At 36.6% G+C, this 72,089-nt stretch overlaps 2 protein-coding genes across 2 annotated transcripts; both read right to left on the bottom strand.

The window, feature by feature from the left end:
- Window positions 1-13,309: 13,309 nt before the first annotated feature.
- Window positions 13,310-26,087, bottom strand: LOC140227489 (uncharacterized). The gene is made up of 7 exons (XM_072307889.1): window positions 26,015-26,087; window positions 18,157-18,363; window positions 16,727-16,933; window positions 15,841-16,053; window positions 14,750-14,950; window positions 14,078-14,159; window positions 13,310-13,358 (listed from the first exon to the last, which is right to left on the bottom strand). Exons 1-7 carry the CDS (start codon window positions 26,085-26,087, stop codon window positions 13,310-13,312), a joined length of 1,032 nt encoding a protein of 343 aa, XP_072163990.1.
- An 11,343-nt stretch (window positions 26,088-37,430) lies between these two features.
- Window positions 37,431-67,025, bottom strand: LOC140227812 (uncharacterized). The gene is made up of 6 exons (XM_072308208.1): window positions 66,953-67,025; window positions 66,185-66,391; window positions 57,127-57,348; window positions 49,907-50,092; window positions 40,328-40,531; window positions 37,431-37,501 (listed from the first exon to the last, which is right to left on the bottom strand). The coding sequence occupies exons 1-6, from the start codon at window positions 67,023-67,025 to the stop codon at window positions 37,431-37,433; spliced, it is 963 nt and encodes a 320-aa protein (XP_072164309.1).
- Between the last annotated feature and the right edge of the window lie 5,064 nt (window positions 67,026-72,089).

The following is a 72,089-nucleotide window of genomic DNA, read 5'->3' as shown; positions in this document are numbered from 1 at the left end:
TTCTAATTGTCAAACTTATTAGACTTTGTTGGATTTCATGTCCTATCCTGCACAATTTTCAAGAGATTATCAAATAGTTCACATGTCATACACGGCAAACTGACAGTCAAGGATCATTGCATGTGTAGTTACAACTAGCTATGAAATATGTCATCATGTCGTAAGCACTTATTATGTTCATTGCGATTTATTATCAGGTATTCTATAGCATCATATCATACTGTAATGTATTGTATCTAATTGTGTTGCAGGAAAGTCCCTCGTGTGTTCCGGACGGACACACAAATGCAACAGATCAAGCAGCAAGTGTGACTCTGTGAGAGAAGACAATGGCTATGCTTCAAGGTGGGAATACTACTTTTCCGGTGCTTCGATTGTGTGTCTAAAAAACACAAATGCAATCAAGAGACACAAACTAAACGCTTTTTAATGTGTTAGTTAAAATACACAAGATGTTTTTTTAAACTTGTTGCAGTTACTTTGACGGCAATGTACACCCTTTCAGTACTTACTATGTACATGTTTCCTCTCGGATGGGAAGATTTACCCTGTTTTCAGAATGATTGTTGAAATTAAAGGACATCTTATGCAATGCAGGTACATGTTGATTTGTTAACCTCGACATCACGAATCACAATGTAATGCACTTTCCCTTAGACTTAGCATAACTTGCTTGTTTTCACGTCACTAACATTATTAACAAAATCCATTGAAGGAAAACTTGCACTTAGTCTTATAGGGGAAGGTGGATTCCAGTGTATTTTGTCAATCGTGTCAATTATCTAAGTAGTTCAGCAGTGTTTGAATGATGATGACATTGACAGAATCTTGGTTTAGAAGTTTGTGTTGTTGTTGTGTGGTGGGTTTTTTTTGGTGGGGGGGGCATATCAAAGCAATCTGAAGAAAAATAGTAGAACATTTATTTTTGTAAGATGTATGGCACATATTAAGATATCTTGTTAGCCACACACGTGATGATCAGGGTATTAATAGATCAACACAAGCATGACAAGTAAACACGCATTGCATAGCTTCCGTAAGCCAATGCGCTGAGAACGACAACTTAATCATTCTGATTTTATCTATGCACTATAGTTAATATCGTGCCTTCTAAACACCTTATTCAATGTGTCATGTTGACTAACTTATTTTCTCTGGATTTCTTTTTTACTTCACAGCAAGCAAGAGAAACCCTCATGATATCGATAATTCATTTTTCTGCCGGGAAAAGAATTGAACGGATACCGTTTTCTTTGTCTTTACGCCCGCATAATTCTTTGTCTGCTCGTCCGTCTGGCAAGCAGGCCGACTGTTGTTGTCGGAAGATTTACCCTGTTTTCAGAATGATTGTTGAAATTAAAGGACATCTTATGCAATGCAGGTACATGTTGATTTGTTAACCTCGACATCACGAATCACAATGTAATGCACTTTCCCTTAGACTTAGCATAACTTGCTTGTTTTCACGTCACTAACATTATTAACAAAATCCATTGAAGGAAAACTTGCACTTAGTCTTATAGGGGAAGGTGGATTCCAGTGTATTTTGTCAATCGTGTCAATTATCTAAGTAGTTCAGCAGTGTTTGAATGATGATGACATTGACAGAATCTTGGTTTAGAAGTTTGTGTTGTTGTTGTGTGGTGGGTTTTTTTTGGTGGGGGGGGCATATCAAAGCAATCTGAAGAAAAATAGTAGAACATTTATTTTTGTAAGATGTATGGCACATATTAAGATATCTTGTTAGCCACACACGTGATGATCAGGGTATTAATAGATCAACACAAGCATGACAAGTAAACACGCATTGCATAGCTTCCGTAAGCCAATGCGCTGAGAACGACAACTTAATCATTCTGATTTTATCTATGCACTATAGTTAATATCGTGCCTTCTAAACACCTTATTCAATGTGTCATGTTGACTAACTTATTTTCTCTGGATTTCTTTTTTACTTCACAGCAAGCAAGAGAAACCCTCATGATATCGATAATTCATTTTTCTGCCGGGAAAAGAATTGAACGGATACCGTTTTCTTTGTCTTTACGCCCGCATAATTCTTTGTCTGCTCGTCCGTCTGGCAAGCAGGCCGACTGTTGTTGTTGTTTTTTTTTTTGTTCCTCTGAAACTTTCATTGTCTTTCTCTGTCGTTTCTCATTCTTGAACATTTTTCAGTATATTTTGATATGTATATATACTAGCTAGAATAATGTTGATCATGGAAATGTAACTGTTCACAAGAGTGACTTGGACATCATTTTCATGTTTACATCAGATTAGATGACTAGTTATGCCAATACGATATCAATGTCGTATCGACATGACTTCGTTATCATCATAACTCCGTTATAACCGTTACTCATTTCCTTCCCCTTACAGCTAATAAAACCTGAGATTTCAAGAAAATGCAAAATATTCTTGTCAGTTTCGTTATTTTTCGTGTCTTCTGGTCAATCATTAATAGTATGTGTGCGCATGATTGCTGCTTTCACGAATGAATGTTTGTGTTATCATTTTATGTTTTGCGAGATTGTACTCATCTTGTGTCTCTTTTTGCTTGTTTTCACTATTTCTATTCTTTATTATTATTTTTGCTGCCACTGTCGCTTATATTGTTCAGAATAACACTTGTACTTGTGCTTGTATATGTATATATATATATATATATATGTATAAATATATGTATATGTATATATTATACGTATATATATATACATATATACATACATACAATGTTGGTATTTAACGTTAGTCATTTGTTAATGAAGAAGATTAATATCAATGTGTATCAATTTGTAAACTCTTTATATTACACGAATGCTTTCTCTTTACCACTATCCATGGTCGGTAAGTACCCCATCTGCTTTTTATAGAAAACACTTTTCTAAACATGTTAACCGTTTTGCTACTTAAAAGTTACGGCACATGAATATTAAAAGTTAGATGAATAAATATAAAAATTTCAATGAAAATAAATGATTAAATGTATATATATATATATATATATATATATATATATATGTTCCTTCATGCTCTTATGATAAAACATGAAAGCTGAGCAATAAGATCAATGAATAGAAACGCTGATTTATAATGTAAGTTGTCATAATACATAATGATAAATAATTACCTTTTCTAACACCATATTTTTTTTTCATTTATATAATGTTTTTATCCTACCTGAGCAGAGGCAGTTTCAACCGACAGTTCGATAGCGACATCTATTGAGCCGACGTCTAAAGCGGGTAACACTCTTATCTGATTGTCATTGAAATGTTCTCATTTACTTCTTATGTTGTTATGATGTTATAATGATAATAATAATAATAATAATAATAATAATAATAATAATAATAATGATAATAATAATAATGAGAATGATAATGATGATGCATATATATATATATATACATATATATATATATATATATATATATATATATATATACCGGGTGTCTCAAAAAAAGCGGAACGGTGGATTTTCAGTACCTTGCGTTCTAAAAGTTATACATTTTTGACGTCATTAGAACGAGCATCTTCCGCAAAGGACAATGATACCAGAATCATTAAAGGGAAGATAAACCCCAAGAGCAATGTGGATTGAGTGAAAGCAGCAACATTAATAGAACACATCAGTGAAAGTTTGAAGAAAATCGGACAATCGATGCAAAAGTTATGAATTTTTAAAGTTTTGGTGTTGGAACCGCTGGACGAGGAGACTACTAGAGATTATGACGTATGAGTGGACAACAATACCAAGAAAATATAAAGAAAATTCTACAAAAATCAATTTTTCATGAAAATTACAAATTCCATCAACTTGATATTGACATATGTTAGGGGTAGCAATTATTCCCCCTGCTTTCTGAAAGAGGTTGGTCCATTGCTCTTTCATAATTCTAGAAAAGTGAATTTTTGTTGAATTTCCTTTATATTTTCTTTGTATTGTTGTCCACTCATACGTCATATCCTCTAGTAGTCTCCTCATCCAGCGGTTTCAACACCAAAACTTTAAAAATTCATAACTTTTGCATCGATTGTCCGATTTTCCTCAAACTTTCACTGATGTGTTCTACTAATGTTGCTGCTTTCACTCAATCCACATTGCTTTTTGGGTTTACCTTCCCTTTAAATTTGGTTCAGTACTTTTCATTCTACGCCAATTTCTGTAAATGCAGTTATTTTCAAATTTCGCCGGATTATGAGATAATAATTTGGGTGCGACGAGCGTCCCATACGGTGAATTGTGTAAGCTCGTTGATCCATGTCAACAAAAGATACAGCTTTCACATTGGGCGCGCACACAGACACAGACACACACACACACACACACACACACACTGTTTGTTTGTTTTTTCCTGGCCCGCGCCCATTGTGAAAGCTGTATCGTTTGTTGACATGGATCACCGAGCTTACACAATATTCACCGTATGGATCGCGTATCGCGCTCAAATTATGATCTCATAAGTCGCAAAAATCCGGCGAAATTTGAAAATGACTGTATTTACAGAAATTGGCGTAGAATAAAAAGTGCTCAACCAAATTTAATGGTTTTGGTATCGTTGTCTTCTGCGAAAGATGCTCTCTCTAGTGATATAAAAAATATATCACTTTTAAAACGCAAGGTACTGAAAATCCACCGTTCCGCTTTTTTTGGGACACCCGGTACATATATATATATATATATACATGTATGTATATATACTATAATCTATATACTTATATCGTGTTATTGAATGCTCCTGTTTCATGTTGATAATAATGATAATGATACAGATATTTATAACGGGCAACATATCTACTCAACGGTGTTCAAGGCGCTCACAATTAATGTGTATAACCAAATTTACAATCCGATGGTACAACACATAAAAGTTCCTACAGCTGCAACATGTTACTCCTCAAAGAAAAGAAGACCAAATGTGCATTTTTAGTTTTCTCTTGAAGTCATTGATAGTGTCACAAACCTTCATTCCTTACGTTATATAACTGCTTGTTTGTGTGTGTTTGTGTGTGTTGTAAGATGCACGGGCATGTGGAAGAACAGCCTTTGGCTGAAGCAAGTGACAGCGTGGAAATGTATGAATGAATGCATGAATGACGAAAGAATATAAAACATAAATAAAAATGAAGGTGAAAGTATTTGCAGGTCTTTTTGTACACAAGTCCTTGAGAATACATAGATACCGCCTGGGAATTGAATGGTAATTGAAGAAAGTGAAGAATTATATCTGTAAATTGTTAATGTAATTCACATATTGCATTCGCCGGGTCATCGATTCAGACGTCTGGTGAGTATCCAGCATGACATTCTATTTTACTTCCTTACGCGCGCGCACACACACATACAACACACACACACAGATACATAATCATATTATATTTATTTATTTATTTATTCATATATATATATATATATATATATATATATATATATATTTATATGCCCGTGTGTGTGTGTGTCTGTGTCTGTGTGTGTGCGAGCGCACGAGTATGTGTGCGTTCATGTGTTTGTGCCGATTAAGCAAGAATATGACAATGAAACTTCCTTTTCTTCATATTTTTTTTTTGCCTAGGAACTACTGCGTCAACGATCGAAATCACACCTCGCCCTCCTACGAGTGGTAAGATAGTTTCTGTGTCAAGAATGAAGAAGATGTTGACAGTTTTGTTGCTCTGCTCTGTGTGCTTGCTTACTTGTGCGCGAAGATTAATTGAAGATTTAAGTAATTGTCAATAAATAACATTTTGTCGGGTCTTAATGCACATGTACATATTATTATGTATGTCCCTGCATAATCAGTTCTGTGTCATGAACAGCAGTTACATTATCACTGGTGACATTTCTTCATGTTGATTAAAACGCATTCTTCATGGATTGTTCAAACATATTGATATAATTATGTTAGCAGAATTCTATGCAGCTTTGGATATGAATGTGTTGACTTGTCTCTGGGCGTTTAATCTGCATGTATCTGCATGCAATTATTTTTTTTTTTTTTGGTGCCAAAAGTAGAAAGAATATATTCATGCTGATGTGACATATCGATATGTGAGAGAGAAATGGCAGTTTTTTTTTTATATATAGAAGAAATTAGTAAATAATTATTATTCGTTAAGTGTTTTTTTCTTTCATTGCCTGTTGCGGAGTATACTGGATAAAGAGTCATCCCTTCTGGCTTTTAAACATCCATCATCTCCGTTAATGTTTTGTTCACTGTTATAGTTGCATTTCTATATCTCTTCGAAGAGCTGGCAATAGCTGCCTGTACAAACGTTTACAGACAATTATTCGTGATTTTTACATAAATGATTCGGCTTGAGCAGATCAAACTCAAGGAACGTTGAAAAAAAAAACAGCTAATATCCAGAATCTTTTCGTTTCTTTTCTCCTCGGCAGAAAATGTAATTTGGATAATCGTTGGACTCGCGGCAGCTGTCATTGTGCTCATCATTGTCATAGTCATCATTAGCATGATGTAAGTACCTATGTTCAATGCAGCTATGAGATGGACGAACGTGCAATATAACATGCGTTTTTGTGTACAACACGTGAAAAATCGTCCAATTGCAAGGAATATAATTATTGAACATAACGTATTTGTGTTCGTGTATGTGTGTGTGTGTGTGTGTGTGTGTGTGTTTGAGCGGACTTGTATACCAAAATCCGTGGGTATAGTGAAAGGGAATGGGAAACTTGGTGATTAAAAGTTAAAGGGAAAAGATACCACGAACTTTCATCCGGGCTGACGAAAAATCGACCAGTCACCAGACATGACAAGTCATTAACTCTGTTGGCAACTTCTGTTCTACCTTTTGAAAATAATATAATGGAGAGCTGTAATGTATTCATTGACTGTCAGATAAGATCACAATAGATGATCATGCGCCTCCTCAAGATTTCAATACCGTATGTATTTTTAATGTTTAAGTCACAATTTATTCTTCCTGAAAATAGCAACCTTTTGAACTTTGGTGTATCATCTACTCCAAACACTGTCAAAGTTCATATATCTTTGATCTGTACATAGAGAGTATCTGTGAATGTGTAATCTCTGGTATATATGATTACTTGTGAAATGTTAAATTCATTTACTATTGCAGTGCCCTAAAGATGCGTCGGAAAGCCACGGCGTCGGCAGGAAACATCAGAGGCATTTCAGTTCCTGTGGATAATCCTACGTATAACCCTCAGAGCGCTGAAAATGAACATGCTTATCATGCTTATGAAGAACTTCCCGAAACAGGTGCTTATCATGCTTATGATCAGGTTATCGAAAGACGTGGTTATGACGAGGTTCCCCCAATAGGTGCTGATGAAGATATTGCTGCAACAGATGGTTATGAAGACGTTGTCATAGAAACGTAAAGCGAGTCAGACCGACTGTACTAATTTGACTAGCGTGGACCCAAAGGCAATGCTCATTGACGCTTAGCGATATGAATCGAACTAATGTGATCACAAAAGGAGGTTAATGATCGATTCCAATCTCTTGTATAATGATCATACTACTCACACTCTTTATGTGTCACTACAAAATAATGCCATCCAGTTTGCTACCTATATTCGGATTGTCTGGAGTAGTTTGTATTAAATCATTTATACAAAGTAAAATAAAAGACACTTATGCCGTGGAGAAAGAGGCATTTAACTTTAATATGTAAAAATTCAATCATTAAATGCTTACACTTTCGTTAGATGATTACCATCTTGGGTTTTTACGGACATTCAGACGTTATTGTTTAATTTTTCTATGAACCAGAAATGATGAACTTAAAGGGAATCTACACCTGATTTTAATCATGAGTTAAGCAAGTACGAGACTATGCAAGATTCATGCATTGTGCAGGAGGATCATCAGTCGTTCTTCACCAGTCACAGGGAGTTTCGGCTCGTTATATGAACAATGCTTCCTCTTGATGGAGAGCCAGCAGTGCAATAATTTGTTTGCTTTTTTTTTTCTACAAAGCGAGTTCTCTGATACTCTGATTCTAAAGCGGGATGGAAAGGTTTTTTTTTTTTTTCTGTTTTGGTCGTGTGTGTGTGTTTCAAACTAAATGACTCTGAGGCTGCTGGTCTATAATAATAATATTTAGCAATGCAATGGGAATGAAAAACTGTCTTTAACAATTTTTTTTTATAGGAATGTAAGTTTGAGACGCTGTGAGGGAATCGTTTTTATGAGAAAACACAAACAAACATATGAATAACATCATAATATATGAAGAGTTCATTTCCGCAATGTGCTGAATCCAGTTTTCATCAAATTGGACCTTTTTCAGATAGGTATTCATTTCTTGTAGTCTAATACAGTAAACTCTGCGAAATTCTTCTGAGAAAATAGACAAATCAGGATATGAAAATGAGAGGGAAGGTTTTTTTTTTTGTTTTTGTTTTTGTTTTTTATCCAAAAGGTGTTATAAATACATTTCTTAGTTGATGCAAAAAGGTGGTAAAACTTTGACCCCTGAGTAATGCAAGTCTGGCTAGCTTTCTTGGCTATCTAGCTCCCAAATTATCCACATATTAAGTGATAACTAAGTATTAGCTGTAAAATGTTTCATTCCTTTACATATAGATTCCTTGACGAGTTGAAGCATGCACAAGGAGAATGTGCACAGATCATTCCAGTAAAATAAGCAAAGTCAAATAGATAGTCGGTAAAACAACATTTCAATGTAGTCCCTCGCCTTGCTATAAGTCTTACTCCAAAAGGTGTGAAATATACTAATTCTCCAAAACTGTTCTTTAAAATCAGTGCAGACATGTATAGATATTTCTGAGGCACATTCCTTCATCCTATTATAGGGTACAGCTGTGCGACATATTTAAAGTCATCGCATGAAAGCACTTGGAAGCTTGGTTCTTATCCTTACCATTAAAAGTGGATTTAGCAATTTTGGAAATGAATTCTTCACGTAGTTGATTGTAAAAATAATAATAAACTGCGGATTTCCCAAGGATTCTTTTTTCAATTTTTCAGTTTTTAAATCTTTATATATTAATGTATATATATATTTTTTAAGTGAAGTCAAAATAATCAACCGTTGCTACCTCTCCTAAAATCTGTTGACATGGAAAGGTCTTTGAACAAAATAATTTTGTGTGTGAGATCAAGATGTACCTCCCAGAAATTGTTGATATTACCTTGAAGAAAAAAAAAACACTGATAGGCAGTCTTGGTTAATATTAGTACAGAATGTTAGTTTGCTTTTCGGAATGTAGAGACATTTTATCGTTACCCTGAATAAGACATTCATACACATCTTAACATAGGAAAAGTTCAGTAGTGGTTTAAAGTAATTTCAATTTAAAAGACCACATGCACTATAGAAAACATGCCCGCATTTGATTTTCTTAAACAAAATAATTATGTTCTTTTTGTGATGGACATGAAGAGACGAATAAGCATATATTTTTCATTTGCGAAAAATAAAGGTTAATACATACCTTATCATAATATAGATAGAAAGTTTAATCTATTGGACATAGAAAGCATAGACTGGGATGGAAAAACATTGATATAAAAGTTTGAAAATATATGGTAGGAGCTAGTTATCAGGTAACATCCAAACATGCCATTAAGTAAATTTTGTCTTTAGTAGTTAGAGCTGAAAATAAGTCCCTAACTCCCCAGGAGGTCAAATAAAAAATGCTTGTAATTGTTACCCCATTTTATAAGCAATGGAATTTTTTCATAGATATTGGGGAAGCAAAGTGAATGAATCTATTCATGGAGTGGAAGGAAATACGAAACAAGTAATTGTCTAAGGCCGCAATACACTACGCGTACAGTATTTTGTACACGTCAATTGTTTATAGGAGTCATGTGAAGGTGCGGTTCTTTGTATCAGTGCGCTTTGGTGTGTGAATGGAGGTGTTTGGGGTACTAGTATGTTGGATGTTGTTGGTTTTTTTTTTTTTGGGGGGGGAGGGGATAGGGTTAATTTGGTGGGTAGTCCTACGTTTTGTGTGACTGCTTGTTAATTTTACTTGTGGTTGGTAGGAGTTTTTCCGGGGTCATCCCACTAGACCGACACCCACGAGTCATACAGCCCACGAGTTCGACATTGAAAACAGGTCCATGAGTCATACAGCTCACGAGTCAAACAGCCCATGAGTTCGACACTAGGCAAATAAAGCCCATGAGTTCGACACTAGGTAAAAACAGCCCACGAGTTCGACAGATACAACACGGCGCTTAATGTGTCGGTCTCATGGGCCTTGTTAGCTTAGTGTCGAACTAATGGGCTGTATGACTCGTGAGCTGTATAACTCATGGGCTGTATGACTTGTGAGCTGTATGACTCCAGGGCTGTATGACTCGTGGGTGTCGGTCTCGTGACGTGCACCCGTTTTTCCCCCTCTTAATAACATTCTGTGAGCTTGATCATGTAAATGGAAATATTTTGTCTGAGCAATTTATGAAAAAGTACATTTTCTCTTAATACGGCAGAATTGCTTTTAGATCAAACATTTATGAATGTCATTGAGATTTGTTATGAACAATCTGTATAATTTGTTATCAATGATGTGAACAATTTGTATTTGATTTGGGAGAAAAATGATAATTTGTCATTTACAAAATGAGGACACATACATTTCAATGTATTATAAAATCCTTTAAATACAGACCGGTAAAATGTCCTTTAAAAATCATAAGGCTTATACCAGACCACCTGTGAGTTGTAAGATGGCTGACCTAAATCCTAACACTGCCAGAGAGGTACGCAGTGCAGTCCTTTTCTTCATTTTTATTTTCTTGGTTATGGTGAACGACCTGTTGGCTTTAACGAAACTTTTTTTTTTGGTCGGATTATGTCAAAAAAAAATTTGTCATGGAATACTAAAAGCTGGACATCAGATAAGTACAGCTTTGAGAAGTTCCTTTAATGCTGGCAGAAGATGAGGCTATTTAAACACGACAGGTTAATTTGAAATGAAATCTTAACGTGTCCAATTTGAGATAACAAACTTTCATTTTATGTTACCGAAATTATCAATATCATTTCTTGTTATGTTAATCTTTTTGATATCATACTTTGTTGTATTATGCCATTATCGTAGCGGTTTTGTTCGCCGTCAGTGCCGAGTTATTGTAGTGTAGTAGAATCACTATTTTATGACTATATCAATGTACTGAAATGCTATGATATCCTTATCGACTGAAAATGATTGTCTCATATTTGCCCTTTATCTGCTGTGTCAATATGTTCTCAAAGAAAATCCTTAGCACTGCAAACACTATCCAAAGTTTATAGCAGAAAAAGCTAATCGAATAACAAGCATACGTTACGATACGAAAATAGACTGAAGTATGTCTGACTGGCTTTTTGATTTTGTGTGATATTTATGTGTTTGAAAACAAAACAAAAATAACAAAGTGTACATATTTCACAGAAATTCCTTTGAATTTAATGTTTACATATCTGCTTTTCAAAAATACATTGTGACAGTAAAATTGATAGTCTATAAGTGTATAAATAGTGTGAATACAAATCATTGTACTTCATGAAATAGAAAGGATTTCTACGAGTGCAATGTCAACATTTCACAAACACATTTTCAACCACGCCTTAATGACTGTCATCATACACATCTCTGATTGAATTGATTGAATATGTTTTTAATCAATTAGTTTAGTTTAGAATTCAATTGGAATCTGCCACACGCAGTTCAAGGCCGAAGAAGTTCTCTAGTGCTCTAAATGAAGATTCCGTATACTTGATATACATAATAAATCACGATATATCACAACGTTGGTAAGTATAGTCTGTATTAATTAATACGTTATATAATGCTAATAATTTGTCATTGTTATTATTATTTATATTTTCATTAAGATTATCATTATCAAAAAGCAATTGAAAACAATGTTTAATTCACAACTAAAATAAAAATTACCATATTCATGATATCGGACCAAAAAGAAATACAACACGCAGACAAGCAGTCATTTTCACGTCGAAGGATTCATATTTACACCAACAAATCTGAAAGAAAAAATTGAAAAAAGAAAGAAAGAAATTCCATTTTTTTTTCACTTTTACAATAGAAATTTTCCAAGTCAAATCGATGTTGATGAGTAATGTCTATTAGGGTCACATCATGAGATTAACCCAGCCAAGAATGGAACACGTGCAAACACATAGCAAAGTGCATTTTACTATTCTACATGATATATATCGCGGCGCCACGAACCTAGACCACAAGTGACTTTCGAATGGGTAAGGTGTTTTAAGTATTCAGTAGCACAAAATGTATGATCGTGCAACGGATATAATCACGATATTTCATTGATGTCTTTTATCTCTTTTGTTCTAGTTTTACATTAGTACTTGTGCACCTTATTACATGTGATGGACATGCTCCAGCCGAAATTAATGTTAAAATACAATGAATTTCATATCCTTCAGGAAAACTTAGCAATAGGAAAATGTGTCGCCATGCTTAAGTTTCACGCTAATTTTCACATTTTTGAAATTTGTATACTGTAATGTATCAACCTAAGGTGTAGAGGAATGCCTCTGATAAAAATGACATGAACCTAGAGAAGAAAAAATTGTTAACATATCTTTCTTTCTCTTTCCTTGTTTTTACTAGAATAACTTGCTTGTATTTATTAAAAACAAAGAACAAACAAACATACTACTGTCAGGTTCCAAATTCCATCTCTGCATTGTGGTACATTTACCCAGCAATGGATATATATCACCAAGAAAACGAAACAAGTTTTAATAACACATAATAGACTAAGGCAATATCAAACTTATATTTGATTTTATTCATTTCACAAGGAGCTATATACAAGACATAATCAATCGGCAATTTTCGACCATTGTTAAATTGATGACACTGATTTCTCAAATGCAAATATACATTTTATTCAAAAGTCTCTATGATTAGATTTTTTTACATTTTTTTTTACATTATATATATCATACATAATATTCCGCACGTTATGACGTAGGTCACCTTCACACTTAGAAAAGAAAATGATAATGAAAGAATACCTGGTGGTTTGCCGCGCATTCCACTGATTGGTTGCTTTAACTTTCTTTCCATACTTAGAAGGCACAATTATGCATTCAATGTTCCAGAATTACCCACAGATGAAAAAAATAAATAAACCCAAGGTATCTTGGTTACAAGTTAATTAGTTATCATCATTGCAGATGTGTCCGTAATCTTTCGTGTTCGAATCTCATACACATCTAAGTTTGTTCCCAATCCCAGCGTGTATGGTTCACTCGAGGGCAGAAGAAAACCAGACATCGAAGTTTCTCCCTTTCCTTCTCCTCTTCGTTTTCACATGCGCACAAAGGCAACTTCAGTCCGGCGGTGTCTCCTGATTGCGCTAAGGATGGACAGTAGACAGTAAAAACAAGATGTCTCTCAATGCGTGATGATTTTGGTCACCATTTTGTTTATTATAACTTATGCCACAAATTCAATTATTATACTCATAAATATTAGGAATGTTAGAAATATCTTTCTTTACAGCAGAGGAGAATCGTACTTATTACGCAAAGACTCACTCTATTGTATATTAATATTTTAATTTCATATCATTTCATGTATTTTCATTTTCACCAAAGAGTGTAAAGTGTCCATAACTTTACATGCCAAAAAGCAGCATAAATAGTCTATATATCGAAATATAATAGAAACACACGAAAAAATTGTGAATCATTCTATCCATAGAATTTTACACAATATACGAGTACATGGTGCCCAAGACAAACTTTGGTTGGTCCATTAAGAACTTTTCAAGCACCTTGTATTTCTGTGAAGGCATTGAATATCGAATCTAATGTTTCTACTCTCAAACTTGGCGTATATTCACAAAGAAAGCAACGTTGTCATTGAATTCATCGCGTGATGTCATACATAAATATTCAAAATTATCTTTTTTCGGAGAAAGTAATGGCCATGCACCATTGCTTTAAAAATGATGTATTCTTAGTGAAGAAAAAGAAAAATGGACGTTCAATATCAGTTCTGTATTACATTTTAGAACTGTTTTTGGTTCTATTTGGAGACCAAAGAGGGAATAGGAACTGCAGGTTTTCTTACACACGAATTATTCCGGAAATGAGACACATCACAAACACTCCTGCAAAGATCCCTGCAAGAAGACCAATGTTCACCGATCCACCTGTAAGGTTTATAAAGAAGGTGAGAAAGTTTGGTTTTAAATCTTATCATTTAAAATATGGCGAAAAACTTTAGAAACTGTATAATTAATGAAGAGAGAGAATGATAGGTTGTTAACTTTCGAATGCCATTTCAAATTTTAAATGCAAACAAAAACTGAAGAGATTATGTTAACAACGTCTACAGCAAGGGGCAGGGCATAAGAGTTTGTGATTTCAATCCATTTTTCTTCTGTTTTTGAGAACATAGCATAAACTGAATAAAAAAAAGTGATATACTGACCATTTTCTTTTTAACAGACTAGGAGTTCCGATAGATTCTACATACAGCCCGAAATGCTCACTCGAGCAACGAACGAGCCGCGTAAACTGTTCATTGGCGTTCCAGTCCAATCTTACTTTTAAAATGGGGGGGGGGGGGGGCATTCTTTGTTTTTTCATTTAAGAAGTCAGTACATCAGCCGGCTGAAAATATGTATTTATGCACAAATAAACACACACACACACACAATACTATTAAAATGCAGGAATCAACAACGATATTAACAAAGCACAGACAAACTGACAGAGAAAAATGAATCTTAACACTCACTACTGGGACAGTCAAGTTCGAAAGTGTACGTCCAAGAGAACCTCCACACGCCGTTGGCAGCGTCACAGAAAATGCTGGCTGTGTCGTCAGAGTACTTGCAGCTCACTGTCATTTGACTGCCGTCCGCGTAGGCGTCTTGGTGCACGTCGTATGTAGCAATGGAAGGATCCACGTTCGGCTTGCCACAATGTGGGCCAAGAGCTGATGGCAGTTTAACGATATTAAGCAGTGTAGTATTAAATCGCATCATTTTGAATAGACTATCACTAAGATACATTCACGGCGGCCGTGATATATTGTATCATAATACATTATATAGTTATAGAATTTGAAATAATCTTAAGATTATCAACCACACAAAAAGCAAGAAAAAATTATCAATGGGAAATATCAGTCGCATCTAAAAAGTAGCTCAGATGATGATGTAATCAATACACAGGTCTAAGAATGAATCTGAAGAAATATGTTTTTGTCAATAATTCAGCACCAACAACCCTGGCTTTCATCCCCTCCCCCCCCCAAAAAAAAAAAAAAAAAAAAACCAAAAACAAAAACAAAAACAAAAAAACAAACAAAAAACACAAAAACACACACAAAAAAAAAACAAACAAAAACCAACAACAGCTCACCTCTTCGTGATAATTGTGGCGCAAAAAAATTATTGATGAGAAGGATACACTCTCCTTTTTGATATAACGTTACAAGAACGTCTTGATCGAATATTTCACTACGGAGAGCAAGAGCATTTTAATATCAGACTACGAAATGTCATAATTTTCAATAATCTTTACATGCGTGAGTACTGTGAAATTTTAGATTCAATGACTGTATTATCGTATGCCCGGTTTGCTGAAACCTCACCATTTTTTTTTTGGGTTCGATATTAATCTATTAGAAAGCCAACTATATTAGAGTATAGAATTGAACTTAAAAGTCCCCTCCACAGCACTAGACAGTGTTGAAGATAGATGTTCCTTTTTTTAGATAAACTGCATCAAACATAATGATTATCAATAGAGTCTCCGTCGAATCCTCTGAACCACATTAGCTAACCGTGCTTACCACCGTCTGGACTTTGTAGTGAAACTTACCAGGATCTTCTGGGCAATTGAGGTCTCCAGCATAAAACTCTTCTGTGCCACTTTTCCATTCGCCGTACACCTCACAGTGAACGGCGAGTCTTCTATCGTAGTACTTGCATTCCAGGGTAACATTAGAGCCAGGTGGATAGGAGGCAAGAGGGCTACCCATAATGGCTACCCGCGTGGAGTCCACAGACGGAGGAGAACAGGGTTGCGGCGAGTCTGGTAGACGTCAGAAATCATGATGGAAGAACGATAGCATAAGCTTCGAAGTATTCTCAAAGTGTTCTCTCTTTGCAGATGTTACATGGAATAAGATCACAATGTGTGCATAACGTTGAACGTGGGGAGATATTTCTGTGCTTTCTTTTAAAGAAATACAATGTCTCACCTACTCAACATAGGTGATTTCCTGCGAACTCCAAGATATTGTAGAAAACATCCATAGTTTATACATACGTACATAGCAAATCTACAGTGGTATGCTTCGTGGCAATCTCAAACCGGGGATATTCTCAATGATCGAAATGAGCACGCTTGCCTAATAAAATGAAACTGATCAAGGTGACTCGCGAGAATGCCGTGGTTTGAGGCATATCCACATTACACTTGCAAGTACATGATGAAAGTAAGACAAATCACTGGTTAAAGATATATTCCCATGTAGATCACAGTCACCCTGAATTACATATTATATATATATATATATATATATATATATATATATATATATATATATATATATATACAAACATACATACATAAACCAGTCGGATAGATATGTATATAAAGACAGGCACAGACGTAAAGTTGTAACTGTGATAACATGCTAGGTATGATATGCTAAGTATCAGTTTACTGTAACAATATAGGAGAAAAAGATTCGTCATCTCACCCTGACAAGTCAAGACAAATGCCTGGTCTCGGGACGGATCATCTTTCCATATTCCTGTATCTCCGTCGCAGTAGATCTGTGGCCAATTTGTCATCGAGTACTTACATTCAACCGTTACCCGGTCACCTGTTCCGTAAACCTCCTGCTTGGGCTCGTAAGTTGCCACGGAAGGGTCTATGTCGGGTGGCAGACAGGATGGGTTGGGTGCTGGAAATATCAGAAATAAACCCTCAGAATTATGACAGTAATTTGATGTGGGGTAAATTACAACGTGAAATCTTGCGTTAGGGTTCCCCTGCTTTACAGAATATGTGTCAGCGTGTGATTTTTTGTGTGTTTTGAATATCACACATGTGTAATTGTGTGTGTGTGTGTGTGCGTGCGTGTATGCTACCTTTTTGATAGCACTGATGTTTTGTTTGCTTTTTTTCTCAAAATGGAAACAAATAGACCCCCACCCCTCCGTGCTTCAGCCATGCTATACTGAGGTAGCTTTTGAAATAATAATTCGGCAAGCAATTTCTCGGACAGCGTAAATCTGTAGTGCAGATATTAAGAAAGGACCACTATGAAAAGGGTGAGAATGGGTTGAGTAACAGATGCATGAAAAGACAGATTGATAGACAGGTGGTAAACAAATATGGAGAGCAAGCCTTACGTTAACTAAGTGTGTATGTATGTGTGTGTGTGTGTGTGTGTGTGTGTGTACACGTAAATATATATATATATATATATATATATATATATATATATATATATATATATATATATATATATGTTGATAAGGTAGTCCACGTGTTGGCAAGATAAAGAGATAAGTAACAAAGCTGCAACAAAGTTCATGCTGTATTCACCAACGGTTTATTTCTTCACACAAATTTTCGAGCGTCTCGCCGCCCTTTCTCAACACTTGAGAACTTTGTTGCAGCTTTGTTACTTATATATACATTTGTATATATATATATATATATATATATATATATATATATATATATGTATATATATATATATATATTATATTACATACACTCAGCAAAAAAGAAAGTAAACACTTTTTCCAGTTTTGATAAAAATATACCACACTAAAGGTTATTTCATTGGCTATCAACCTGGCAGGTTTATACAAAGGGAAACTTTATGCATGAGTGAACACATTCGTTTTTGTCCTCCAAGGCAAAAAAAAAAAAAATGCAGAAATTGACAATTTGAGATTCATTTGGATATACCGTCCTAGATAGCAATGATAGCGAAAGACCAACTTAACGCAATGAGAGACATGGATGAAAAATTAAAAATAAGTTTCCGTTCCCTTGTTTTTCTTTCATTATCAAACAAAAACATAGTGGTGAAACTGATTGATGAAGAGGGAATGTAAGAATTTTCTGTCAAGAAAATGAGATATAATGCGTTTTCTTAATAGGTGAGTTTACCAGAATTTGTCGGACATTGGAACTCTTTATCTGCATTGGATGTGGAACCGGCTTTCCACTGTTCAGAGTCACCATCGCAGAAGATCTCGATGCTCTTCTCGGAGAATTTACACTCCAACGTCAGTCGAGTGTTGTTGTCATACATCTTCTCGTAGTTGTCGTAGATTACCAGAGAATGGTCCACCGATGGGGCCGGACACATAGCACCTGTAACATTTCATGATGATATTAGTTGTACGTGCGTTTCCTTGTCTGGTAACTGGAATGCCGAATGGCAAGTTTATTCGGGTGCACGTCACGAGACCGACACCCACGAGCCATACAGCCCACAAGTCATAGAGCTCACGAGTCATACAGCCCATGATTTCGACACTAAAGCTAACAAGGCCCATGAGACCGACACATTAAGTTGTATCTGTCAAATCCATGGGTTGTTTTAACCTAGTGTCGAACTCCTGGGCTTTATTTGCCTAGTTTGAACTCATGGGTTGTATGTCTCGTGAGCTGTATGACTCATGGGCCCCTTTTCAATGTCGAACTCGTGGGCTGTATGACTCGTGGGTGTCAGTCTTGTGGGATGACCCCGGTAATTTGAGCCCGGCAGTGACTCTTCCAAACTTTGAAAATCTTGAGCTCGTTGTGCATGTGATGATATTTGAATAAGCTATTGTACAAAGACATACCGGTACTTTTAATCTAACTTACACGAGTAGACTCAAATTAGAATGCATTTCAGAGAGAAGATGTAATATAATTATAGAAAAAAAAAACTGAGCCACCATTTCAAGTATTAAAGCTTAACAAATTAGAGTAACTGAAAGAGAAAAACGAGTGTTCTAACGGCAAACTTCAGATTCTACCTTATGTGTTCAGTGTAAAAAAAAAAAAAGCTCTGAGGAACAGTTACAGAATATCCATCTAACATTATCATTATTGCTATCACAAAGGTCTCAAATCGAAAGTAAACTTCAGGGCGATCTTCATTCTCGTATATATATATATATATATATATATATATATATATAGAGAGAGAGAGAGAGAGAGAGAGAGAGTGCGAGAAGGGGTCCCGACCATGTACAGCACCAGTGTAGCTCCTTCATTATTTATATTCAGTGCGAGAAGAAGAGCATTCGTGGACGTAGCTAGTGATCAACGTGCGTGTTTATTGCCGAGCTTTCGGTCTCGTTAGGACCTTCATCAGGGCTGTAATGATACAAAAATGACTCACTCATATGGCTACACTCGTGACAATATAAATCTAACTAGCGTGAGTCTATAATGACTATGTAATCAATAAATCCGTAATTGTATAACATAGTACAATAATGATATACATAATTAATTTCATATTATTGAATACATTTCATATCAAACTCGTGTTATTAATTGAAATGAAGGTATATAACAAAAACGCCAATTCAATATCTTCATATTGTGTGTTATATAACATAAGACTATAATAATATAAAACTAAACATTTATGTTGTCGACAATAATACAGCATGTGGCAGCAGTGCAAGACGTAAGTGGCTATGCAGTATACAACAGCCACGCGTCGTCTTGTAGCTATCGAATAATTATAACATAAATAATACTAATAATACTAATAATACAACACAACCATTCATATACAACATATTATAAACCAATGATATAAAATAATAACAGAATATCACATAAGGTACAAAATGTGAACGGTTCACATAATGAAATAAGGGTTTACCTTATCAATGGCGGATGTAAGGGTTTGCGGTGGTGTCTGTGTGAGTTGAGTGAGTCTGTTCGTGTGTGTATGTGTGGGTTGGCGTGTGGTTGCATGCGCATCACATTGTTGCGCATATGTGCAGTTAATGGTCTGGTGGTTAAGGGTCAACATTGATGCCATTCGGCTGTAAAGTTTTTAGTGTGGCTATCCAGTAGGGTTCACGATTTAGAATCACATAGGGGGTCTTCTTCTTGATTAGTTCAATGGCAGTGATTTGTAAGCAGTTCAGGCTGTGTTCTGGGAGGTTGAAGTGCCTTGTGTATGGGAGTTGTTTTGGTTGTGTGTTGAATGTTCGTATTTCTGAGCGAGTGTTGTTGAGTCGTGTGTATAGAGAGTGGTTTCTGTTTTGCCAATGTATTGCTTCTTGCAGAGTGTGCATGTCAGTAGATAGATGACCCAGGTTGATTTGCAATCAATTTAGTCTGTGATGGGGTATGTACGACTTGTGGTGGTATAACTTGTGAATGAGTTTGTTTCTGTAAGGTGTTGGTGTAGGATGCATTTGTTTGATTTGCATTTGTAGAAGCCAGAGTGGGGGTTGATGTCTGTGTGTTGATGGTGTGTTTGTGTTTTCGGGTCTTTTTCATTAACTAAGATGTCACGAAGTGATCTCGGTCGGCGGTATGAGATGAGAGGGGGTTCGGGGAAAGTTTTCCCCAATAAACCACAATAAACACGCACGTTGATCACTAGCTACGTCCACGAATGCTCTTCTTCTCGCACAGTATACAATTGTGTATATATATATATATATATATATATATATATATATATATATATATATATACCTAGTGCGATGATGCTGATACTCGTACCGTACTCGTACCGTACGCCTCTGTCATCTTAGGAAAAATTATATTCGAGACAATATAATGAAGGCAAAGGATGTCGCATGAAGCCGGCTGTTACGAAGCTTTCGACCTTGGTCTTCCTCAGCTTTATTATCTGCTAAGCAGACGTGTGAGTTACTTGGGTGTAACAGCCACAAGACACAAGCTTCGTAACAGCCGGCTTCATGCGACATCCTTTGTCATCATTACATTGTCTCGAATACATATATATATATATATATATATATATATATATATATATATATATATATATATAGTTGAAAGAAATTGGACTGAGGCGGGACGTTGCTCTCGATCTTAGTCTCTTTTATTTGTCAAGCTTTCGGCCCGTCATTGGGCCTTCGTCAGGACCTACCAACAGAACGATTATTATATGAATAACCTGATGTGTCATATAATATATAATGCAATTTCACATATTACCAATCTTCTCAATCCTTTCCTTTATATACACAAATCAATCATTCAATTCAATACAAATATCCACTCTAACCTCCAATCATCATCAGAATAACATCATATGTCCAAAAAATATATAAATAAATTCTTATATCATAATGCTGCCATATAATAATCATATTGTCTTATAATTCTTAGCATGATGATCACAAACAGAATCATTATACATATATATCATATTCATATGTCTATTTGCATTGCGTATGTAGCATGTATATATCCGCATACGCACACAATAAATTCTTATATCGTAATGCTGCCATATGATAATCATATTGTCTTATAATTCTTAGCATGATGATCACAAACAGAATCATTATACATATATATCATATTCATATGTCTATTTGCATTGCGTATATGTATACATCCGCATACGTACACACACACCCACATACATACGCACATATATACATATTCACATACACACACTCTCACATATGCACACACCCACAAAACTCCGGTTGATATAATACTATCTAAATCAACATATCCTATTTTATTTCGTATATTACCGAAATATAATAGCGTCAACCCTCCAAAATATATCAACTCTTAGATCAAATGTGTAAACAACAACAATTTCTGTAAATTACCTGCGTGGGACTCGTGTGGTTATCGTGCATTATTAGTAGGGAGATTACACAAATAAGAGCCAGCAAAGAATCAAAACTCCGTCGCGACATCGAACTTTGTAAAAATAGAATTCACAACTCTGAAAGTTGCCCGGTAAGACAAAAAACGAGCCAAACGCACAAAAAATGCCATTTCAGGAAACGAAACTATACAAAACGGCGGAAAATCCACCACCAAACTCAGGAGAAAGAAATCACAAAACAACGAAATCCCCCAAACTCCCATAACGCAGTAGTGAATTTATCTAACTACCGACTTTCTGAGGCAGAACACAGCCTCCTATCGAAAGGACTAAAATTCTGCCCCACCCCACCCCATATGGACGAACTACAACTAAAAGCAGACATAGATGCATTTAAACGCAGAGTGACGCTAAAAACACACTTCGCTCTGAAGCAGAAAAAAGAATCTGACCTTAACAATAATCGGCCGGCTAAAGAAAATGATCAGACTCAGCTGCCAGAACAGCTAAGAACAAAAAGCGCGTGGACTCCTTTCGTCAAGGAGCCCAGCTTGCACAAATACTTAGAGCAAGTAGAAACCGCGACATTCAACATGGTCAGTACTCACGAACGTAAAAGAAACAAAAGATGTGACAATCTAACCAAACCAGAGAGAAAGGCCCTCTACAGTCTCAAACGCAACAAAGAGATAATCATAAAACCAGCTGACAAGGGATCGTGTACGGTTGTCATGTCAACCGACACATACATCAACGAAGGTCTACGACAACTAACAGATACAAAGACATACAAGGCCCTAGATCATGACCCCACCCCTCAACACCTACAAAAGGTAAAAACAGCTGTGGGAAGCCTTGATGTGAACTCAGACTTAAAGAAAAAACTAATTCCAAAGGATCCACGTCGCCCAAACATGTACTTCCTCCCCAAAATCCACAAGCCCAACAATCCGGGACGCCCTATTGTTTCAGGATGTGCGTGCCCCACTGTGCAAATTTCAAGATTCCTTGACTTCCACCTCCGCCCCCTGGTTGAAAAATTGCCCTCTCACCTAAAGGACACAACCGATTTTCTCAACCACATAAAAGACCTGAATCTGACCCAGAACCCCCTCCCCCCAGAAAGCATACTAGTGACAGCCGATGTAACTTCGTTGTACACGAACATCCCCCACAATGAGGGCATCAAAGCATGTCGAAACGCCCTCAACGCCCGAATGAACCCCTCCCCTCCAACCGACCAGCTCATTCGTCTACTTGAACTGGTACTGTCATTGAACAATTTTCAGTTCAACGGCAAGAACTATTTACAAATAGAGGGTACCGCTATGGGCACCCCTGTTGCCCCATCGTATGCTAACATTTTCATGGGGGAGATAGAGGCAGAGCTATTAGAACTCACAAACGCAATCTTCCCGAAATCGTGGAAACGATACATTGATGACATCATATTCATCTGGACACAATGCCCCCAATCATTAGCACAATTCCAAAACACAGTGAACGCCCTCCATCCCCGAATCAAATTCACGTTTGAGTCATCCCCCGACTGTGTCAACTTTCTTGACCTAAAGGTCCTCTCAGACGACGGAACTCTCCAGACAGAGTTATACTCCAAGCCTACAGACTCTCACACATTCCTCCCTCCCTCCTCATGCCACCCTCGACATGTGTTCAAAAGCATACCATACAGCCAGGCCCTTAGAATCAAACGTAACTGCTCTCAGCCAGAAAGCACAGACAAACACCTCGAAAATCTCCAACACTATCTCGACAAGTGTGAATACCCTCCCCAACAAACTAAACTACAAATCAACAGAGCTCGCTCCATCCCCCGCGCGGAATTATTTGACAAAAAAGAACGACCCCCCTTAGAAAGAACCCCTTTCGTCTTAACATACAGTCCCGCCACCGCCAAACTACACAAAATTCTCAAAAAGGAACAAAAAACCCTAGATGAATCAGCTTCACTCTCAGAGATATTTTCGGATCCCCCGTTGGTTGCATACCGACGCCCCCGCACCCTCCGCGACCTACTAACATACTCTGGCGACCCCAAAAATGACCAGCTGAATGAGAACAACACAAACGGCTTTGCCAAATGCGAAGCCAAACGGTGCATGCTTCACAACTTTGTTAAAGAGGGCAAAAAGTTCAAAAGTAATGTCACGGGGGAAGAATTCCCAATCACATCCAAAATACAATGCAAGTCAGACTGGCTCATTTATTTGATATCGTGCACGAAATGTAACAAACAATATGTGGGAAAGACAGAAACATCCTTGTACACCAGATTCAGTAACACTAAATCGGAAATACTGAACTACAATACACCCAACAAGCGAAAAACCCTCCCCTACACAACACACTTTAACCAGCCCGACCACTCAATTGACAATGTAAAGATCACAGGCATCGAAACAATCCGAACAAAATCCCGCCAAGTAATCCTACATAGAGAATCCTTCTGGATAAAGAAATTGAAAACACTGACCCCCGATGGCATTAACGTTGACCAATGAACCCTACATAGCTCTTATCCCGAACCCCTCACTCTAACTTCAGACTTACAGTAAAACACCCGTAGCAGAAAACTTGGCCATGACCAGACAGGACAAAATACAGCCCAACATACAGGTAAAACACCCTAATAAATTTCAGGTTAGATATACTGTGATTACCGAGATTTCATTTGTATAATTATGTACTGATATATTGTACGATCACAAGATGTATGAATAAAGCTGCGTGTAATAAGTTCATGTGATTTGATATGAATGAAATGTATAATGGTGTACAATGATGTATTTGGGAAAATGTATGAATCTGTGATTTCTGATATGATTATTTTTGACTGTATTTATATGTAATATAATAGATATTATGATTGAACACTATCATTGTGAAATTCTGTTGATATTTATTGTATGATCACACGATTCATGATTACTGTTGAGCGTCACGAGTTGATCTGACTGCATGGATAAGAATGATATGGAAAATAGCGTATGATGGATTTGTGAATATGATCTTGTGATGTTTTAATATGAGTATGTTTGATTATATTTGCAAAATAAGAGGTATTATGAATGATTGAATGGTAATTATTTTATTTTTGAACAGAATATGAGCACACGGTGCTGGGATGCACGATAACCACACGAGTCCCACGCAGGTAATTTACAGAAATTGTTGTTGTTTACACATTTGATCTAAGAGTTGATATATTTTGGAGGGTTGACGCTATTATATTTCGGTAATATACGAAATAAAATAGGATATGTTGATTTAGATAGTATTATATCAACCGGAGTTTTGTGGGTGTGTGCATATGTGAGAGTGTGTGTATGTGAATATGTATATATGTGCGTATGTATGTGGGTGTGTGTGTACGTATGCGGATGTATACATATACGCAATGCAAATAGACATATGAATATGATATATATGTATAATGATTCTGTTTGTGATCATCATGCTAAGAATTATAAGACAATATGATTATCATATGGCAGCATTACGATATAAGAATTTATTGTGTGCGTATGCGGATATATACATGCTACATACGCAATGCAAATAGACATATGAATATGATATATATGTATAATGATTCTGTTTGTGATCATCATGCTAAGAATTATAAGACAATATGATTATTATATGGCAGCATTATGATATAAGAATTTATTTATATATTTTTTGGACATATGATGTTATTCTGATGATGATTGGAGGTTAGAGTGGATATTTGTATTGAATTGAATGATTGATTTGTGTATATAAAGGAAAGGATTGAGAAGATTGGTAATATGTGAAATTGCATTATATATTATATGACACATCAGGTTATTCATATAATAATCGTTCTGTTGGTAGGTCCTGACGAAGGCCCAATGACGGGCCGAAAGCTTGACAAATAAAAGGGAGACTAAGATCGAGAGCAACGTCCCGCCTCAGTCCAATTTCTTTCAACTATATGCATCCAACAATGCGGCACCGCGTACGTTCGGGACCCAGGGAACTATTTCTCACATTATATATATATATATATATATATATATATATATATATATATATATATATATATATACCTTTGTTTATTTATCTATTCATTTATTTATCTATCCATCTATTCTATTTATATCTGTTGTATTTCAACAGGGTAACCCTTGCAACACTCACCACTCCAGGTAGCATACTGAGAAAGAAGGATGACCAGAGTTAGGGCAGAGGTACTGAGTCCCATCCGATCCATTCTGGGTAAATCTAGATGTCTTCTCCGGTAGCTCTTTAGTAAAAACAACAACAACAACAACAATCAGTATCGTATCATTAAGATGTTATCATAATGCAGTGTTCAGAATGATAAGTTCCAAAGTAGTTGAGTTTGAATCAAAATCTATTTCTGAAATTCACTGGAGCGGGTGCTCATTTCTCGGTTCTGTTCCTGTAATATGCGCCTACATCCTGATAGCCATGCAGGTTCAACATGTTTTTTGTTTGTTTGTTCATTTTCATCTGAGAAGTTGGCTGGATAGCCCATATTCAGCTACGCTTAGCTGGTCTTCCATGGGGTCCAGTTGGATGTGAGGTGGGACCACTTCACGGGGTTAAACACCCTGCTCTTTGCGATGAATGAATGAAGCGAGATCTTTTAAGTGCATGAGTTGTGACTCTCTCACACACGGGGCCTCCATTTCATGTCCTATCCGAGGGACAGAGTGTTTTGCCTCTTGCTAGAGGGGACGATATGACTACACACACAACATTGCTCAGTCCAGACTCTGGTTCGAACCCGGGTCCTTAGGATCGTGAGGCAGACGCGCTACCGACCGAGCCAAGACACCGCCCTTTACATGAATGACATTATAGTTCACGGTTTACATTCGCAAAACATATTTTTTCTTTGTAAATCTTAAGTGCAGATGCCTTTCCTGAAAGAAAATCAGAAAGTCAAAGATTCTTTGAATTCTTTTACTTTTTGCTGTTCTCTCTGATTAAGTTTACATTTTCTGTACGCAGCGGATAAACACCCTAATACGGATATAGCCCCCTCCCCCTTCCGCACTACTATCAATACTATATTAAACAGCTTTAATGAATTGAAATGATAATATGAGATGGAACGCTTTCTAGCTTAGCGTAATGTCTCATACTCGACAAAATCAATGCTTGCCAGCATTACATAAAGCCTGCTTATAGCAGACTATATCATGAGATAAGATACTACATGTCAGCATATGGTATAAATGACTGTAATTGGTGCACACAGAGTATCAAGGCGCCAGTAGTACGGACGCAATGGATGAAAAAAGCAACATAATGACACATGTATCATGATCAGAATACTATGTTAGTCATAACATATTGTCTTGTAAACCTCTGCTCATTGACATTGTTCTGGATTATCTTATTGCCACCAGGAGTCTTCTTATATCACTCCACAACAATTATGCAGAAAAATGACTGGGTTAAATTGGGTTTGCCCAAGGTTTGCCTGAGCAGATGCGAGTCTACATAACTGTATGTGACTGTGCGAACATGTCTGTGTTATGTGTGCACGCGTTGGCTTCACATCCCTGCCTATAATGGCGGGGAAGTCGTTATAGACGTGAGTGCGGGGTGGTGCAAAGGTTATTTCTTGAACAAATACACGTATTGTACATCATATTTGGCATTTCTCATTCCCGGCTCGACGACAAAGAGCTAAAGTTGGTGGTCATGACATTGCACGCGATGTGGCAACACAAAAGCGAGCGGGGCCTGAATAGATTTTTTTTTTTTTAATATCCATTCTTATCAAGGAAATGTCACGACCAACAAAAACACGTTTTGAGTATATGAATATATTCATGTAATTCATATATCATATAGTGTTTCAGACATTCGAATGGAAAGTGGCAGACAAACCGTTGCTATTTTAACCAAGTACCAGGATCTAATTTGTTAGAAAAAAGCAAAAAAAAAAAAATCATCAAAAAAGGCATACGTTTCAATCCCTAAAGCCTACTACTTTCACAGACAACTGAAAGTTGGTTTTTTTCAGCACCATATCATCGAGGGAATCTGGTACGTCAAATGGCAAAAACAGTATGATTCCTTGAGACATTGTTGAAGTTTTGTCTTTTTGACGGATTACTACGAATACAGATTGAGGGTTGCTTTGTCTGGTTATTATGTCTTCCAATATCCTACATGGCCATACGTAACTTTCAAACAGTGTTAGTATAAGTCAAGGTTTTGCTTGTAAAATATGACAGCATCGCCCAATATACAATAAACAGCACACTTTAAACACGTTTGTAAAAATTCTCTCTGCGAATAGTGAATAGTAAATGGATTTTAGAGGATCTTGTTTTGTTTCGTTTGTTCATTTGTTTATCCATTTGTTACACTATAGCTTTCATGGACTGTTTAAACTATTGCTTTCTTTTTATCCGTATATCATAATGCGACATAAAAATAATATAAGTTAAAGATACACACACTCACAGTCAAAAGCAAAAAACTATATCTTCTGCTTTAAAAAAAAAAAAATCCATTTTCCACATATGCTTCGCATCATATTTTTAATGCCTTTTTTTTTAAAGATCATATCAGCACTACTATAGGATGTCACACTGGATTTTTTTTTTTTTTTATATCAAATGTGGTGCAATTACGTACGACTGATCAATATCAATCGAGAAGTGCTATAATTTTAGTTTATCTTATTCTACCAAGCCCATGGTGTACCACAAACAGGAGTCATGGAATAGGAGTCATACAATATTTTCATTTTCAAGTGCTACCAATTCGTTATCAAATGTATTTTTAGATCTGTATACAAGAGTATGATATAACTAATATGAAATAATGGATGTAAGCCATTGTCCAAAGATTTCATCTTAAAACTTGGGTCTTTTTATCTTCCGAACGAATTCAATTCTAATATCATTATTTATACATATTTAAGTAAAAACATGAATTTTCGGATATAGAAAAAAAAATGGTGTTAAATTGCATCTTCATGCTCTATTTGCAAAAACAGTCACTATCTACAGCGTGTACGTGACGTCTGAAGAAAGTTGTAGTTGTCTTTACAACCAGTGTTGCTTTCTCCACGCTTCTTTCGTTATCGCTTCTGATGGTTATCTTCTTCATGCATTTCTCCTTCGCCTTCTCTTCTGCCACTTCTTTTTGCCCTTCTACTTCCGATACTCATGATTATCACTGTGCCTGTATGTGATGTCAAAGGGTTGCTTCTCTCTGTCAGCACTATCGGGGACATGTTTGAATGGGATCTACGGCAATTACCCCCTGGGCAATTACCCCGAACCCTTCCCCTGGCCGTAATCCTAATCCTGAACCTAATCCTAACCTTCTCCCAACCTCCTAATCCTAAACCTAACCCTAATCTTTGCCTAACCTTACCACTAACCAGTATTTAGCGGGGGGGGGGGGGGGGGGGGGTAATTGCCTTCTTGGGGTATATGCCCGGATACGGTTTCAATGAAATCTTGATGAGATTTGGAGCTGTCCGTCCTAAGGGGATAACACGAGAGAGCGTGCACGTCGAGGGGAATATTCCCATGGTTATTTCATGTAAACCATCCAGTTAGAATCTGATCATGTGTAGATAAAGGTCATTGCAGACCTTCTCTTGTAATTGACTTGTTCATGAGGTATTTAAAAAATGGATAGGTCTTCATGAAAACTGTAATATAGATATCAATTTATAAACTTGGTGAATATATATGAATATACAGGTGAATACATGTATGTATTCGTTTCAACCAAAATTAACAGATCTTGATGCAGCACGTACATAATTACCACTTTCTGCTCGGCAGTTTTTAAGGCCTCTTAAAGATACTATTTCACGTTTTGTAAAGTCTATGTCTCCAGAGGACATTGCAAACTCGATCATATTATATAAACTGTGAACTGGTTTATTAGCGTCTATGGCATGTTTGGTTACTGTTACCCTTCCCATCCCACCACATATTTGTCATTACTTTTCGCTAACCATGCTAACCCTCAGCGTGCTTAAACGTACGAATTAATATGGACTAGGTAGGAAGTTGCAGCATCTCGTAGTCCAAGGGTTAAATCTTTCCTGAATAATCTAATCACCAAGACACACTATCAATCCCTGGCAGCGATGTGCTGTGTGGTGCCAATGAAAAGCATTCACCTTTTCTAATGACGGACAGAAATGAATGAGTTATACTCCATGGGAAGCCTTGATAGAATAACCAGCTGAATCTAAAGGCATACAATGTTGTCAATAGTTACATGATTATACACAGAGAAAGGCAATCCGCACTTAAATTGCATATGAGCGGATACCATGCCTACATACATATTGTACAGGATATCATGATCAACACGGCAAGTGACATTGAAAACCATTGGTAGAGAAACCTATTTACAATCCATAAAGGGTAGAAGGGATAGTCAGCATTAAGTATGCCGAATATATATGAAAATCATAACAGGTCCATGGCTGAGTCCACAAACCACATCAGATACTTACCGAGAAAATCAATGACTGATGGGGATTGCAAGCCTATAGTCCGCACAAAGCTGAGTTCTGTATGCCGAGAGTATTCTCTTCAGGTAGCAATGATACCACACCAGAGACGTGAAGTATGGAGAGTCTAATACCAAACAGAGTGAGCTGATGATGCATAGATCGTGCGATATGATTAAAACCATGCAGGCTGCATGTACATTGTATGCGCAGTGAAAGGTTATCGTCAAACCCGAGCGTCGTGCAGAGCTCCTGTTTGGTTTGTGATTATCTCTCTGCCTATGTCCTCTGTAGTTTCACTTTGGCTGACTTAATGCATTGAATGTGCTACCTTAATTCTGTGGCGAATTGGGCGGGCGCATGCGGCATACCTCTTTAGAATAGGATGCTTTGTTCACAAGACCCGATTGACACAGGGGAAGGGATGCTTTACTGATGCTATACAGCTTACTCACTCACGCATTACACAGACGTACGCACACACACACACATACACACACACACACACACGTAATATAAAAACCGCCACAAACTAACGTGAAGTGATTTACCATTCGAGTACCGGATAAGAATATTTAATTTCCATTCTGATCATATTCTTATTGTTTTAAATTATAAAGGGTCTACATTATAACAACGTTTATAACAACATCAAATTAGATTTTTGCTGGTCCGGAAAGAGTTCCAAACAGCTTCAAAACATAATAATTTGACCTAAAAAAATGAATTACTCGTGTACAACGAACCATGATTATGCGAAAATGTGAAGATACTGCAAAGTGCGTCCAATGCCACACACTGTGTGACTAACAAGAAAGAAAGTTAAAAGAAAAGTAACAGAAATTCAAATGATTTAATAATACACAAAAAATAATTATAAACCTTCATAACTGTAAAAATTTGCAGGTATGTCAAATGGTTTCAAATGCCACATGGATTACAGTATACTAGGTTTACTCAGTCTAACATAACACCACATATTCATGAAAATGATCATATTTAACACAGGGTATACCTATTTCTATTGTTGGATATAAAGACCAAGACAAAAGATAGAAAAAAAAGCCTGTAAGATAGATTGAGTTGGTCTTAACTCTGAACGATTTTATAATTTCATTTAGTTTGTGTTGATTGATCGATCGATTTTATTTCCGCAAAATAGAATATGTACATCACTTCTTATTGAATAATACAAAGAAATTATCACAAAAGTACATGAAACTGCGGCTGGATGACCCTACTAACAGCTCCGCCCTCATGTTGGAGCTGTTCTACCGCGGGGTCCAGAATAAAACACACCCGGTATATCTGAAATTAACATACAAACTTGTATCAACAAAACGTACACTACACAAAATTAAAATAACATCCACTACTACATTTCGGTTATATAAACACTATATTACCATGATGGCAATAAGCCAAGTCAATGAATTTAACAAATATATACATTTACGCTTCAAAGAAAAAAGAAGAACAAGAAAAAAAGTACATATACAAATACATTTAAGTTGAAAATTTGTTGCATCAGTTTGATATATATATATATATATATATATGCACTTAGTTAAGGTGTATTTGTTAAAAAAAAATCATTTAATATTGTATTTTAATCATAATTGTTGTCCCCATTTTGAAATCTTTATTGTATCACTGTAGCGTGACAAAAATCATTATAAATGAAGACGGTGTACTCTGCATTCTTTGCTCCTATTCCCAATATCATTTTAACAAGTTGATCTTAAAATATTTTTGTCTCGTGATAATTTTGGTTTTGTTTGTAATAGTTGATATAATTATGTACACGTTTTTAATTCTTAATTTAACTGTGATTTTCCGCAAAACACGGCCGCCTTGAAAAACTGTCCGGCTAAAACAAGCGTTTTAAATCCATATAAGAATAAAGCGGCCTTCAATTTTCAAACAGCAGTCCATGACTATGAGAAGCATATTTCCTCAGTTCACAATCAAAGTTTGATTTTAACTTCGTGAGCATACGCCTACTGCTTTCTTCAGGTTTCACTGCGTTGACTCGTCATAGATGGGGTATTAGCAGACTTACCAATCAGGTGAGTCTCTTCCAGGATTAGTCCATGACTATTAGTCCATAACTAATGTCAGAGTGAAAACAAAATGATGTTGAAACCCTACATACAATCTTTATGGCACATCCAATAGAATGTGTTTTTGTCTCATTCATGTAAAAATCATGAAAAGACGAATAATGACTAAATGGATCATATTTGTGCATTGCAATGAGATTTAAGTGTTTAGTCCCAAATGCACATAATAAGATTTAAAAAAGAAAAAAAGATGAACAACACATTTATACACATACATGGACTGTACCAAAAGGTTCGTTCAATGTGCCCGTCTTACATAGTTCATTATTATATTCAATTATTGTTGTATCAAATACAGCAATAGAAGATGTAAACATCAAAGTTAATTAAAGACATGACAATAGTCATTTCGAAAATCATAGAAAATGAATAACAACATTTACGCTGGTTGATTCTTATCAATTCTTGTTTTTCCTTTATAACGACATTAGTCATGAGCAGGACATACTAAGTTCTTATTTTCCCCTTTTTGTTTATTTTCCTCCCTTTTTTTCGGTTAGTGCGAAAATGCTGGGTTTTCTACATCAAAATTCTCCTAAAGAATAGGAAAGAAAGCCCGACATGGGATAAACCATGGATAAACACAGCTTTGAGGATTTCCGCTCCACAGTTTAATGAGGCAGTATAAAGCCCGCAGATGATTAGGCAATTAAACACTACAGGACAGCATACTAAGTTTTCTCGATCCGAATCTTATTCAATGGTAAATTGTGCTTCTTTACGAGACAATCCGATTAATAAAAGAAGAATTCAAGGTGAAGACAGACATGAAGTAGGCGTTATAATAAGTACATCAGAACTTCATTTCCAAACCTTCATGAATCTGATGTTTGAGTAATACTTTCACAAACTATTAAAGAGTATGAATGAATCTGCACTTTTTAAATCTTTAGAAGTGCAATTTAGCTTGAATTCTCAAACAGAAACTTCAGAAGCTCTTATTTTCATTCAACTTATTGCAGTAGAGTCATCATTTTGTTATTTTACCAAGTCATTCGGATCTTAGCTATATAATCATTGTGAACTTGAAAATTGTTTGCAATTTAAAAGGATGAAAGCAAAAGCATACCATGAACAAGTTGAAGCATCTGGCTGACTCTTCAATTTTGTGCAAAAAAAAAAAAAAAATGCAAACAAGCCAAAAGGAAAATCCTACGTCATATTTTGTCAAAGTCGTTTTGATGTATCGATTAAATGTCATATCAAAGTATCACTAGCTGAACTTCATGTCTGTCCTGTGTAAATACCTTTTTTTCAAATCTTTTGCCCAGGTATTCATTACGTCGATCACTTTCCAATCAAATTGGTATCTTCTACATGTAGTTCACGTTAAAAGACGTTCTTCAACGGTGTAAATAAAGATCGACTATACTTTAGACCAGTTAAACATGAGAGACATACAATATGCGAATGAAAAAAAAAAAAGACGGAACATCTTTGGAATACATAACACCCTAAAAACAGTCATGACATTCGCGGGTTTTTTTTTTTTTTTTTGTACGTCAAGGGTAAAATTGGTTAAAACAACAAAGTTAAACCGTTTGAATACATCAATCCCTGCAATAGAAACCTTTTTGAATACATTTTTCATTTTACATAATGTTTTGCACGATATTTCTTAGAAGGTTTAGTCTTTTTTCAAGTTCAAGTTCAATCATAGTTTATTTCCAATCAAAGAAAATCAAAACGTCTGGGTACATGGTCAAAAACATCACACCAAATGTTCAGTTTTGTCTAAAGCGCCGAATTTGGCACACATGTCACATGATATATTCCAAATATATTGGGATATTTAGCCCCTAGAAAATCCTATGTTGTCTCTCGTTGCCATGATAACAAGTGATATTTTGAAGACAGACATGTATATGTATGTATATATCATAGGTATATGTGTGCGTGTGTGTTTGTGCGTTATAATTTTATCGCAGAATTAAACAAATTTGAAAATTTGAAAAGAATGAGAAGAGCTACAACAATATGCCTACTGAATAATTTCAACCGGAAGCATATTGTACCTCAAAATGATCAACAATATTTGGCTAGTTACCTGTTCCTATGTACATAACTTATCCAGTGAGAGTTCAGATATTACCACGGGCACTTCCATGTCGACTGTGCCATATTTTGAATTAGTGAGTTTTTTTTGTGTTAAAATCAAGCAATTTGATTTGCATGAATTTAATTTGGCATGTAGAGACAGTGTTCACGTTGGAATTTACAATATGTTTAATGTTGCTAAATTTTAAACGAGAATAAATGTGCGCCCTCATCTCCAATGTATAGTTCACCATTAAACACACTCATATTTCTAGTATAACATATCAGATTTAAAAAAAAAAAAAAACTTTCTTATCATGGCAACGACAGAAGACGTCAGAATTATGAATCTGCTCAGAATATAGCAGTCTATGCAGTGCTATACTTGCCGTTGGAGTAGTATATACATTGACGCCTATACAGAAATACCACAATTGAACCTCTACAATTGAAATCTTCCAAATTGAATCAACAATGTAGATTAGGAATATCTGTCATGTGTCTGTAAAGATCGTAAAGTGACTGACCCAGTCAAGAATAGACCCAGTGCTAAAACGAGAAGAAAGAGAAAAAATTCACAAACTCCATGACTGCATATATTATTTCAAGGACACGAGCCTAGATTATACTTCTTGATAGACAAATTTGTTCATTATTACAAATGTATCTAACGTACGTAACGGATATAATCAGGCTTTAAGATTATCTTTCGTTCTTACCATCCCACTATTCTAGTTTCAAATTATCATCATTACATGTCCCTTTTCACAGTATGCATGGTAATGCTCCAGAATAGCTCAAAGTCAGTACTGAATGACTTGCGCATCTTTTAGGTTTCAAGTGCAACAAAAAATATGAGTCAATTTGGTATTATTTCGCAATTAAATTTCAAATTCTTGAAACCTGTATGTCAGAACACATCTTCCTACATCTACCCTAATATGGAGGGGGAAAATATTATCTATATGTTTCAGATGATATTCTCTTCTTTTCAAAGATGACTTGCTTGGAACAATTGCATTAAGTAGTATTTCTAGCGTTCTTTATGTGGTTTTAGCCCTGACGTAGATAGGCCCAGCTACACAATATGATTTCACGAGGATAACTAAAGAAGTTTCTTTAAACACAAATCCCATTTCACAATTCTCAATAATCTACAGCAATATTGACCACAAAAAAACAACTTTAGTGCGAAGTTACTGATAAAAGGTCACACATACTTATATTTCATGTAACGTCGATTTCTCAAGTAAAGATCTACATAGCCCATTTCATGTGGAGAATCTTTGTCATTATAAATATTTATTTTCTTTTTCACAAATCAACACGTAGACACACGTCTGTCATGTTTACACGACGCAACAACATTGTTCACCTTCCCACTGCTATAAGAACAGAAAAATCGTAAACCAAACCAACACTCATGTACCAGTGTTGGATTCTTAAACATGATGTTCCACAAACTGGTTGCTTTGAATTCTTATTCTCTCATCCTTAGAAGTCGCGTTTATGCACATTGTAACATAGAATAACTCAGAAGTAATCTAAATCTAAACCGGGTCTTGTGGCCACCTGATTGCATGTTTTGTGATTTGTTGTTTCATAGAGGAAGACTTAGTGTGTTTTATCATGGCTAAAGATGAGTTCGTGCATTCTCGTACTTGATGTTTCACATAACTGTAATCAGAGAGCAGCATAAAACCAGGTATCGAGGTGTTGTCCTTCCTTCTTTATTTCGTTCTCACACGCGAACCCAGATGAGTCTTCTAGTCCGCGAGCGATGTCTCTTGAATATACTAGTGATGGACGAAAGATGTAAAAACAAGACGTGTTACCAAAAAAAAAATGATCTTTTAGTCGAGTGTTTCTTTCTTACATGGAACATCATGCCAAATTTACCAGAAATGTGAAAAATTATTTCTTTTTTCACAAAATCCATTTCATTCTATTTTGGTGAGCATCAATACGATGAGGAACGAGGGTGCTTACAAAAAGACTCTTTCCAAGACCAGTACTTCTGTTTTTACAGAATATTCATCTTTTTTTTTTTTTTACATAAATACATAGTCGCTTCAATGGCTTACAACGCCTTTACTTCCCCACGCACTGCGCAGTTCAAGACTTACTGTAAGATTAAGTTTTACCCTTAGTTATATCATCTTCCCCATTGAGTCATTGTTGTAGAAAGTGTGTAAAGCTCAAACAGGATAAATTTATTTCGTCTCGTTTACAGGGGTGATTAATCAAACGTGTCCCTGCGGCCCCAGGTAATAGAATCATCTCTGTAAAGTCTCCGATAGGTATTGGTCCACTCGAGCACTACAGAATAACAACTAATAATTTTGTAGGCACATACAAGTATTAAAATGAAGTAACAAAATAGATATTTCTCATTTTTTTTAAATGGGAAGGCAGGTTAAGGTACAGAGTAAATATGTGCAATACATAATCACTATTAAAATGCCACCCGCCGACAATCTCTGCTCAATCAAAGAGGTTTTATGAATGAGGAGCACCATGAGTCACTCTACACTGTGAAAATTTTACGGTGTGGACGAGACATACTTCACGGAGTCGGTTAACAACCTTTCAAGCGCATAGGACCTACTTGAAGATATTGAAATTCCACCCATGTGTTTACTCCGAAACGTGCTGTATCATTCCAAAGGTAAAAAAACCTCACCGTAATCATCACGTGATATCACGCATACACTGAAACACAGATCGTTTAGTGAACTACAGTATTTGAAAGAGAAAGTAAATTGCATTATTAAAATATTACTTTAATCTAAATAGATTCAGTGGGAAAGATGAAAAAGACTATCATTATCATTTTGTCTCTTATCATTTCTTTCTTTATTCCTTTTCTGCATTCTTGGGTTAGTGTTGCAGATCAAAAGGGAATAGAAAATGAGATGCTATCTTACATGATGATAATAATTTTCACCACAAACAATCCTCCAAGGATCCCTCCTAAAAGACCAGGGTCAGTACCTGAAAAATGGGGAATTAATGTAACATAAGTTGCACACTTTTAAAACAAGATGGCCAACAAAGAGTGGAAAGGACAAGATGTCAGAATACCATTTAAAGAAGGAAGGAATGTCAAACATGTAATGCATCATCACAGAATGTTTCATTTTCTTCATATGATTTTAAGACGTTGTACTTTTCATTCATAATGTATTATTAAACTCTACATTGTATTGTGTATTTTGTTTTGTTTGTTCAGGGAAAAACCTTACTCTCAAGTTAACTTGCTGAACAAACTGTTTAACAATAACAATGCCGTGCAGTACGTATCATTCTAACACAATAAAAAATGAAAAAAAAAAAAACAAACAATGCAAATATACAAGTAATAAAATTGAAACACACACACACACCCACACACAAAAATATTTCGCTGTCGAGCTAATCAACATGAATTTCAGTTATGATTTTCCATGACCTTTCTACACACACTAATACATGTATAATTATGTATATATGTATGTTTTGAAAAAATAATTCAAATATACAAAAAAAGATAAACACAATACAACAATTATTTCGCTGTTGAAATAATGAATTTTGTTTGTGATGTTCCAAAATTCATATTATTTATAATATATGCATATATGTATAACTATATATTCGTCTTCTGCGTATTATGAAAATTAATATTTACAGAGAGTTATGCACGGAGACGCCAGAATTTACTACCCTTGGGTCTCCACTTTATATATATATATATATATAAACTGCTGCTTGAATAGCTCAAATGTTTTGATTCAAGATGAAAAACGAAAATGTTATTTGTATGAAATATAGATATGAAAAAAATTGAATATGATTTGTTTAAACATTAAAGATAATGTGGAAAAGTATTCTGGTGGTATATGATGAAAGCATTTTACAGGTTTAAGTTTGGAACACATTTGTTTTTGTTGTTTATTAGGGGTTTTTTGTAGGTATTTTCCAGTGGAATGCAAATCACTGAAGTAGTACCTGTTTTTTCAAAGAGTTGATAAAATGTAATGAAAAATTACTGGCCAGTATCTATTTCATCTATAATATTGTTAATATGCATTCATAGAAAATAGCTTATGAGCAGGACTATTTCAGACTCATCTACAGCATGTGACTGTATTGATCAATTCATTTTAACTGATAAATTACAATATTAATCCCAACATTGTTTCATTTGTCACAGCAGTATTATGTGCACAGATGATTTCAAGTCGCAATGAGAAGAGTATTCAGTAAGTTTCCCTAAGTGATCTAATCTTTGACCACTTTTCTTTTTAATCTACATCAAGGATTTGCAATGTGTAAGCAAAATTTTGCCTGTACTTTTATTTGCGGATGATACCATTTTTCAGGTAAGGAGGATGTACGGTTTTAGATGAAGTTGTACATTCTGAAGTAGAAAAAAAAATCTTTTAAGCCGATACGTTTCAAATCGAATATACTAAGACTTATTATGCATATAAAAAATGTGAAATTCTAAATAATGTGAAAAAAAATCAATAATGTATTTACGAGTGAAAAGTATTACATTTGTCGGAGTAATAACTGACGACAATCTGAATTGGTAGAACAAATAGAATACGTACGCAGGAAGGTTTCAAAGTGTATCGGAATTTTGAATAATTTAAAACATTAATATGTTTTTGTCATTATGAATTTTATTTTATGTGCTTATCTATGTATGTTTATTTTTGATTTTATAAACAATAGGGGTATTGATACTTATTAAATTCGCTCCTGTGTATGTACTAATAAACAACGAAAAAAAAAAAAGAACTTCATGCTAATCATGGGGCAAAAACTTTGGAATGCATTGTATGCAACAAAGTCAAACCTAAGAATATTTTCGATGTTTCTATATAAAATATATTTGATCAAAGCCATTTTTTCTAATACTTGCAAAAGTAACTGTAAAACAGAAATAAGAATGTAGTTTGATTAGTTTCATACATTTCCTTCCTCTTTGTGAAGTGGTGTTTCCAATGTGTCTTTCCACATACCAGGAATCCTACCAATGATTACCGAGAGGCTTAGTATGATAATGCTTAAAGAGTTTGGCAATTGGTCAATGGAATCTTTGATAATTGTCTATGGTATCTGGTTTTAGTTGTGCTGCTATGTCCCTACCATAGATATAGTATTTACCACCTTGCTTACGTCTCCAATTACACCATTTTTCAAGCTGAAAGTGGATTTAACTTTGGTCAAGTATACTGTTTTAGCTACTTGCCAAAATTTTCATCAATAAGGATCAACACTGCATCAACCGATGGCCGCAGGAAAAGGGATATTGACATTAAGTTTTATTTTTTAGTGAATTGCCCAAGCTTAGCCCGCTTTAAACAGTCAGCCGAAACCGAACGTACATCGAAGCTGGTATTTGTGTCCTCCGCTTGTTGCGAAAGAGTGTCATCTTATTCGTTTTTGTTCAATTTTCTTGATAAAATTGCAATTATCTGATTTAAAAAAAAAATGTGCATTAATGTGCATTAAGTCATAAGAAACTTTCACCGCAGAGGCGTTTCATTCTTTAAAGAAAGTTATGATAGTATTTCTCCATGGCATTGTACTTTAGTAGATTGTATTTCGAATTTCATTTGATCTCTAGATATTAATAAATTCTGATCTATGACCTTATCCATTTTAGAATGTGAATACAAACGGAGTTGAAGTCGAAGTGAGCATACATATTTTTTATATTATTATGATTAAAATTACATTAATGAGGGATTCAACAAGAAAAATTCCAAGAAAATACAGATAACAAATATGCAAACAGCCTCACAGAAAAAGAACTGTAATACTCACCAACAGGGCATTCAAGTTTTGAAACGGCCGGACTTGAAAAACTCCACATGCCGTCATAGGCGTCGCAAATAATTTCAGCTGTGTCGCGGGAGTGCTTACAGCTCACTGTCAGGCGACTTCCGTGTGCGTAAGCGTCCTGGTGTACGTCGTACGTGAAAGTATCCCCATAGTATACGAGCGGGGGGCCACAGTGTGGACCTAGGGCTGGTCAAAGTTGCCCGTTGATAGACATTAGTATTTTGTCATTTCGCAGTCTATCAATCGTGGAGTCAGTGTTAGTATAATAAGTAATAGCTGATCGGTGTTATAAGCTTAATGTGAAAAGCTTGAATGCAAATTAACTGCTCATTTTGCACTGTTACAGAAACTGTTTCACCTCGTAAATTATCCTCTGTTTGTTTGATTAATGGTACATATTTAATTTTACAAACCATGAAAGTCGGATAGCGTTTAACACACGTTTATTGATGAAAACCTAACCTGGAATGATCATAATACGTTATGTTACAACCTTTATTTCTAGAAATATAGGTGTTCTTTCAAAGATGAAAAGTTGTCTTCCTCAACATACTCCTTTTATGCTTTACAATTCTTTAATCCTACCATATATTATGTATTGTAATCTAGTATGGGCTACAAGTTCACAAACTAGACTCAACCCTATTTATTTACTACAAAAGAAAGCCATTCGCATCTGTACTGGATCACAATACTTAGCCCACACCAGTTCACTTTTTTATCAGTTAAAAACACTGAATATATTTGATGTAAATACATTACATTCTTTGTTTTTTATGTATAAGTATTTGAACAACTTACTTCCAAACATTTTTCACGATTTCTTTAAACTGAATTATACCGTTCATTCATATCCCACTCGTAATTCGCAAAATTTTCATTTAGTAAATCCCAGATTATTAATTGCACAAAAATCTATAAGACACAATGGACCAAATCTTTGGAATACACTCCCAGATTATGTTAAATCGTGTAAAACTGTATTCTTTCAAGGCTAGATTGAAAACTACATTACTGCCAGATTACACTCTATGAATATAGCATTTGGATATATATTTTGTTTTGTATGATCACATTTCTTTTCCTGTAAATTGGATTTAAAACTACAATAAATATACGCAATGTTTCTGTGTCTATCATTTCATTTCATTCCCATTATCTTCAGCATCACCACTATCACTTTCATCTTCATTATCACATTTTTCTTCATCATTACCCTGTCAACATCATCATACATCATCATCATCATCATCATCATATTTCACGTTACTCTTATTCGTACCTATGCACTATACATATATAAAAAACATAATGTATCTACAGTGTTATATATTTTGTAGTATTTCTCCATTCCGCAAACAATATAATTTTTTGTGTATTATGTAGATAGGTCCCTGGGCTGCCACGTGCTCAAGCTTTTGCTTATAGTGGCAGTCCTTCTTCCGCATAATTTCTCAGATAATTATTTGGAAATATGGTAATACGATTTACAATTTGTTAATTAAATTAATTTACACATCGATTTTCCTTCTTTGAATCATGTACTTGTAATCTGCTTACTGATATTCCATGTGATATTACTGAAAATAATTTTGATTTATGTATGAAATTTTGTTGGTAGAAAAATAAATCAAACAAACAAACAAACTAATTTTCTTTCGTGTAGCAAGCTTTCAGGGAACACATAAAACTGATAATGAGAGGCCATTATCCCCTTTCTGTATAGTCAACGTATGGTCTCTCAGGAATAAAGGCAGTGAAGTCCTTCACTTGTTTGTAAACAACAAGTTCGATGTATTCTTTGCAACTGATTGACAAATTGCCCTACATCGACGTAAATAAGCACTGAATTGATCAGTGTTTAGTAGTAGCCATGATAAAAAATCATGGGCGTACATACTCGAGCAGGATTCGAACCTACGACCTCCTGATCACCGGACAGGCGTCATCTCCACTAGACCACCGAGCTTTCGCCCGACAGCAAGTGTTGGTTCTAATCCTTATAGTATGCAGCGGGTACTGCTTTGTTATTTAAATTCATACATAACAAAGCAGTACCCGCTGCATACTATAAGGATTAGAACCAACACTTGCTGTCGGGCGAAAGCTCGGTGGTCTAGTGGAGATGACGCCTGTCCGGTGATCAGGAGGTCGTAGGTTCGAATCCTGCTCGAGTATGTACGCCCATAATTTTTTATCATGGCTACTACTAAACACTGATCAATTCAGTGCTTATTTACGTCGATGTAGGGCAATTTGTCAATCAGTTGCAAAGAAAACACATCTTGACGGAAGAATTTCATGAATTTAAATAACAAAGCAGTACCCGCTGCATACTATAAGGATTAGAACCAACACTTGCTGTCGGGCGAAAGCTCGGTGGTCTAGTGGAGATGACGCCTGTCCGGTGATCAGGAGGTCGTAGGTTCGAATCCTGCTCGAGTATGTACGCCCATGATTTTTTATCATGGCTACTACTAAACACTGATCAATTCAGTGCTTATTTACGTCGATGTAGGGCAATTTGTCAATCAGTTGCAAAGAAAACACATCTTGACGGAAGAATTTCATGAATTTAAATAAAGTTCGATGTAGTCAGCGTTTTTGAGACCTCACCATCCACTAATGATGAAGCTGTCATTGCGGAGCTTAACCCGGCTAGAAGGGTGCACCTTCAAGCACATGTATCCCAGAACATATAGGGAAACGCGGTGTTGGGATTGGCATTTTGTGTAGGAGCTGTTTAATGTCAAAGTTTACCCACTGGTTGAGAATATCAAGTCCTTTGAAAAGATGCAGATTGAGGTAAACGAGAACCAAAGGTTGATACTCTTGGTGGTTAGCTATAGACCCCTTGGATCAACAGATCCATTTAAGTGTTTTATGGAGGATTTTTCGAACTTATTGAACAATGAGTTCTTCAAACAGGCCAGTTTGGTCATCTACTGCCCCAGGAGCTAGAGGGTACGTTAATCGATTTTCTTGACGCATATGGTCTCTAGTAGCATTATGCAGCAGCCAGTCCACGTACGGGGCCATACTCTGAATATGCTCTACGAAATGTAACTGACACAGACTGACACGCTTTTCGATGCCAATATCATACACGGCATTTCAAACCACTCTGCCATCAAATTTCATCTTCATTTAGCAGGCCAGAAATTCTCAAGACGGGCGGGAGTGTTGTGTCGCGGAACTTCCAGTCTGCAGAGGCCAGCTGTTTCATTAAGGACCTGGATAAAGCCTCATTGACGGAGAAATGTGTGGTTTCGAGCAATCTTGCTGACAACAGCTAAAACTCCATTCTGAAGGAGATTCTAAAAGCATGATCCTGTCCGAGAGCGTGCTGTAATTGTTTGTCCAAACACTGAATGGTACACGCAGAATATAACGCAGAAGCAAAAGTGTCAATTAGGTAGGCAACTTGAGAGAAAATGGCGATCATCCAAGCCTGTAATTCATCGAGAACTTTATCGGCAACAATACCAACGTGTTCAGTCTATCATTCGGACAGGGAAAAGGGAATACAGTTTGCAACGGATCAAAGACTCCTCTGGTGACTCAAAACGACTGTTGGAAATTGCATGCGATCTTTTGAACAGAAAGCAGAAATCACCTCTTCCAACGCATACGCCTGCTTTGGTTCTGGCTTCCCGCTTCAGCATGTTCTTGACTAGTAAGATGTCAGAAGACCTTCAGGGACTCGTCAAACTGCTGCAGCAATTACTGTACACTCTTACTGCTACTAATGAAGTTACTATTCCACTGCGACTAAATCTTGTCAATGTCGCCAGCAAAACCTTACGAACTAGATTTTATCTCAGTGTCTCTCCTGAAGAAGTGTATGTCTGCCATTGTTCCTGCCATGACAAAATTCGTTATACCAGTGTTGACATAGGAGCCGTTCCAGTGGATCTAAAGAGAACTTTCGTTCGTGCGACACTAAAAAATACCTAGAAATGGACACTGAGTCTCTTCAGAGTTTCCGTCTCAGATCTCCAACCTGTCCTGTCTCTACAAGGTGTTGACCCTGCGACTTTCCCTCGTCTTTCATAATATCTACATGACAACATGCTACTTGACAGCCATCAGTCATATCTGCCCAAGCACAGCGTGGAAACACTCCCGACGATGTTAGCAGACAATATACTGCAGCAAATGGATCGGGGGAATTTCACAGCCCAATTCTCCTCGACATGTCGTCGGCGCTTGATACTGCTGACCACCAGTTCCCCACACTAACTTTGTTTTTTATGTATAAGTAGTATTTTGTTTGTTCTTGTTATTCATTTGTTCCCATGTGTCAGTCTACTAAACTTTTCTATGGTTGTGCAATGTATTGTTCATGTTGGTCAGGCAACAGTGCCAAGAATTGCAACTGATTGACAAATTGTCCTACATCGACGTCGATGTAGGGCAATTTGTCAATCAGTTGCAATGAAAACATCTCGACGGAAGAATTACATGAATTTGAATAGTGCCAAGAATGGTTGAAAGACTTCAGCACTTTATAGGAGGCCACCATTATTCAATACTACTAATAGTGGTAATAAATAGTTGTTTAAATACTCGAAGACATCGTATGCATACAGACGTTCACTTAGATATGTATAGAGCCTCTCCAAATAAACAAAGTAGAATAAGAAAGAACAAGACTGCAAAAGTGAAGGTGAAGTTAAAGATGGACATTGCCGAGTAGTAGTATTACTAATGTCAGTCGCAACCACATGAAGATATACCTTCGCATAGTTGGCATGAAGTCATTAGCGTACAAGTTTCCCATTCTATTGGCCGAAACATCATGGGTTTTTTGGCCGAATATCTAGCAACAAAAACCCTGTATACATCCCAAAGTTCATCCCTGCGAGATTAGTGTTTGATGACAAGAATTTTCCCCTTTTGATACCATTAACAAGAAGAATTTCAAATGCATCTGCAGAGTCAGATTCAGATTCATCTTTGTCTGTCTTTGGTAGGACATATGAAGTTTGCTTCCATTGACATTTTTAAACCACGTATTCTTTCTTAGGCATGTGTGTGGCCCATTTGACCTGTTACTCGTGACCCAAATATTTCCGCAGGACTCTTCATCTAACACACACAAACACACATTTTACACACACACACACACACACACACACACAGACACACAGACACACAGACACACATACACACATATATTCAGCATGGGCGTTCAATCATTCCTGAAATACAAGGAGAAATAATGACATTTCAATATTTGACCTTCACCTTTAACTTTAATTGCTTAGGCCAACAGGTTGATAGGTACAGCTTCGACACTTATACATGGGGTCATCCCAGTAGACCGACACCCACGGGTCATACAGCCCATGAGTTCGACAATGGGCAAATAAAGCCCATTATACTGACATTAAGTGAAAACAGCCCACGAGTGCGACAGATAAAACACGGCGCGTAATGTTTCGGTCTCGTGGGCCTTGTTGGCTTAAGCCAGGCTGAAGCTAGGCTGACACTTGCACGATTTTGTGGCACGCATTGGCACGACTCGAGGCGTGCCAGTGCGCAAACTAGTCGTAAACTGGCGTGAAGTGTGCGTAAACCCGTCGTGACTGCGTGCCATGTCGGGTCGAGAATTTTGAAATGTTCAAAATTTTGGTCACGACAAAATTTCGTGACCGGGTCGTGAACTATGCGCAAACTGTTCGTGAACTCGTCGTGAACTCGTCGGGACGATGCGGGGAGGATGTGTGGCATTGCGTGGCAGTGCGCGCCATGCTTTTCCGTTTCTTTTTTCATGTCTTTTTTTGTTTCTTCTTTGTTTGTTTTTTTTTTCTATAGTTTCTTTTTCTCTCTCACGAATCGAGAAAAGATGGTAACGTATCTGACAAAGCATTTATGCTTAGTGACAAATTAAACTACCGATCTACATCAAACCCAGATCACACAATGATGTGATTGAAAAAAAAAACTCATGCAAAAAGGGAGACATCAAATCCTACAGTCATTTTCAGAGCATTTTGCAACCAAGGAAGTGCTCTTGACTTTAACCATAATAGTGTTTTATGTAGATAAGATGCAAAATTATAATGAACAAAGGTATAGAGCGTTCATGTAGCCTCGTTTGCTGTGAAGTTGACAACATAAGGTGGGTACCAGACTTCAGCCCTTAAAAGTCCTAAGTTGATTGTTTTCAGACAAAAATTTATTGTGGTACAAAACGCTCTCACACACACACACACACACACACACACACAAAACCTCAACAAAACAGAAATAAAATGGATTTGTAACGTGTATCTGACGGCACTTTTTGCAAATGTCATAATTCTAAGGGATAGTATAGTTCTAGTTTAGATGAGGATTCAGTTTTGAACCTTTTGCAAGAAAATTGAAATCCACTTGTACTTTCATTTATCAAGAAAAAATTATTTGATGATAATCGGTTTAGAAATGGCTGAGATGTCCATAATTAAGTAAAAGGAAGACATTCAAATAAAAATAGATCGGCCATCACATTTTGTTAGGACCTCTTTCTTTGGCCTTATTTTGGATATCTCGGCCACTTCAAAAACGATTTTTCATTACATAAACCTTTAAATCCTTTTAGAACGGCATGTTTTTTATCAAGTCGCATAGAGCACGATGTCAACCGGTTAAATCCGCGCAAAAAAGCGCGTTACGGTTATTTTTGCTGCAAGATATACTTTTATTGGTAAAGTATCTGACGAGTTTGATCGTAACTTATCCGATGTGCCGTTACCATTCGTACACTATTATTTACAAAAAAAAAATAATTTTGAAAGAAAGAAAGTTATTATTCAGAGGGGTGAAGGTTCAGATGCGAGTTTCTTCAATATATTAATTTTCTATATTATTAATTTTCTTGAGTAATTTCTATTGTGTGATCAATCATTACCTTAAATACTCAAAAGTACCGGAGCTTTGGTTTCATAATAACAGCATACCTTTTTTTTTTTCTAAATGTAGCAAATTTTAGGTAACGTATCTGATATCAGCTCATCGTAACATTAGGTTTCCACGGCTTCGGATCAGTATAATATTTTGTGAAAAGAGATTCCATGAATAAATCATGCTTCCACGTATGCGTGAAGTTGACTTTGTTTAACCAAGGAGCTATCCTTGGTTTAACACATTAAATTACAGTGCTATGCGGCTTTACTTTGATCTTCTCTCAAGGGTCTCAAAAAGGGTAACGTATCTGCCGGCGATTTAGCGACATGATACTTATGACTTCCTGGAGAAAGATCAAAACATCATATTGTTATGTAATATTATTTTTCATTCAGGCACTTGAGGGGCAATGGAATAAAGCACAAAAGATTTGATGATACGTTAATGAGTAGGAACTTGTATGAGCACGTCCTCTTCTGGCGACATGCATGGGTTTTTTAGGGTTATACATCAAACTTTGAATCATATTTCTAATATTATCCTGGGGGCCCCAATAATCTTTATTAAAATTATTTTACAGGTCCAGCCTCTCGGATGAACTAAAAATATTGATTTCTGAGGGACACAATATCGATCTAATCTATACAAACATGCTGGCGACACGAAAATCGCGGTTGTTGACATTTTGGGGGAGAATGGCCTAAAAAGAAAAAAAAAACAAATGTTTTGAAATAAAAACAATTCATTAACAAGAAAACAGCAAACAACAAATAAGTATTCAGCATGTTGTCTCTTCCACATCCAATCCAAAAATTACCTGGGGTTGGGGAGGCCCCCTTTATGGCGTGGCCAAGTCGGCACGACACCGTCCGAATTGCGCAAACTCGTCGTGCCAATGCGGGAAGTGCGTAAACTATGCGCAAACTATGCGCAAACTATGCGCAAACTATTCGTGAACTCGTCGTGCCAGTTCGTGTCTATGTGGACACTAATGGGCACGCATTCGTGAACTATTCGTGAACTCGTCGTGAACTCGTCGTGAACTAAGCGTGAACTAGTCGTGAACAGAGCGGGAGCCTCTCAGTTCGTGCCCCAAAATGGCACGAATTGCCGCGATAAAATCGTGGCCAAAAGTCGTGCAAGTGTCAGCCTAGCTTGACACTTGCACGATTCTGTGGCACGCATTGACACGACTCGAGTCGTGCCAGTGCGCAAACTAGTCGTAAACTGGCGTGAAGTGTGCGTAGACCCGTCGTGACCTGCGTGCCATGTCGGGACGAAAATTTTGAAATGTTCACAATTTTGGTCACGACTTGCCACGACAAAATCGTGGCCAACAGTCGTGCAAGTGTCAGCCTGGCTTATGTGTCGAACTGATGGGCTGTATGACTCGTGAGCTGTATAACTCATGGGTTGTATGACTTGTGAGCCGTATAACTCTTGGGCTGTATGACTCGTGGGTGTCGGTCTCGTGACGTGCACCCCTTATACATAGGGGGCTACATACGCAAAGTTTCATTCAAATACCTTAAACACTTCTTCAGTGATTCTCACAAACAATTTCAGCAAAAATAAAAATCTCGTTTTTGTCTAACTGCTGCATTGAGCATACGAATCTATAATTATAGTAAAGTCTCATGGTCTTATAACACTACAACGTATCCAGTGAAACGGGAATCAAGCGAGTCTGTGGTCATGTCCACTGAATTACACCAGCTCCCTGTGTCTTAGGCTGCGTTTATCAACTCCTTTTTTCGGCAGAAACAGGTTATCCGAACAGATTTCAAGGAATTATTACGAGTTGATAAACGCAAAGCTGTTTTGAAAGCCCTTTAGGAAAGCCTTTTACGAAAGGGTGCGTTTATCAACTCTCCTTTCTCGGCAGAAACAGGTTATCCAAACAGCTTTCAAGGAATTTTCACGAGTTGATAAACGCAAAGCTGTTTTGAGAGCCCTTTAGAAAAGCCTTTTCGAAAGCCCCAAATTTGTGACGATCCAAATAGGTTTCCTTAAACAGGTTATCAGAAACCTGTTTGTAAAAGCCTTTCGAAGTTGATAAACGCAAAGCTGTTTTGAAAGCCCTTTAGGTCGCCCTACTGCGGTTACGCAACCATGCGTTTCCGGTAAAATGGAAAAAAATTGTAAACGGACAAAATTGCGGGGCCCAGCCTCGCAATTGAGGCTGGGCTCGGCCGCAGCTCAGCCGCGGCTCTGCCCAGCCCCGCACTGTAAACGGGGTCACAGATAGGAAGAAAATTGATTGATTCATGTGGCATTGTATCATGACTCGTCACTCTCAAAGGAAGATATGTCTTTATGATGGTAATTGCTTTTCGCTGTCCCTTCTTAGAATACAAGCGGCACATTATACAGGCAGTCAGGCCTTTGGAAAGGGCTCTCGAAAGGGCTATCGAAAGGGCTATCGAAAGTGCTATCGAAAGCAGTTTAAACAGAGGAAAGTTGATAAACGCAGCCGACGAAAACAAGCGGCACATTAATAGTACAGGGAGTGGACAGGGCTTTCGAAAGGGCTATGGAAAGGGCTTTCGAAAGGGCTATGGAAAGGTCTATCGAAAGGGCTGTCGAAAGGGCTTTCGAAAGTCGTTTAAAGAGGGGAAAGTTGATAAACGCAGCCTTAAACGGTTTCGAACTCGTAGTCAAACCTACCTGGATCTTTCTGGCAGTTAAAGCGTGTCCATTCGCCGGTCACTTCACATTGAGTACTGACATTTTCACCAGTGTATTTGCACTCCAGTGTGACATCAGAGCCAGGTGGATATGAGGTAAGAGGGTTACCCAGTATGCCTACCCGGCTGGAGTCTAAAGACAGAGAAGCACAGGGCTGCGGAGAGTCTGGTAGCCATCAGAAAGTATGAATGGAGAACGATATAATTATGTTACAACGTGTTCTCTTAACCACAGATAGCATATTATGAAACCATAATGCCTCCATGTTACACGCATCGCAATCTACATGTAACGCAACATCAAAACAGAGAATATTAGTAATCCTTGTCCTGGAAAGGAGAATCTGAAAGCACTCGGGTCTTCGCTACGAAGATGAAAAATTAGCTATCGCTTTCGATGAGCAAGACCGTAATGTAGAAGGAAATTTATGCCATGCCATACCAACGTGGAGTAACCGTAAAAATCAACATTTTGGAACACATGAAAAGGGAGTTAAATAATTTCTATTGCTGATTGATAAAGTGTTATTAATGGTTCGGTGTAAAATGGCAGAGGTAAAAATGGCAGAGGTAAAAATGGCAGGGGGCAGGGGAAAAAATGGCAGGGGTAATTTTTTTTTTTTACCCCTGCCATTTTTCCCCTGCCATTCTTGCCTCTGCCATTTTTACCTCTGCCATTTTACCTCTACTATTTTTACCTATGCCATTTTTACCTGGCACCCTATTTATATATGCTGGGTTCTTTTCTTGCATCTTAAATGGCCATCTTCAGGCGTTCTAAGTACATTTAGAGAAACAGAGCACAGTTACGTGAGATTTTTCCCCTAGGCTTGCTTATTCTTATCTATCAAATCTAGACGTTGCAGTGCCACCAGAAATATTATGACGGGCAAACACTTTCGAACAAATATTTGGTGGCCCGATACAGATCAATCAATGTGTAAACCGCTTTCATATGGTTTTCTTCTACAGAAATTGAGAATAACTCACAGAACAGTGCTTGATAAGTCCATACATTTCAGTAATAGCTGCTGCCACCAGGGTTGCAAGTTTGAAGCTATAATTATGGTCTTTAAAAGCCCCCTTTACACTTTCACGGATTGCTTCACGGCTCGTCATCCGTTGTGTTTCGGCATGCAAAATATTGAATTCCTCTCAATGCTGGTGTAAATATGATACAAACTGGGTGTTTACACGGACAAGTGCGGTCTATTGTTATTATTATCTTGAAGGTCATTTGCAAATGAATTCAAATATGCCAATTTCGGCAAGTTTTACCTTTTGTTCATTGGAGGACAAAAAAGAATGTGTTAACTCATACGTAAATTTTCCCTTTGTAAAAACCTGCCAGGTTGATAGCCATTTAAATAATTTTATATGAAACAATGAATTTTACCTATAACTTCTATGAAAAATATGAACTGGAAAAAGGTGTTTGCTTTCTTTTTTTGCTGAGTGTATATCAATTTTGTATGTCAAGCCAACGTTGTACGTATGTATGTATGTATGAATACACATAAAAATGAGATAGATGCTTATTGCTGTAAAGACATAGGCCTACAGATGAATATTAAGATATAACAATACAGAAGATAGAATTCTGTATCTCACCGGGGCATGAAATTGTCGAGGCAAACGCTCCCCAGCCGTACTTGAACATAATATCTCTCCATGTGCTCGACTGTCCGTCACAGTAAATCTCCGGTCGGTGCGTAGAGTACTTGCACGTAATTGTCAGCTCCTCATCTGCTGGGTAAACCTCCTTCATAGGCGCGTAAGTAGCCACGGAGGCATTTATGTTGGGAGGCAGACAGAAGGTACTGGTCGCTTGAGATACTGGGGAGAAAACATCATATTTTATTAAAAGCTAGGAAAACATCTGCCCAATTTTACCAGAGTGAGTACAAAACAATTAAAAGAGTAGTAAAACGTGAATTAAAAAAAAATTACATGCGTGGAAGCTGTTAGAAAGATCAGTCAAATTCCAGTGCAATGTAGAAAGTATTTAAAAGTATCACCAACAAAGAAAGAAACAGAAACAAAACTTGAACGATGAATGGGGAGGACCTCTCTGATCCAATTAATGCTGCGGAATGTTTTAATTAAAATACTTTATAAATTCCGTTCATGATTTAATACAGGAAATTAATGATGAAACCTCTAAGTCAGTTTGATCTGAATTCGACATGCAGAGGAAGATATCAAGTCGGATTTTTTTCTTCGTATACCAAGATTTTGTTGTAAAAATGATTTTCCGTGTACGAAAGAATTTCCGTGTAGGAAAGTTACGGGACGACATGATGACATATCAGTCAAAATTAATATTTCATGTAAGAATGATAACAGTAAATACAGACATGGAAAGGAAGACGGACGAAAAGGATAACAGATGCACAAAAAACAAATTGTATGTATGTATGTCAGAATACACAGAAAGATGAGATTGATAATGTGCATATTGATGTAAAGACATAGGCCTACAGATGAATATTAATTTTAGATACAGCAATACAAAAATCAAAATTCTTTATCTCACCGGGGCATGATAGTGTCGGAGCAAACGATTCGGCGCCGTACTTGTACAGCATATTTCTCCAAATGCCCGTTTCTCCGTCACAGTAAATGTCCGACTGCTGCGTAGAGTACTTGCACTCAATCGTCAACTCCTCATCTGCGGCGTAAACCTTCTTCATACGCGTGAAAAAAGACATGGTAGCCACGGAGGCGTTAACGTTGGGAGGCAGACAGAACGAACTGGTCGCTTGAGATACTGGAGAGAAAACATCATATTTCATGAAAAGCTAGGGAAACATCTGCCCAATTTTACCAGAGTGAGTACAAAACACTAAAAGGGCGGTAAAACGTGAACTAAAAAAAAAATTACTACATGCGTGGAAGCTCTCAGGAAGATCAGTCAAATTCAAATGCAATGTAGAAAGTTGCAACTGATTGACAAATTGCCCTACATCGACGTAAATAACGATGTAGGGCAATTTGTCAATCAGTTGCAATGAAAACATCTCGACGGAAGAATTTCATGAATTTGAATAACAAAGCAGTACCCGCTGCATGCTATAAGGATTAGAACCAACACTTGCTGTCGGGCGAAAGCTCGGTGGTCTAGTGGAGATGACGCCTGTCCGGTGATCAGGAGGTCGTAGGTTCGAATCCTGCTCGAGTATGTACGCCCATGATTTTTTTATCATGGCTACTACTAAAACACTGATCAATTCAGTGCTTATTTACGTCGATGTAGGGCAATTTGTCAATCAGTTGCAATGAAAACATCTCGACGGAAGAATTTCATGAATTTGAATAAATGTAGAAAGTATTTAAAAGTATCACCAACAAAGAAAGAAACAGAAACAGTTTAACGATATTAGTAGGCTTGCTAAGGGCGAAAAAAGGGGTGATCGCTGCATTTTATAGTACAAATGTCGTATTTGGCACACATGTTCCTCTGTAAAATTGGAATTTTTTCATCTAAAGAGACAATCTGTATCTATGCAAATAAGCCTTAATTTGCATAATTTATGCAAAAATACATATACAAATTATTTAAAAATATATGTGCATCCAGCGGAAATACCTAATTCGGTAAAAATATTCTATAGAGTATGTGGAAACAATTCCTGCAAAAATTGATTTCATACCTATGTAAATTAACATAAAATTTGCATAATTATGCAAGTTATTGTGCAAAAATCTGCATTTTTTAGAGAATTTCTCAACTATTAAGCATTGGATCTTGTAGTACAAAGTTTGAACCTGGGATAGATGTTCCTTGGGTCAAGAGTAAATGATTCATCTGAAGAGACAAATTGTCTCTATGCAAAAAACCTGTTATTTGCATAATATGCATATCAATACCTACACATCAATAGATAATCAGAACAAACAAAAAGCCTTAATGGAGCTTTAAAGAAACTCCTCTTAAATATCATCCTAGATAGATTTAACCCGTTAGAAACAATTTATGAAGCAAAATGAGAAAAGAAATTGAATATATTGAACCATCATTACCAGATAATTTACATAATTACTAAAGAAAGTAAAGTAAAAACATTATTTTTAAAGTTTTCTTACAGTCAAAGAACTGCATTTTATAATCGAAACTACGGAAGTAGTATGCATTTCCTTTAGTCAAAAGGAAATGGTTTGTAATATCAAAATACTATTTGTCTATGCAAATACCACCTAATTAGCATCTTATGCATATTAATACCCGAATGTACCCGAAGTCAATGGTCAAGGTCGATTTAAGAAAATGTATCAGTTTACGCGATAATTCGAGACCAGACTATGCAAATTTCACCAAACCTGGTCCAAAGATGACGTATGATGGGGCAAGTGATTAAATCAGCAAGAGGTCAAAGGTAAAAAAGTTCAAGGTCAATGCTAGAATTTAATTGTTTTCCCCATATCTATGTAACGTCTGAAGGTACTTTCTTCAAACTTACTAACTGCATACAATGTACTACCAAAATAAGATTCTCTAGAGAGTTTCAGGTCAAGAGGTCAAAGGTCAAATTTCATGTGAAAGTGTTTAAATTTCACTTTCTATGCATCTCGCAAATGGTTCAAGGTGTCTTCATGGAACTTAGGGAATTTAGGGGTCAAAGATCAAGGTCAATTGAGCCCTTAAAATTTCACTATTTCCCTCATGTTTTTGCAATGCTTGTAGGATTTCTCTTGAAACTTCATATATACATGTATTATGTAATGGATATTCTCTGGGAAATTTCCTGCCAAAATGTCAAAGCTTTGATAAAAGTGCTATATTTCACTTTTTCTTTCATATCTTGATTGTGAATCAAGGTGAGATCATGAAACTTAGTACATATTTGTGCATGTTCTACCTGACAGTGATACCTTTGTTTATTATCGAAAAAACAAACGTTAAGCCCTCCCCTCTCAAGTGTTTTTGTTTCCTCTTGGTAAGTAGGAAAGGACATGAAATTCAGTGACATGGTATAGTCATCACCGTCATTACTTAATGTATGGGTCGCATGGAAGTTAATTTTGATGCACACATGTATAACCTCTGACATTCTTTATACCTTTTAAATTTTTACCTGTGTATTTCTTTTAATTTAACCTCTGACATCTTTACACTAAACCAGTTAACATAATTATTTTTTGGAAAAAGCTTCGAGATCATGTAGGTCATGATCATCTATACAGGTATTAGCTGATATGTGGTGGAATATAACATTCTTTGGACCGCCAGGGAGTTACATTTTCCCAAGGGAAAACAATCACAACCCGGGAGAATATGACATTTACGATTTACGTAAACAGTAGCCAGTGACGATTTGTTGACAAATCACATCCTAGTAATTGTAAAAGCCATCGATTTAACTCTTTTATGGCTATGGACATAGTATTTCTGCTTTGATTTATGGTTGAAATTGATTGATTTTAAGTCAGAGACTGAGATTATTTGACTTAAAGTAAATGTATAACATCTCCTTTATTGTTGACATGGCAAGTTTTGCATATATTGATTGACATATATCAAAATGTCATTGTTTCTAAATTTCCTAGCATAGTTCCCATGCAATAGTAGCTCATAGTATACTGAGTTAACTTTTTTTTTTCCGGAAACAGACTTTGTTTCTAACTCAAGCTTGTAAGTTCTTAATGTGTGCAGCTACCCTTGCATCCACATAATTTGCACAATCAGTTTGATGTACCGGTAAAAAGCCTCTTATTTGCTTGATTGCCTAGAAAATACAATGAAAATTAGAATTCACACTTTAACTATGGTAGTATTTTTTGTAATGATTTTCTAACCATGACCTCAGTTGTGTACTGTTTGCAAGGGAAACACAGTCCTTTTGTAAGCAATATTGTTCCAATTTGCATCTGTTCATATGTAGGCTCTACTGTTAGATTTGCATAATCATATTATTTAAAGAGTGTCACTATCGATTGTTATTTTTTCCACCCTGCAAAGCATTTATGCAATGAGGGAAAATTGATAGTAAAAATCATTTCAAAGATCAATATGTTTTGAAATTTCACGTCTGGTGTACTATACATAAGTTATGCTTAAAATGCCTAAGTTAATTTAGCAATATGGACACAATTTGAGCAACTGAAAAGTGTTGCTGTGAGAATATTGTCTTATTCTATTAGCTTTTTGGACATTAAGTTCAAAGCGATTTAAGACATTGTCACATTAAAGCTTATTGTTTGTTCTGATTATCTGTAGATGTGTAGGTATTGATATGCATATTATGCAAATAACAGATTGTTTTCATAGAGACAATTTGTCTCCTCAGATGAATCATTTACTTCTGACCCAAGGAACATCCATCCCAGGTTGAAACTTTGTACTACAAGATCCAGTGCTTAATAGCTTAGAAATTCTCTCAAAAATGCAGATTTTTGCACAAAAACTTGCGTAATTATGCAAATTTTATGTTAATTTACATAGGTATAAAATCAATTTTTGCAGGAATTGTTTCCACTTACTCAATAGAAATTTTTTGCCAAATTATGTATTTCCGCTGGATGCACATATATTTTTAAATAATTTTATATGTATTTTTGCATAAATTATGCAAATTAAGGCTTATTTGCATAGATACAGATTGTCTCTTTAGATGAAAATTTTTCAATTGCCCTAGGGAACATCTGTGTCAAGTAGGACATTTGTACTAAAAAATGCAGTGTTTACCCCCTTAGCAAGTCTACTATATGGGGAGGACCTCTCTAAGCCAATTAATGTTGCGGAATGTTTTAATATCAAGACTTTCTTGATTCTGTTCATGATTTAGTACAGGAAATTAATGATGAAACCTCTAAGTCAGTTTTATTATCAGAATTCAACAATCACGCAGAGGATGATATCAAGTAAGTTTTATCCTTCGTATACCAAGATTTTGTTGTAAAAATGATTTTCCGTGTAAGAAAGAATTTCTGGGTAAGAAAGCTATGGGATGACATGATGACTTAACGGTAAAAACTAATATTTTATGTAAAAATGATAAACAATAAATACAGACATGGAAAGGAAGACAGGCGAAAAGGATAACAGATGCACAAAAAACAAAATATTGTATGAATGTACATTAGAATACACAGAAAGATGAGATATACTGTATAATATGCTTTATGCTGTAAAGACATAGGCCTACAGATGAATATTTAGATATAGCAATACATTATAATATATAAAATTCTTTATCATACCGGGGCATGAAATTGTCGAGGCAAACACTCCTAAGCCGTACTTGACTAACACTGGAATATCTCTCCAGATCCCCCTATCTCCATCACAGTAAATCTCCGGTCGGTGCGTAGAGTACTTGCATTCAATTGTCAGCTCCTCATCTGCTGCGTAAACCTCCTTCATTGGCGCGTAAGTAGCCACGGAGGCGTTTACGTTGGGAGGCAGACAGAAGGAACTGGCCGCTTGAGATACTGGAAAGAAAACATCATATTTCATGAAAAGCTAGGGAAACATCTGCCCAATTTTACAAGAGTGAGTATAAAACACTAAAAGAGCGGTAAAACGTGAATTAAAAAAAAAAGAAAATTGTATTACATGCATGGAAGCTCTTAGAAAGATCAGTCAAATTCCAGTGCAATGTAGAAAGAAAAGTATCACAAACAAAGAAAGAAACAGAAACATAATTTTCACGATAAATGGGGAGGACCTCTCTGATACAATTAATGTTGCGGAATGCTTTGATAAAAATCCTTTATAACCTCTGTTCATGATTTAGTTCAGGAAATTAATGATGAAACCTCTAAGTCAGTTTTATTATCAGAATTCGACAATCATGCAGAGGAAGGTATCAAGTTTTGTTGTAAATATGATAAATGAATTTGTTGTAAACATGATAAATGAATTGACGTGTGAGAAAGCTACAGGACGACATGATGACATATTGGTCTAACTTTTTAAACGATTTAGCAAGGTCCCTAATGTTTTAAGTGATTTGGTACATATATTAAATTTATCATTCACCGAAAAAATGTATCAATCAGATTAGAAAATTCAAGAGTTTAACCCATTCCAAAGACAGCTGATCAACCATGTCAACATTGTGTGGAAAACTAGACCGATAGCTATTTTCTTAAGAAAATTGTATTTAAATTATTAGTAATTATTATGTAAGATTGAAAAACATGAACAAGATGAGTACAGATATAGAAAGGAAGACGAGCGAAAAGGAGAACAGATGTAGAAGAAGCATTTTATATAGTTCAACTGAAATATTTCAATATTTGAGTGCTTTTAAATTTTGTGAAGACAAAAAGAGGGCAATTCACAAGGGTACTGCACATATAGGCTTGAAGAGGGCATCCGTTATCACCTGCAGGTGTTTGTTATACTCTGGTTTAAAGGGGCATTCTCATAATTTCACATCATGAAGTACGTGAATCAAAAGATCCATGTGTGGAATTGTGGAATTTATTGTCGTTTATGGAATTTATTGTGTATTTATGGTCCTTGAGCAGAGAAACCATTACTCTGAAAAATCTAAAACAAATTACACTGAAAAGTGTTGATGACGTATGAAATGTATACGAGTCTCACATAATAATTTCAGAAATGTAGCAGTGTAATTCCAGCACAATACCGCTTGCTTAACAAGTTCACCTGTGTAGAATCTATGCATGTCTTTTTCTTTCGTTCTGGTTCCTTGAGCCCCAATTCATGCATTCTTATGGTGAGGCTGCCATATCATCACACTTGTTCATTGCAATTTATTATAGATTTTGAAAAAAATCTTATTCCTCATCCCAATCACTATGAATTCGGAAACTCTGTACTCAGTATAAGTATTTTAAAGTTGTTCAAATGTTAAAGTCTGAAATAATCGGGAGGTCTCCTTTAAAGAAAGTGCTAATGTGAAAAAAGCGGGAAGTGAGAAATGATAAGAAAGAGATACGCAAAGACAGAAAAGAGTTGAAAATCCATGAAATAAAAAAAGGTAGACAGATGATGAGTAAATATGAGATCTACTGTTCATTACCAACGTGTGATTCAGAGAGACATGGGGAGCGTTCGAAAGCTCTTCTAAAGCAAACCGAACGGTACCGGACCCGCGCAAAAAGTGTACTGTACCGAACTGAACCCAGCCAAAATGTGCTCCGAAATGTCACCAAAAGCGTACTAAAAGTTTGCATAATTAAAATGCGGGTAACATGCACATACGCCATAATGCAAAGACTTAATTCCCTTTGTTCGGGACAAGTGTATTAAAGTGTGAAGCGCGCGAGGTGATTTCTTTTTTCCCAAAAACTTTTTAACCCTCCATGGACTATTTCATTGTCTCATTGCCAACATAGTGCAATTTATAATGTTTAAACCATATTTTCCGGGGGGGGGGTCTTAACATTCTTCTCGTTAACATTTATTCAATTTGTACAAATGTTGGAGTGAGTGCCACTTTTAACTGAACTTGTTGAGAGTACCAGATACAGAATAAATACTCTCTCATCTGCATAATATTCGACATTATTTTTTCCTTTATAAAGTCATTCATTTCCTTCATCAAGGGAATTTGTTTAACTTTTGTACATACAATTGTTGTTTATTCAGAATCACAAAACAGTTTGGAACGTCGTTTCTCTTTACTTTAAAGCCAAAAATAATATTTTCTAGACTAAACTTGATCAGTGCTCTAGAACCTTCATTTATCCATTATTCAGTTTCATTCCAGATTGACTTACTTGACTCACATTCATAAAAGAAATGTACAATATCTTTCGATTCTTCTTTACAAAACGAGCATATATCATTAGTGACTTTTTCCATCTTAAGCAGTTGCTTATCTAAAAACAAAATCATATTTACTATTTTATACTGAAAATATCTCAACCCAATGTCCTGAGTAAAAAGAAATATCATAATGTGATACTTTCCGTTACTTACAGTTTCAGGGGGACTACCCAATGTCGTTCCCATTTAGAATATATCAAAGGTACACATTTTGTTTTTCAAGATTAACTTTATAAATAGGCCTACATCTAAATCCTTTTCATTCTTGCAGTAGTATTTTAATACGTGACGGCAATAAAGGCGCCAATAAACGCACCTGGTGAATGACCATGTTGCTACAAAATGCGTGAACTCACGATTTCTTAAAATAACTCATGAGGTACGCTTTTATCTCAACAATGCGCTCTCGGGAGAACGCTCCATATCTGGCACAGTACGGTACGGTTAGCTCTTAGTCCATGGGCCAAGACCCGAAAAATGGGTTGTTGGTACCATCTGAGGTGGCACAACCTTTTTGGTGTCAGTTTGTTTGTCGGGCATAGATATGCTTATCAAGCTATGATAGCATTTCCAAATGAGTAGCTTAGTCATAATAAATGAATTTTTAACCAATTTGGTCTCGTTTTTATATCCCTATACTTCTGAATCGAAACTAAACAGCTATACAAAGAGGAGCACTGCCTTCTGTATGTCCACAGGTGTTCTGTTGTAAATGCGGTGCGCTTAGTTTTTATTCAAGGCAGCGAAGGGAATATCCAAAAGGTTATGATGTCCACAGCTGTCACGCGGTGCGCTTAGTCTTTATCTAGACCAATGTACCGTTATCATATCTAAAGTTCCTCATAAAAGGGATTATCTATACTGTTTTTATACTACCCTATCAACAAATACATCAGTTTTAAACAAAAATCACTCTGTTCATTTACAATATCATTCATTATAATGTGTTGTAGTGTACCGGTACATTGTTTTTGCATATCTTGTATTGTTGGAGGGAAATAAAGCGACATTGGCGTGGTATCAGCATTTTCACCGTAGCGTTTTCGCCGGAAAATGATAAATAATTGAAAGATACGGTAAAATTCACGAGGAATTGCTTTTGTTGTTGTTGTTGTTTTTAGATAAAAGGATATACACTGTATCATACGCTTTGAATATTCCCTTCGCCGTCTAGAATAAAGACTAAGCGCTGTGGGCATCATAACCTTTGGATATTCCCTTCGCTGCCTTGAATAAAGACTAAGCGCACCGCGTTTACAATAGAACACCTGTGAACATACCATAGAGCTGCATTTTACAGCTCTATGGAACATACAGAAGACAGTGCTCTTCTTTGTATAGCGGTTAGTTTCGATTCAGAAGTATAGGGATATAACAACGAGACCAAATTGGTTAAAAATTCATTTACTATGACTAAGCTACTCATTTGGAAATGCTATCATAGCTTAAGCGGGGTTCCCACTATCACGATTGGCGCCACGATTGAAATCGTGGCGCCAATCGTGAAGGAATCGTGGTGATCTTATCAAATCTTATCAGATCTTGACGTCAGTCGTGGCAATCGCATTAATCGTAGAAAAATTTTGGACGGTTCAAAAATTTTCTACGATGAACACGATTAATTGTTGATCGTGATCATCGCATCAGGTTGTCTTGGATCGTATCAAAACGCAGCAAATCTCATCTAATCGTGCTTCTTAATCGTGTTGATCGGGATCGACTTTTTCACTTCCCTCCTACTTATATGTATATGTTTATTCTTCTTTTGTTTTATATTTGCCCTTATTTTGCTCCAAGATCGTACATATTTTGTATTCCGCGAGTATTAGATATTTTTATACATATCATTATTATTACTATACATAGTTTTACCATAACACAGACGCACAAAAAGGGAGTTCCCCGTAATCAATTTGGGGTAATTTTTAAACAAAAAAATAGCAAAACTAAAACGACTGTCGTATGTCTGCACGTATTGACTAAGGTCAGTATAAAAATGAAAATGATTTCCTGAATCGTGCATGAGTGAGCACACATCAAAGGCAAATTTGATTAATTTTTAGAACTACTTTTACTTTTTACTTTTTTGTTGGTTTGTTTGTTTGTTTGTTTGTTTGTTTGTTGTTGTTGTTGTTGTTGTTGTTGTTGTTTTTTTTTTTTGGGGGGGGGGGGTAAAGTATTGTTTCTTGTGTATTGCATATAATTATCAATCGCTGTTGTTGTTTCATCATCCATCATTTGACCCCTTCACATCTATTGTGACACTTTTCATGTTTTGTTTTTTGTGGTTTCGGGTTTTTAGAGGAAAATAGCTGTGTCTACTCTCATTAAACTGCAAAATCCATTTAGTTTAAGATTGTTGTCAGATAATGCAGCCAAGATCTAGCAACCCATGTCAAGTGAGCATAAAAAAGAGTAGTTGTGTCTTCATTGAGTAAGCATGTACACTTTAAAGATGGAGCAAAAACTGCAAAACTGTACGGTTGATACTGAATAGGAGAGGGCTGGCACAATGAATCCTAAAATAACACCACTGAAACATTCACCGGAAGCAGAATGTTTCTCACACCCCACGAAAATTTTTGTGACTTTTGAAAAGTGACCATTGTCACTCATACATGACTATAAAGATCACTGTCATTTTTCAAATAGAAGTTAGTTAATAAGTGTAGCAATACCCCAGCGAAATAATTTTGCTTCAAACTTATTTTGTGTTAAAATGTGACTTTATTTTAGGTGAGTTACTTCTCTGTTGTGTGTATATCTGTTTTGTTAAATACTGTTGAATAAAACTATTTATCAAGCCAAACCCACCAAACTTTCAATACCCCATGAGATAACGACATTTTGAAATACAAAGGCATATATACATACTATGCGAATATGAAATCAAACACATAAGCAATACTATAAGTTCGGTCAACTTTCTTATACTGAGCCAGCATTCAAAAAGATCCAATCCTCTTTTTTAGCTTCCATTTCATCATATTTTCTTCATGTGTTTCAAAGGAAGGCGAAAACCTTTTGTCTTTATCTTCTTCTTTTTTTGGGGGGGGGGGGGGAAGAGGGGGCAATGATTTGATCTTGCGTATGCAGTTTTTTATTTTCTTTTGGGGGGGAGGGGGTGATGAGGACGAGCATGTCGATTCAATAATCTTTAGGATGAATTAGAAGAGGGGTTTTCTGACGTTGTGGCTGGCCTAGGCGCTGCTTTCTCTCTGATGATAACGTAATCGTCATTCGCAATATTGCAAAGGTCACGTTGACATCATCCTCAATCAGTCAACCCTTGCCATCATCAATGGTTGTGGATAAATAGGCCTAATCACTCTTCAGAAGTTATAGAAATAATGAAAGACATTGTCAGTCGGACTATAATATTCCCATTCGGGTCCAATCGCGCCTTAAATCGAGTCGCTTTTGATCCCGATCGTGAAAGATATCGTATCTTATCTCAACAGCCCGCATTGCTTCGCGGTATTCGTACTAAAACGTATCAGAACATAGCTGCACGCACCAGATCGGGGATCCCGATCGTAATGATCGTGTTAGATCGAAACCAATCGTAGACTCAATCGGGACAATCCTATTGGGTCATATTTGAATCGGAGACCACATCGTGATAGATCGTATTGCTTGAAACAGACCAATCGTGACCATATCGCATCCCAGCGGACCAACACGTATTGACTCGCATAACCTCGTATCCAAACGTGAAATTTCCATGACGCAAATCTCTCGTTTGAAGAGGCTACACCCCAGTAAATAATGCCAGTGCATATCTTGGCAATCAATGACTTAAAGTCAAAGATATAAAACACCTGTTTCTTGACCCTGGCCTAATCTAAGCATCAGTCATCGCCACAGCGCCACAGGAGGGGGGGGGGGGGGGGGGGGAGGGGGCACCGCGAGAGGAGGAGATTGTTTTGGTTTTGGCATGGGCCATGTAGCTCCATGGTGCGTGTGTGTGTGTACGTGTGTGTGTGTGTGAGTGTAGACATTCAGCGTATGCAGACAGAGCACGCCTGTACTGTAGTGACCGGAACTATTGTCATTCCATTTTGCTCTCACCTTCTCCCTCCCCCATCTCTCCCCCCTCTCCCTCCCTCTCTCCCCTCGCTCTCCCCCCCCCCCCCCTCTCTCTCTCTCTCTCCCTCTCTCTCTCTTTCTCAATGATCCAGTCAGCAGGCTGATTGTAACCAGGGAGGTAGTCTCACCTCCCCGTTGTAACTCACTGCCAAATAGCACATTGTCAGCACCGGCAAACTGGCAATGCTCTCCTTCTTATTCCTGTATTTTCGTTATTTACGGGTCAATTTTTTTCGTTCGAAATGTAAAATGGATGACCATAGAATTTCTCAATAGAATATAAAATTGAAAACTTTAGAAAGGATAGAGAAAATTGAGTTCACTTTGAATGGTCTGCCACAGGCAGATATCCTTATCATGCTCTTACGTAATACGACAGCTGCTGGAGTCATCAAACCCTGGCTTGGCCTCCAGGTTTGTCACGCCTGAGCAGAAAGTTTATTTGCAATGGACAAGTACTTCGACTCCCAACTCCCAAACGACAAATATACGCACCCCACTTTGGGTAACTGGGGTTGGGGACTCGCCTCAAACGAGGGATTGACGGCATGCAGACGAGTTCAACAAATTTTCCACGATCAGTTACGAATGTCCAATCGTGGCGTTCGCAAAGGATCGCACGATAGTGGGAACCCCGCTTTAATAAGCATATCTATGCCCGACAAACAAAATGACACCAAAAAGGTTTTGCCACCTCAGATGGTACCAATATCTGGCCTGGCCCATGGACTATCTGGTTCGCTTTGAGCGCTCGATCCCACTCATACAGAGAGACAGAATTAGGAGGTCAGAAAGAGGAAACAGAGAGGACGAGGGAGCAACACATCGATTATTTCTCGTAGGCGCTATAATCATGATATAAAGAATGTCCTGTCGGTGATGATTTTATCGTGAATAGTTTTACAATTTCTTTATTGTTAATTTTTTATTCAATTTCAATTTAATTCATTTCCATATTTTCACAAAAAATACATGAAACAATGCATAAAGTACACTAACAGTGTATAACTATAATTTTGAATGTATCAATGATGCAAAAAAAATGATGCAAATATCTAAATTGGTAGATATGTGATAAACAAGAGTAAGTATACAGGGAATCAATTTGCATGCACAAATAGTCGAATTATATTTTCAAACAAAATAAATGACGGGCATAAATCGCGTAGGTTTTTCTTTTTTTTTTCTTGATATCGATGATGTACAAACTTAGAGAAAACATGCACTGCAAAAAGTCCGGTGTTAAATAGTGAACACCGAGCTGGTGTTAAATTTTCGGTGCTCATTTATGGTGTTAAATTAACACCTCCAGGTGTAATTTCCAAATATAAAACTGTTTTTTTTTTTGAAGAGTTTCTTAGTAACTGCACTTCTTGTTGATTTTTAATTTAAACAAGGCGATCAAGAATATTACATTAAAATACTAGATTTTTGAAAAAAATGTGAAAATAAATTTACACCACAGTAACACCAGCTGGTGTGATCTCTTATTGAAGCTGGACGGGTGTTAAACCATTGATATTAACACCAACAAATATCAAATCAACACCATGTGGTGTCATTTTTTAATTAACACCAGTACAGTGTCAAAATATCACCAGGTACAGTGTCAAATTAACACCACGAAGTGTCAGGTGAACACTTTTCAACACCATCACAGTGCATTTTCTACACCTGTGGGTGTGGTCCTCTATTAACACTTGATCGATGGTAAATTTAACACCCATGGTGTTAAATCTAACACCGATGTTTTTACAGTGTGGAACAACTTAATAAAAGGTGACACTCGTAGTTTGTAGCTCTCAAAATGAGAAAATTGTCTAACGTTTCGTAGGACACGACAAAACGTCAAATGAATATACAAAATGAATAAGTAAAAGGGAAAATACATGTTGCAGGGAGTTTTGATAGACAACAAAACACTGAAACTTGCAGATACGCCTCCTACCAGCAGTCACGGCTGAGAGGAAAAAAACCAACCCGCACAAACAACAAAGCAAGCATCTGCTCATGAAAGCCATTGTTGACATGGTCCAGTGCACGGACGCGCCACTGCTCGTTCTCCATGACATTACTTGTATTAAAGTTGCAAGTTTGTTGTTTTTTTCTCTTTCTCTCTTCCTTTTTTGCATGAGTTGTCCATAATACACATTTTCAAGCAATGCTTTGCAGTGGACCCCTCATTTGTTTTCTACTGGGAACATTGATAACGTAACAAGTTTGATTTGACGTATACATAATTTAATTCATTGATTACTTCCAATTTCCATCATAATCATCATATATTGAACTAGTGTGTACTCAAGATCATTAGTAATTTTCGTATAAATATATCATGTGCTGTGGAAAAAAGGAAAATGGAATAGGTTGAATAGAATAGAATTAAAATGAATTGAATTAAAAGGAATTGAATTGAATAATCTTTACCAGGATTCACTGGACACTGGAATTCTCTGTCTGCATTGGATAGGGTATCAGCTTCCCACTGTCCGGTAGTTCCGTTGCAGAAGACCTCGATGCTCTTGTTGGAGAATTTACACTCCAACGTCAGTTGAGTTTCGCTATCATATGTCTGCTGCTGGTTGTTGTAGGCTACCAAAGAATGGTCCACTGATGGGGCCGGACACGTAGCACCTACAACAAGTTCACGATGTTGCTTCAATGACTGTGGTATCAATGAGTGTTTCCTTGTCTGGTGGCTGGAAAGCCGTAAGGCAAACACAGATCAGCTTTTTTTCCGCAGTCGTATTAGTCCAGAGCCCTAGCATGCTTTCTCCATTTTCACGCGCTGCGAAAGCTTGTTGCGCATTATATTGTGCTATTTGAATTACAAGCCATCACGCACATAGCACTCGTAACCTGGTTTACAAAATTGATTCGCATACAATACACTTCGGGGAAGGGCAACACAGTCCACAATAATGCACAAGCATATCAAGTACTAAGGCCTAATTCGAAGAGGGTACAGTTGTTTGAATAGCACGTGATCTGAGCTTTGAATAGTAGGCATAGTCCATAAATACTACCATTTCCAATAGGTAATTACCTAAAGAAGCTGATAAATACCAAAATATTTCCGTATTCGGTCACGCTTTAGCAAGCAGGTGCAGAATACCAGATTGAAACATAGTACAGGGAACAGAAAATACTAAAATAGAAAGTCAACAACGGGAAAAGTCACTATACAACACTCACCACTCCAGGTTGCATATTGAGACAGAATGATGACCACAGTTAGGGCAGAGGTACTGAGTCCTATCCGATCCATCTTCTCAGTGGGCTCTCTAGAAAAACAATAATCATGGTTTTCATAAAAATAATATCTTTAAAAGCCATGATTTTCACAGTTTGTAATTACGGCAATTCATGTACAAACTCACCAACCATTCTTTCACCTTTGTCTTTGATTCCATGTTTATCAAAAACGAAACTGTTTATGCATATCCGACGCGTCAATCCCATGAATAGCATTTGCCTTTGACTACGTAAGGGCGGTTTTAGCAAAATCTTTGTTCTCTTTTTCTGGACTAAAATTCTGGAATTATCTTGATGATAGCATAAAAGAAGCCTTAAGTTTTGATACTTTTTTTAAGTTCAAGAACTATTCAAGAAATCCTTAGCATTTGCCTTTGACTACGTAAGGGCGGTTTTAGCAAAATCTTTGTTCTCTTTTTCTGGACTAAAATTCTGGAATTATCTTGATGATAGCATAAAAGAAGCCTTAAGTTTTGATACTTTTTTTAAGTTCAAGAACTATTCAAGAAATCCTTATACGACATGATGATATTACTCTCCTGTCAGACTTGAACTTTCAAAATTGTTGCTGTTGTTTAATCTTACAACTTCCTGTACCTCAGCGAGCCCAAGCTTCTGTGCCTCATATGCCCTGGTTCTGACCCACCATCTCCTTTCCCTTCTCCTTTTTCCTGTCCACTTCAGTCTCTTCATAGCTATACCTTCCTTACTTATCTTTCTATCTATATATCTTTTCTTCCTTTACAAGAGAGCTGCCTCGTGATTGTTAATATCCGTGTGTGCATGTGTGAATGTCTGTCTGTTTTTCTATCTCATAGGCAAATTGTCTAGTCTTTATGTATATTTTTTTTATAGTTTTTCCAATTTGAATTTTCTTCTTTTTTATGAGGGGACCGCTTACCTCAAGTTCTGCTTTTTAGCAGTCCCCTCCACTTCAAACTACTTCGTTTCTGAGTTCACCATAATGATATAGCATTTATTTGTATTTATGTTAATTACCTTTGTCTGTATTACATGTTATCTGTTCATTACACTGTTGTACTGATTTCGTGTCATTATTTGTATACCCAAACATTTCATTGTATCCTTCATGTTGTTGGAAATGAAATAAAACAACTTGAACTTGAAGATTTGATTATAAGATGCATAATGCAATACACTATCTTACGGGGTGCAGAAAGATAACTTTTAGGATAACATTGCACTTGACTATTGGTTTGAACATTAGGATTGCGACGTTTTGATTTGACATTTTTGCACCGGTACTCAATGTGTTTAATCTTATTCTGTCATAATTGCTTTTTGGTGTGTAGATTGCAATATTAAAGCAAACATGCCTTTCTAAAAACATTTCAGCAACTCATTAACGTCAGAGAGTATAGTTATCGCCGTTCCATAATAGGCAACCTAACAAAGTGATTCAAATTCTTTTTCCTCCGAAGATCTGGTGCCGATACAAAATTAATTTATCAACTTACTATGCTCAATGTATTTCAATAATTGGAATTGCACTTCGAAATATTAGTTGGTGATGTGAAGCAAGCCTTGGGAAAGGCTTTAAGCATTAGTTCTCAGGTTGTCAGGAGAAACTGTATCATAAATGGGCGTGTGATACGAATTGTAACATGAGTTTTATTCTTTAGATTATATATGTATATAATGATGTGTGTGAAGAGAGATATGTTATTGATGCTCTATAAAAAGATTGCTTTTTCCCAAAAAATGTTAAAAAAAAATTGATGTCATATCATTTAATAAAGCTGTGATGTCTGATTGATTAAAAAAGACTTAATACCACGCTGCATTGTGAGGAATACTCTACAGGGCTCACACCTGTACATAAAATGGAATTTCCCTGATCGCTTGATAAAATCGTACCAAAGATACTAAAATAGATGAAGAAAAAGATTAATCAAAATCAGAGATGCAGTTTGGCAAAAAAACAAAACAAAACAAACCAGACAAGCTGCAGATATTGAGTATGAATTCCTCTAGAAACTGCATTTTTGTTGGAAGACGAAAGCTTTTCTCATGGAATTTGAAGGGACTATACTTGATTGGGTGCTTGTACAGAAAATACGTTATTTTTTGAGTGAAAAAAAAACTCGTAGTCTGGCTTTGCGAACCCTTGGACTTAGATTGAGCTGAAGAACCCGCCTTGAAAATTTGATGGATGAAAAGGTATATCACAGTTATCCAGGTGAACGAAAATGAAACATCTCATTTCTCCCAATTATTTTACAGAGTTTTTCGAATTTTGAATTTCAACACACGTCTCCATTGGAAAATGTTTACCCTTGTGAGACTTATAGGAGTCTCATTTAACAAAATAATTATAAATTGTTTACAAAGGCGAATTCCCCCCTTTTTTGTATGTGCATGTAAGCCGGCAAGACCACGATGAAACCCAAACATTAAGGTGGATTACGTGAATGCAGCAATGTTAATAGAACACATCATCAAAGTTTTAGGAAAGTCAGACACTCCTTTCAAAAGTTATGACTCTTTAAAGTTTCAGTCTCTCCATCGCTGGATGGGAACACTACTACAGTTCGAGACGTCTTGTAGGCTATATACAACGATTTTAAGAATTCCACCAATCTGTGCATGGTACTATGGATTTATGATACGTGATATGGAATTGGACAAATTGTCTGGAATAGGCTTACCCCTTCAATGAACATCATTTCATTTCGGATAAGGAGAAATTAATTGCTGGAATTAGAGACACGAAACGTAATAATCAAATCATACGACTGACTTTCGAAATAATGATACTTACATGAGAAAAACAACTCCTGGGAATTTCAAACCGAGTTCACACAACTCTGACGTCAGTGTGTCAGCAGAATCTTGCAGGTAGCAATGATAGCACACAAGAATGTAAATTTGATACTCTTAAGCAAATAACCAAAATGCTGCCTAGTCCAACCACTCCTCGGTCCAACAAACGGAACAAGGGATACCAGTTCGTGTAATATTCATACCAAGCCGGCTGCCTACCTGCGCTCTGAAACGGAAGTACCAAAACGAATATTATTCCATGATACGTTGCTTTACGGTCCTCTGGGCATGTCTGTTAAATTCTACATCAATAGAGCATGTATAGCATACCACTTTAGAATACTGTTGTTCACGCTTCACTCTGTTCATCTAGCTATAGGGGTGACAAAGGGGAATTTATTCTTCAGACGCTCAATAGAGCTTATCCACTCAGCCATTGCACATAAAAGGACGACCTTACTTGAAGTGCACATGAATGCCAGTACATGTTCAACAACAGGAAACGAATCCCAGCTCAGTGTTCTACCCCGTTTATACTAAGCAAAATGGGGGTTCTGAAGCCTCCTAATGCAGCCTCTAGCAGCCTTTGAGCTCAGTACAAACAGACAGAATTCAGAAAGGAGATCCGATCAGGTCAGGTTCTGAAACCACCTACAGTGGCTGGTTTCAGAGGTTGCTATATAGCAGCCTAGTATTTTCAACAATTATGTTGGCCCTGTGTATGAGGAGTTTAAATGCAAAATAATACAAAAACAACAAAACAACAATAATAGATACATCAAATAAAGAAAAACTTAATATTTTCAATGATACTGCAGTCGTTACATTACGGGAAATATTTTTGAGGATATTGTTAGAATCATTACATATTTCCTAATATTAGTGTCTTTGTGTCTTCTTTAGCAGCCCTATATAATCTGAACTATACCATTGATTCATGAAAAAGGATAAGGCCTATCTGAATTTTACTTTAAACTCTTTATATATATATATATATATATATATATATTCCATTTTAAAGAAATCTGAACGAATTTTGGCAAAAAATGAACAGGCGAAGATGGACAGACGTTTAAACAAGCGTTAAACCTTTCATCCTCTGGTGAGAGATTGAGAAAAAGATACGTGAATAATTGACTGCAAGGAGAAAAGAATATGTATTCATTTTCACAATTTTTGGAACTTTGCCAAAACTTTTTGTTTTGGAACTTTTAAAAACAGGTCACACGGTCTTTCTTCCCATTGCCGAATGACACCATTGCGTCCACTAGGGCGCGGACAAGACGCGGACAAGACCCAGAATGCAAATTTGGTATTCCGCACTCCTTCGGCAACCTGTCCGCACGTTCCTGAACGTGTCCGCTAACTGTCCTAAACATGTTCGGGCGTTTCCGCACATTCGGGAGAGAGAAAAATTTCCGCGTCCAAATTTTGATCGAGACCAAAACTTGTACGCGGAAATGAACTTCCTGACACCTTCGGCGACTTGTCTTGACGATGTCCTGAGGACGTCCCGCCTGTCCGAAACCCTTCCGCTCCTTCCGCACACGCTCCAGAAAGAATCCCGCGGTATGTGGAAGCTTCGCGAATGAAAGCGGAAGACACCAGGAATGTTTTAGGACAGCGCTGAGTCGGTGCGGATCTATATATGCCAGTGTTCGGAACCGATGCGGACATTTTGTGATCTGAGCAAGAAGGGAGGCAAGGCCCCCATGCAAATATCCCCATCACAGCCACACCTTTCGTCTAGTGATGAAGAACAGGTCAATCTAAGGAGTTCCCGGTCGCAGAAGGCAAAGAAGAAGGCAATAGAGACTGCCAATGGTAACCAGAAAGAAGAGAAATCAGCCCCCCTCACCTCCGAGTAAGTTTTTATTGATTTGATTTTTTTTTCAGAAAGTATTTTTCATCTGAATGACTTTCATGGTTGCTAGTATCACCTACTATGGTACATTTTCTTTTGTGTTGTTTTCTCTCTTTTTTTTTTATTTGCGAACAAACTAGGTTGTCCCATGTGACAGCCCAGCTGAAAATTCACAAAAGTAGGTGAAAATACACTCAGAAAAAAAGCATGTTAACACTTTTTCAAGTTTAAATTTCTCATAGAATTTTTGGCTGAATGTTAATGTATTATATAAACATGAACAAGTTGTCATTCATACCTAAATGCTCTTCTATGATACAATGTATTAAAAGACAAATTCAGCACAATAAAAAGCATGAATTCAACTGCACAAATTTACCTATGGTCTCATTACAATGTAATATCTTTGAAGCCCAAAATAACAACGAA

The sequence above is a fragment of the Diadema setosum genome, chromosome 4 (genome assembly GCF_964275005.1).
Source record: "Diadema setosum chromosome 4, eeDiaSeto1, whole genome shotgun sequence".
Lineage (NCBI taxonomy): Eukaryota > Metazoa > Echinodermata > Echinoidea > Diadematoida > Diadematidae > Diadema > Diadema setosum.
This window is presented reverse-complemented; position numbering and strand designations above follow the sequence as displayed.

Coding starts and splice junctions, on each gene's coding strand:
- LOC140227812 (XM_072308208.1), bottom strand. CDS start 67,025: ATGGATCGGATAGGACTCAGTACCTCTGCCCTAACTGTGGTCATCATT. Junction 57,349..66,184: donor CCAGTGTCCAGTGAATCCTG/GTAAAGATTATT, acceptor CAGTATCTCAAG/CGGCCAGTTCCTTCTGTCTG. Junction 40,532..49,906: donor TAACTGCCAGAAAGATCCAG/GTAGGTTTGACT, acceptor AACTTTGACCAG/CCCTAGGTCCACACTGTGGC.
- LOC140227489 (XM_072307889.1), bottom strand. CDS start 26,087: ATGGATCGGATGGGACTCAGTACCTCTGCCCTAACTCTGGTCATCCTT. Junction 18,364..26,014: donor TCAGTATGCTACCTGGAGTG/GTGAGTGTTGCA, acceptor GAAATGTTACAG/GTGCTATGTGTCCGGCCCCA. Junction 14,160..14,749: donor CGAACTTGACTGTCCCAGTA/GTGAGTGTTAAG, acceptor TAAACCTTACAG/GTGGATCGGTGAACATTGGT.